The 72,089-nt window shown below is 37.2% G+C and overlaps 2 protein-coding genes and 1 long non-coding RNA gene across 3 annotated transcripts; all 3 read right to left on the minus strand.

Annotated features, from left to right (window-relative positions):
• Nucleotides 1–863: 863 nt before the first annotated feature.
• Nucleotides 864–3,558, minus strand: LOC113336058. Its single transcript, XM_026582050.1, has 3 exons — nucleotides 3,113–3,558; nucleotides 2,376–2,847; nucleotides 864–1,301 (listed from the first exon to the last, which is right to left on the minus strand). The coding sequence occupies exons 1-3, from the start codon at nucleotides 3,556–3,558 to the stop codon at nucleotides 864–866; spliced, it is 1,356 nt and encodes a 451-aa protein (XP_026437835.1).
• Nucleotides 3,559–30,876: 27,318 nt separating this feature from the next.
• Nucleotides 30,877–31,269, minus strand: LOC113336087. The gene is made up of 3 exons (XR_003353609.1): nucleotides 31,243–31,269; nucleotides 31,080–31,141; nucleotides 30,877–30,910 (listed from the first exon to the last, which is right to left on the minus strand). It is a non-coding gene; the product is annotated as an uncharacterized LOC113336087 (long non-coding RNA).
• A 2,458-nt stretch (nucleotides 31,270–33,727) lies between these two features.
• LOC113335918 (EPIDERMAL PATTERNING FACTOR-like protein 1) lies at nucleotides 33,728–34,611 on the minus strand. Its single transcript, XM_026581930.1, has 2 exons — nucleotides 34,296–34,611; nucleotides 33,728–34,198 (listed from the first exon to the last, which is right to left on the minus strand). The coding sequence occupies exons 1-2, from the start codon at nucleotides 34,446–34,448 to the stop codon at nucleotides 33,917–33,919; spliced, it is 435 nt and encodes a 144-aa protein (XP_026437715.1). The 5' UTR covers nucleotides 34,449–34,611; the 3' UTR covers nucleotides 33,728–33,916.
• Nucleotides 34,612–72,089: the final 37,478 nt, after the last annotated feature.

Genomic DNA, 72,089 nt, shown 5'->3' on the forward strand with positions numbered 1-72,089 from the left:
TGGGACACGTGATCAGAGTGAGATTTTAGGATTACAATGTATTAGGTCCCAAAGCTTGTATTATTTCCAAAGGAACAACCTGGTCTCATTAATGTAAAATTCAATGTAATAATATTTTCAATCTCAAAAGCTGTTGGAAAGGGGAGGACCTAGAACATCTCTTGAAGACACTACAGTGATCAGATTCGTAACACGAGGGGTGGAGGCGTGCATGACAAAATGTAGGTAATGTCTTAAAATGCTATCGGCAACTTTTTATGGCTCAGAAGCTCACTCTCCCAGCGATTATGTCACTCCTAGGCCTAGGGCTAAGGCTAGGGAAAGCAGGCTCTGATTAGACTTCCGAGAGGGCATGCCTTGAATTCTAGGATCTAGAGTCTAGGAGTGATGCATTCATGCAGTCACTGACATCACATTGACGATTTTACTTTCACCAGATAAATACGTTACTCCTTTTTTTTTATATAATAAAAAGAGTAAGGGCAGCTCAAACAAGAGTAACCTACTCTACAAGTACAGCATTGGGATCAACTGGGCTAAGACTAGCACCAAGAGAATCCATTAACAGAATATTAAAGTTATTACAGTTATCCTGAAGAAGCAAGTTTGGACTGAACTGTAAAGCTTGCCAAAATAAATGCAGATTGGGACCTTTTCAGTTTAAGTTTTGTAGTAAAGTAGAAGAACTGGCTATCCTAGCTAATAGCAGCATTGTTAAGTTGCTGGGAGTCTAGCTTTATGAGTCTTCCCAAGACAAAGTCCATGACTTCAAAATTCCTAAATTCATTCTTATGAGTTCCTTGAAATCTTTGTTGTACTTCTAGCTTGTAACCTTTCTGAATTGCATGTAGTATATCCTCCTCTTATGCTTCAAAGTTAATGTTGGTCCTTTTCATCTCCTTTACCCAAGTCAATGCTGATTGAGCTCCTCTGATGGCTCTGCTGAGTCCAGTTGCTGGGTCTTTAAAGTTCCTTGCTCGCATGCACTGCCCTGTGAAAGAGAGGGACATGAAAGCAAAGTTAGTATAGTGTGATAGATTACTATTAGCCATATTATTATTAACTTCCATAATATGTACGCTAATAGTGATGCCAAACTTCTCTCTAGTATTTCTATTAAGACTGCTTTGTCTTAGGTTTGGATCAGTGGTGTTGTCCTGATAATAGATGTTTTTTAAGATATGCCCTGGATTATGAATCACTCTGTTATAGGTGCATAGGTGTTGAGTGATTTTCAGAGCAGTAGTAGCAGCAGCAGCATTATGATCTATGTTTCCGAAGATCAGATCACATCTAGCTTTCTAGATGAACCAACAAATGGTAGCAAAAGTAGCATTCCAGCTAGCAGTGGGATTGTCAGGGAGGAACCAACTGTTGAACCAATCATGGAAGGATCTGTAAGCAGTAAAAAGTTGATGATTTTCCCCAAAGAGTTTCCTCCATCCATCAGAGGCAGCTGGGCAAGCTAGGAGAACATGAGTAATGTCTTCAGAAGCACTCTTGCAGAAGTTGCAGATAAGATCAATGTAGTTCAGAATACCAGCTGACTTGGTATTAATTGGAAGAATACCATGAGCACACTTCCATATGAATAGCTGAATAGCTGGGGTGGTGTCTAGTTTCCATATTTCATTCCATGGAGTTGTATGGGTATCACTAGCATATTTATCATTAATTTGTCTGTCATAAAGGGATTTGACAGTGAATTTTCTTGTATGGGTTAAACTCCATTATATAGTATCCTCAGTATTTGGATGATGAGTTTTCTGAAGGATAAGATTTTGGATGTCTTGAGTGAACCAGAGAGTTAGAACATTATGATCCCACTCTCCTTGGGTATTGAAAAGTTGATTGACAGTTTTCAGGCTTGATGGGCAGTGAGATGGTTTTTGGAGTATGTCAGGTAGATTTTCAATCCATCTATCTTCCCAGATATGTATGTTAGTACCATCTCCTATTTTCCAGATATAATATTTGTGAATGCAAGAAATGCCTTCCAAAATGCCCTTCCAATTCCAAGAATCAGTGGTCCTTGGCTTCATATCCATTCTGATGACTTCTTGGTTTGGAAAATGAGAGGCATTCATTGTACTAGTCCACAGGGAGTTTGGTTCTTCTATTAATCTCTAAGCAACTTTTGAGATCATAGCCATATTAAAGTATTCCATATTTTTGAAGACCAATCCCCCTAACTCCTTTGGTTTATTGACAGCATCCCAAGCAATGTAGAATAGACCTTTATGTTTGTCTTGATCTTTGTTCCAAAAAATATTCCTTTGTATAGCATTTATCTCTTTGCAGATGCCCTTTGGAATCTTGAAGAAGTTCATTTAGTAGATGCTGGAAGTTGAGGTGACAGTTTGGATCATAATAACTTTTCCAGCTATAGATAGAGTTGATTTCCAACCAGCAAGTCTGAATTTTAGTTTTTCAATACAAGGCTTGAAGTCCTGAATCTTGCTTCTGTTAGTGAATAGGGGAGATCTCAGATATTTGTCAGAAGTGTTAATCCTTTGAACCTTAATTGCATCACTTATGTTGTCTGCAATGCTTGGAGCAGTATTCTTGCTGAAGAAGATTCCTGATTTGGAGAAATTTATCAGCTGCCCAAAGGAATGACCAAATTCTTGAAAGATCTTGATTAAGTTGTTACATTCTTCCATATTAGCTTTGCAGAAAATCATGCAATCATCAGCAAAAAGTAAATGATTGATTGCAAGTGCTTCACTACAGACTTTTGTTCCATGTATGAGACCTTGAGATTCAGCATTAGTCAGATATCTAGAGAGAGCTTCCATGCAGAATAGAAATAGGTAGGGTGAGAGGGGATCCCCTTGTCTGAGGCCTCTAGTAGGTTTAAAAACTTTCCAGGAGAACCATTTACAAGAACATCAAGATTGGTGGTGGATATGCATTGATGGACTAGATTACACCATTGGGAGCTGAATCCCATTTGTTTCACAACTTGAATAAGAAATTCCCAATTACCTCTATCAAAATTTTTGTCCATATCAATTTTAAAGCCCATAGTACCATTTGCTCCTTTTCCCCTTTCCTTGTATTCATATGGTGTATGAGTTCATGTGCTATAGCTATATTGTCAGATATTTACCTGCCATGAATGAAAGCTGACTGAAAAGGAGATATAAGGTTTAGTAGAAGAGGGTTTAGTCTTTGAGCCAGGATTTTTGAAATGATTTTGTAAGTGGTATTGCATAAGGATATTGGTCTGAAATGGGCAGGGGTAGTAGGACTTTCTGTTTTGGAGATAAGGGAGATAAAAGTAGAGTTCATTTCTTTAAGAAGATATCCAGAAGTAAAGAAGTTTTGGACCATTGTGACGATGTATTCACCCACAACATCCCAGTTGGCTTGGAAGAAGTTTGATGGGAATCCATTAGGACCTGGAGCCTTGTCACCTGCAATACTGAATAGAATATTTTTGATTTCCACAGCATCAGGGACCTTTACGAGGGTGTTATTCTCAGTGGGGGCAATAGTGGTGGATATGAGATTTATGAGGCATTGGTTGATGGTTATTGGTTCAGCAGTGGCCATAGTAGCAAAGTGATGATTGGTGAAGCAGAGAGCAACTTCTTCCTTGTTGTGGAGCCAAGACACATCAGCTTGTTGTATAGAAACAATTTTATTTCTTTTGTATCTTTTCTTGGCAGATAAGTGGAAAAAACTTGTGTTTTTGTCTCCTAGTTTGATAAGTTGATCTCTGCTTTTAGTATTCCAGATGCATTCCTGAATGTTCTGCCAATGTTCAACTTGCTTTTTAACATCACTTATATCGTTACCTTTATTGATATTGAATTGATTCTTGGTGATCCAGTCCAAGTGTTGTATGCTGTCTTCTAGATTGGTCTTGATATTACCATAAATATCCTTGTTCCATTTATTTAGTTTGACTTTAATATCTCTTAACTTTCTGGAAATTTTAATGGCAAGAGATCCTTTGTGATGAGTTTTCCAACCTTCAGCAATGATGGCTTTGCAGTCCTTGAGATCAAGCCAAGGACCAAAGAATTTGAAGAGAATGTGGCCTTGCTTTCAATTGGGATTGGTATTGAGGAGAATTGGGTTATTGTTAGAGCATAGCTCGGTCGACCTCGCATGCGTTTCTATATCAAGCATGTTTTTCAATGTTAGTGATCAAAACTATGAGTCTTGATTTCTAGTCTATTATAGCTAAGTTTCGGACTAGGATAGAAAAGTGTAGTTGAGCTCAAGGACTTCATGGCGATTCATCATACAACGACGAAGATCTACTCAAGGAACCGTGGAACTTCATCAACAAAAAGGTATGTGGAGACTTGAACTTACCTATCACTCAAAAGTCTATCTATTCTATCTCCTACTTCTTTTGAGACAAGAAGTCGTATGTTATATAGACTGGATCATACACATTTGACATTTCGAGATGAGTATACACTACTTATCTTTTTCTCGAAATCGTGTGTTGGTAAAGTGTTTCGCTTTGATCAAGTTTATCTTCACCTAGTGACGAAAGTCATGAAAAGTTTGAATTACTTTGAGAATTGCTCTGACGTGAAACAGTCTGTGAATAACGGCTATATAACGTCCTCTAAGAATGTCTCAATGATTTAAATGAGAGTTTAAATTACATAACCATGTATTCCTTAATCCGAAGTTTTCGAACTTTGTTGATTGAGAGAAATCGGAGGAATTGGCTTTGCCAAGTCCGCGAACTGAAGGAAGTTCTCTTACCGAGAATTTCTGTTGGGATTTTCCAGAAACTCGTTTGCGTGTTTAATCCGCGAACCTAGTCCGCGAACTGGCGGAAGTCTCTTTTCCGAGATTTTCTGCTGAGTTTGGAAAACTCTGCTGGTTGCCTTAAGTCCGCGAACTTGTTTGTGAGCTTAAGTGGTTATGATCTAAAGATGTGATCTGAACATGAAACATAAATTACTAAGGAATGCAGTATGCAAACCGTGGATATAAAGTTCATGAGCCGATTCATCGAATCGAATCATCTTTGTTTCAATTGTATCTTGTGTAGTTACGTAAGATCTCATAGCAATTGAACAACTCTCTAACTAGTTCATTTGAGTCAATTGAACTAGTTATGGTGAAGAAGAACTAGGTTAATGTGAATTGCTCATATGGTTAACCTTTTGGGTTACTATGTTAAACCAACATACACGTACACGTTTGGGCACGGTTTTCACAAACCCAGTAAACGTCTACCCAAGTGTGTGTGACAAGATAAGTTTTCGATCTAACGGTTGAGAAATATTGGCTTGAATCTAAATCAGGTTTTCATCTAACGGTGAATATGGATTGTTTCGTAACTAAGGCAAAACCCCGATGCTATATAAAAGAGACATCTAGCATTATGCAAAAATAATCCCCACACGTCTATGTGATACTAGTGCGCTCGCTAGAGTCGATTGTCCTTTAACTTTTGGTTTTCTTCTCTAAAACCAGGTTAACGACTTAAAGACTTCATTGAGATTGTGAAGCCAGACCGATACTACTTTTATCGTAGTTGTGTGATCTGATCTTGCATCTTCTATCGTACGAGCACAATCTATTTATTGGCTTGAGATCGTGAGAGTTCTCCGATAGGCAAGATAAAGAAGTCACAAACATCTTCGTTTCACTGTTTGTGATTCCTCGACAAACCGCTTGTGTAGTCAAGAAGGATTGTTGAGAGGTGTTGATTAATCTAGGCTGTTCTTCGGGAATATAAGACCGGATTATCAACTGGTTCCTGTTCACCTTGATTTTATATCTTAAGACAGAACAAAACCTAGGGTTTTTCTGTGGGAGACAGATTTATCCTTTGATAGACTTTTCTGTGTGAGACAGATTTGTTTATTATCAAGTCTGCGATTTTGGGTTGCATCAACTCTTAGTTGTGGGTGAGATCAGCTAAGGGAATCAAGTGCGCAGTATCCTGTTAGGATCAGAGGCGTAGGAGTACAACTGTATCTTGAATCGGTGGGAGACTGATTGGGGTTCAACTATAGTCTAGTACGAAGTTAGCTTGGAGTAGGCTATTGTCTGTAGCGGCTTAATACAATGTGTATTCAATCTGGACTAGGTCCCGAGGTTTTTCTGCATTTGCGGTTTCCTCGTTAACAAAACTTCTGGTGTCTGTGTTATTTCTTTTCCGCGTTATATTTTATATAATTGAAATAATACAGGTTGTGCGTTAAGTTTATCAATTGGAAATCCAACCTTTTGTTGTTGATTGATATTGATTGATCCTTGGATATTGGTCTTTGGTACCGTCCAAGTTATTCATTGTGTTCGATTAAATACTTGTTATTGGTTTAGCTTGAGTAAATCAAAACAAGTGAGAGATATTGACTCCTTGAGATACTTTAATCTAGATTGAGTCTGACTGTCTAGTTGATTCTCTAGCAAAGTATTTCGGAGTTAGTCCATACATATTTCTAAGCGAAATATTGGGTGGTATTGTTAGACCCCCGCTTTTTCAATTGGTATCAGAGAAGGCAAACACGTTTAAGACCTAACAAGTTCGTGTTTGTAGCGATCTGACTCTATGGACAGCGGTGTTATCACTATTAGCGTACCACCAGTCTTCGATGGATCCAATTACTTATGGTGGAAAATTGTTATGCGAGTTTTTCTTCAATCGCGTGATTTTCAATCATGGGTATATGTGGTTAATGGCTATGATGCTCCGGTTGTGGAAGTTGGTAATGTAAACATTCCCAAACCTATTGGTGAATACGCCGCTGTTGAGATAACTGCTGGAAAGCAAAATTCCAACGGTTTGAATGCTATCATACATGCCATTACCCCAAATCTTCAGCATCATGTGACAAACTGCATTAGATCTAAAGATGCTTGGGAAATCTTAGAAACCTTATTTGAAGGAAACTCCAGTGAAAAGGATGCTAGGCTTCAAAACCTTAATTTTGATTCGGAGAATCTTCATATGGCAGATGAAAAAATATTTGATGAGTTTAATCACAAAGTGTCTGAAATTGTTAATGCATGTTTTGCATTGGGTAAGACTATTCCTGAAAAGGACATTGTGATGAAAATTTTCAGATCGCTGCCATCTAGATACGAGTCTAAGAAGCATGCCATCATTGAGGGGAATAACCTCGATAATCTTTCCAAAAACACCTTGGTTGGAAAGCTTAATATCTTTGACCATGAGCATACATCCAAGGTCGGTAAGGATGTTTCCTTTAAAGCACAAAAGAACACTAAATTACTTGTCAAAGGTAAGAGTGTTCATGTCTCTGAGGATGATCAGTCTGAGGATGATTTTTCGGATGAAGATATTGACAAATCACTCTCCTTGATCACAATACATTTTAGGAATCTTCTATTGAAGATAAGTAAACGGTTCTCAAGAGACAAACCTAAGTCATCAGACAAACCTCACGGTCGCGTACCTCCTAAAAACAGGGATGCTGACGAGGCTGATCACGAGGACATGCCTCAGTGCTTTAAGTGTAAGGTTTTTGGCCATTTTGCTAACGAATTCCCAAATCGTAGAAAATACACTTGGAACAAAGGTCTAGATGTAACACTTGATGAAATGTCTGAAACCTATGATACCGATGAAGATAGGAAATCAAGTGTAGGGATTCTTTGTGAAAACATCGATTTTGATACTTTTAACAATACATATATCAACCTCAATGGGTTCGGAGAAGAGGGAAACCCAATCATGCTGGAAGATTCACTGAATCCGATAACTGGAAACCCTATTAGTGATGTTTCAGGATCAACTGTATGTCTAGTTGCTTGAACATCTCAGATGCATGAATACGATTGAGGTGCTCGTTTTGTTCGATGAAGGGACACGAACTATCAAGGTGTTACAAATACAAGCACCAAATAAGGCACGCCAGCAAACTTCAACGAAGAGCAGATCGATTAGCAAGGAAGCTGAAACTTGCTCAGAAGACCGCCGAGGTATGTAGGATCTTATATTCGTCTCAGAAGTTGGTTTCCAAGGATAGAATAAGACCATTTGAAAATAAAATATGGTCAAATCGTTTTGATAAACAGAGATCAGAGGATTCCTCCCATGAGGAAAAAGATGGACAAATCATTGTTCATCGCAACACAACTTGATTGTGTTGTTGGGAAAATATTGTCTCATGTGCATGTTCGAAAAGAGACAAGATTGAGTGTTGATCCAGGCTTCAGAAAATATTTTCCTTCTTTTCTTAGATTTGTTATTTTTCTGTCTATCAAATAAAAGAAAGGGTTATTATCGACAATTCTACTCTTTATAGGGTTTTAGAGTTGGGCGTATATGAACCTGTCAATAGGTTTCGAACCCTACATTCTTTTTGTCCTTTTGACATCCTTTATAAGACTGCTTGTTGAGTTAAGTGATTCCATCACACAAATAATGTTGTTCATAACTGTTCTCAAAGCACTATGTCGTCAGATGGAAAGGATGTCAACATGATTGTTAAGTCTTCAATCAAGGAAAAAGAGAAATCTCATGTTTCTAAGTCCCTGAAAAGAAAAAGAAGGAATGCAAGAAAACCCAGGGATGTTCCTTCTAACTCTCAGAAGTTTTCCGATGTTCTTGATGAGTTAAAGGAAATAAGAAGGGAGATTTATGAAATAAAAACGTTCGTGTCTAAATCTTTGGAAATTCAGAGGACCCTAATTCGACCTCTTCAGCCAAGACAGTTCGTGGGTATTGACACTTATCTCCGTGAACCTTATGTCCCGATGGTTGTCGATAACAAGGAGTTCGGGAATGATAAAGAATTTCTCAAAGGAATTGTTTCCTAGTATGTCTTCTTTTTGGAATAGTTGGAAGAATAACTAGCGTTTTGAATAGCGAAGATTGTGACTACACATAGCTATTTTTGTTTTCATCTTCTTATGTTATTTTTTAGGTTTATTGGTTTTTAAATTCTAAAAATATTTGGAGGATGATATTATTGCAGTATTAATCTGTTTTGAAGTATTGCAATATTTGTATGGGATATGTATTGTTTGCGTCCGTGAACTTGAAGGTCCCATATTGTGTCAAAAGTAAAGTCGTTCATAAATTGATATTCGGATTGATGAAAGGACGAATGGACTTTTTACAATTACAAAATTTATGCCTATGCAGTCATTTATTTGATGGAAAATAGGATGAAATCTTTTGTTTCACAAGGATAAAGTCTATTATGTCGTTATGCAAATAGTGATGGAAAATAGAATAGATCCTTGTATGTTATCCACGGTATTGATCTTCATTGATCCATTTAGTTATGTTTTACCGTGAAGGCTCTATTGTGTATCTTATGTTGAGCACCTTACAACTATGTTGATTAATATTGGCCTTGTTGGTTGTTCCATGAGATGCTATATGTTGAGCATTCTTGAACTAAATTAATCATCTTGATTAGTTATTTAGTTATTTGCTCCGAAAGTCTTCCTTTTTCGAGCAAAATCTCTTGACAATTAAATTGATTGCTTCGGTGATTAGTTTGGTTGTGTATTCCAATTAGATTAATTATAGGTTCTCTTGTAATTAATCTAGTTGAGTTTTTCATATATTCCACAAGTTCTTGTGTTTAGTATATGAACGGCTATACTAATCATGTTCTATTGGTTGATGTAGTCGTATATTCCGTAAGGTTTTCCTTATGTTGAGTATTTGAACGATTAAGGTAGTCATCTCCGTGTGGTTATCTTAGTCGTAGCTCCGTAAGTTTTCTTATGTTGAGTACAGTCAATTAAATTGATCACTTTTGTGGTTTGATTTAGTTGCGTATTCCGATTAAATTAATCATGGGTTTACTTGTGATTAACTTGGTTGATTTTTGGATACAGAAAATCATTTCCATGGTTTTTGGTGTCCAATTAAAAAATCCTTCTTTTCTTTCGAAATTAAGGTCGCTCTTGTTATTCTTTCAGGAATGACATCAAATGGGGGAGAGTTCTTTTGAACTTGTGCTTAATGGTAATATCTTGCGGGGTGTGCGACTATGGAATTTTATAGGGGTTATCTTGTATCTTAAAACTCCTTGATGAATGCATTTAGCTTCGGCTTTATGATTGCAACTAAATTAAGTTGGTATGTATTTTTTCTTTTAGTTTATGAAATGTCCCTTGTGGAACTTTCATTATGATCCCGTTCTTTTACCTTTGCCAATTTTATTGACAAAAAGGGGGAGAAATAATGTAGTTCACACTACAAATACATATGGTTTTCGGATCATTGTGTAAGGGGGAGTGGTTTCCATGATCGATATGGAGTATGGACTAAGGAGGAGTGATACATATCACCATAGTATTGTTGTTAAAGTCGTGATGCAATTGGACTTTGATGTTACATAATGATACTATGACACTGTATAATAATGATCGAGAATCTCGATTTCTCTCATTGTTATAGATACGGATCTTCAACAACGGTGGTTATAAACTTACAACCTTTGGGATCATTGGAGTACTTGGTAGGACGAAGATTTCAAGGAACGTTGAAGATTAGACTATGGATTAGGAGCCACTAAAGTTTATCTTTTTTGTATTCCATATGTATTAATAGTTTTGTCACTAAAATTGAAAAAGGGGGAGATTGTTAGAGCATATCTCGGTCGACCTCGTATGTGTTTCTATATCAAGCATGTTTGTCAATGTTAGTGATCAAAACTATGAGTCTTGATTTCTAGTCTATTATAGCTAAGTCTCGGACTATGATAGAAAAGTGTAGTTGAGCTCAGGGACTTCATGGCGGTTCATCATACAACGACGAAGATCTACTCAAGGAACCGTGGAACTTCATCAACAAAAAGGTATGTGGAGACTTGAACTTATCTATCACTCAAAAGTTTATCTATTATATCTCCTAATTCTTATGAGACAAAAAGTCGTATGATATATAGACTGGATCATACACATTTGACATTTCGAGCTGAGTATTCACTACTTATCTTTTTTCTGGAAATCGTGTGTTGGTAAAGCGTTTCGCTTTGATCAAGTTTATCTTCACCTAGTGAAGAAAGTCATGAAAAGTTTCAATTACTTTGAGAATTGCTCTGACGTGAAACGGTCTGTGAATAACGGCTATATAACGTCCTCTGAGAATGTCTCAATGATTGGAATGAGAGTTTAGATTACATAACCATGTATTCCTTAATCCGAAGTTTTCGAACTTTGTTGATTGAGAGAAACCGGAGGAATTGGCTTTGCCAAGTCCGCCAACTCAGTCCGCGAACTGACGGAAGTTCTCTTATCGAGAATTTCTGCTGGGATTTTTCAATAACTCGTTTGCGTGTTTAGTCAGTGAATATAGTCCGCGAACTGGCGGAAGTCTTTTTGCCGAGATTTTCTGCTGAGTTTGGAAAACTCTGCCGGTTTCCTTAAGTACGCGAATTTGTTTGTGAGCTTAAGTGGTTATGATCTAAATTTATGCTCTGAACATGAAACTTAAATTACTAAGGAATGCAGTATGCAAACCGTGGCTATAAAATTCATGAGTCGATTCATCGAATCGAATCATCTTTGTTTCAATTGTGTCTTGTGTAGTTACATAAGATCTCATAGCAATTGAACAACTCTCTAACTAGCTAATTTGAGTCAATTGAACTAGTTTTGGTGAAGAATAACTAGGTTAATATGAATTGCTCATATGGTTAACCTTTTGGGTTACTATGTTGAACCAACATACACGTACACGTTTGTGAACGATTTTCACAAACCCAGTAAACGTCTAACCAAGTGTGTGTGAAAAGCTAAGTTTTCGATCTAAGGGTTGAGAAATATTAGATTGAATCTAAATAAGGTTTTCATCTAACGATGAATATGGATTGCTTTGTAACTAAGGCAAAACCCTGATTTGAAGGCTATATAAAGGAGACATCTAGCATTGTGCAAAACTAATCCCCACATGTCTGTGTGATACTAATGCGCTCTCTATAGTCGATTCTCCTTTAACCTTTGGTTTTCTTCTCTAAAACCAGGTTAACGACTTAAAGAATTCATTGGGATTGTGAAGCTAGACCGATACTACTTTTATCGTAGTTTTGTGATATGATCTTGCATCTTCTATCGTACGAGTACAATCTATTGATTGGCTTGAGATCGTGAGAGTTTTCCGATAGGATTGTGAAGCTAGACCGATACTACTTTTATCGTAGTTTTGTGATATGATCTTGCATCTTCTATCGTACGAGTACAATCTATTGATTGGCTTGAGATCGTGAGAGTTCTCCGATAGGCAAGATAAAGAAGTCACAAACATCTTCGTCTCACTGTTTGTGATTCCTCGACAAACCGCTTGTGTAGTCAAGAACGATTGTTGAGAGGTGATTGATTAATCTAGGCTGTTCTTTGGGAATATAAGACCGGATTATCAATTGGTTCATGTTCACCTTGATTTTATATCTTAAGACGGAACAAAACCTAGGGTTTTTCTGTGGGAGACAGATTTATCCTTTGATAGATTTTTCTGTGTGAGACAGATGTGTTTATTATCAAGTCTGCGATTTTGGGTTGCATCAACTCTTAGTTGTGGGTGAGATCAGCTAAGGGAATCAAGTGCGCAGTATCCTGTTAGGATTAGAGGCGTAGGAGTACAACTGTACCTTGAATCGGTGGGAGACTGATTGGGGTTCAACTATAGTCCAGTCCGAAGTTAACTTGGAGTAGGCTATTGTCTGTAGCGGCTTAATATAGTGTGTATTCAATATGGACTAGGTCCCGGGGTTTTTCTGCATTTGCGGTTTCCTCGTTAACAAAACTTCTGGTGTCTGTGTTATTTCTTTTCCGCGTTATATTTTATATAATTGAAATAATACAGGTTGTGCATTAAGATCATCAATTGGAAATCCAACCTTTGGTTGTTTATTGATATTAATTGATACTTGGATATTGGTCTTTGGTACCGTCCAAGTTATTCCTTGTGTTTGATTAAATACTTGCTATTGTATTAGCTTGAGTAAATCAAAACAAGTGAGAGATATTGACTCCTTGAGATACTTTAATCTAGATTGAGTCTGACTGTCTAGTTGATTCTCTAGCAAAATATTTTGGAGTTAGTCCATACAAATTGCTAAGAGAAATATTGGGTGGTGTTGTCAGACTCCCACTTTTTCAGTTATGATCAGAACCAATAGCAGGGAGATTGGAGATGGTGGTATTTGGGTGTATTTCAATCCAAGTTTCATTGGCCAATCCTCTATCTAATCTTTGTTCTGTGAGATGGATGCATGTTCTTCTGTTGGTCCAAGTGAAGGCACATTCTGTGTAACCCAGATCAGTAAGGTTGGCTTCTTCAATTTTCTCCTAAAAGATGTTAGCTTCAGAGGAAAATTTAAATCACCCATTATCAGCCAAGGTAAATTATTGGTTCTATCAATATTTTCTATCATTTTCCAAGAATGTATTTTATCAGGAGTGGTGTAAGGGCTACCATAATATCCTGTGAAGAGCCAAGGTTCCCCTATAGTAGGATAGATTGTGGCACTAATGTGATAATTAGAGAAATCTTGTATTGTGACCTTTTAGTTAGTTTTCCAAGCTAAAACAAGACCTCCAGCAGTATTGGATTTTCCTCTAGGTTCAACAAACCAAAAATTAGTGACACCTATAATACTAAGAAGAACTTTCAAGCTCCTAGTTTGTTTTTTGGTTTCAGATAAAAACAAGATATCAGGATTATGTTTATTTAGCATGTTATTTAGATGTCTACTGGTATTAGGTTGTCCTAGACCTTGGCAGTTCCAAGACATGACAGAGTAAAATTTCCAGAAGTAAGATACATTAGGATAGTTGAAAATGATGATGAGGTAACCTACAAATATAACATTTTGAAGAATAATGGTGTTGTGATAAATACTTAAGCTAAGTTTGAGAACTATCCTTATAGTTAGATAACTTTGGGATAGATAGTAGAGAGTACGACAAGTTACATGATGACTTAGGAAAGGATTTGCTCCCTCAAGGCTACCAATAGTCAAATCAGTCAGATGATCTTCTTCCATTTGCATCACATGGTTACTGCTCTTCTTGGATGGTTGATGATCCCAGAACTGGGGAAGGTGATCAGTAGCAGCAGATGAGATAAAGAGTTTTCTTTTTGAATCAATTAACTGAGGATGAAGATCAGTGTCTACAACTTTGAGTTTAAACTCCTTCTTTCTTCTTTTCCAAATGATTGTTAATGTCTTCATTTATTTGTTTTTGAATATCATCTAGAGAAGGTATTGTTGCAAATATATTAGGTGTTAAAGTTTCGGTGATTGTAGTCTGGATTTTTGGGAAAATATACTCAGGGTTGATATTATTTTTCACACCATTCTCGGGAGTAGGATGGTGTTTCCTAGCAACAACTTTGATGTTGAAACTCTTCTTTTTCAGCAGTTTGTCCTTATTTCTGTTACTATCAGTGAGTTTTTTGTGTTTCTTTTGACAAGCTATGCCCTCAGAGTTGGTAGTTGGTATTTCTCCATTGATGGGTTGATGCAAACCAGCTTTGAATATGATGTAGTCCTCAGGACCATCCAGCTCCTCAGAGCCATTCTTTAGAGTGATCTGTCTTTGTGCTAGCCTCATTTTGATGGCAAATTCCTCAGCAGCATCTCTGTCAGTGTAATGTATTATTTTGATGTTGTTTTGAGGGCTATTGGTGTTTGAATTTGTTGGGGTACGTTGGAAGTTGAGGGGTAAGAGTTATTGAGATTTGATGGATGTGTTTTTTGGGTAGCAATTTGGGTCTGATCTTCCTTCTTTTCACATAGTGGAACAGGATGATCTAGAATTCCACAGACCTTGCAGAAATCAATACCATGCAAGGCATATGCCATTTCAATCCAGTGAGAAAGTGTTGGGGTTTCATAAGCATCAATGCCATACTTAAGATCTCTAGTGACATCAATGGTTAAGAAAACTTCCAGTCTTTTTCATCTTTATCTCTCCCATAAGTTTTCTTGGCTTCTTGAAAGATTCCTGCTGGATTTATGATGTTACTCATATCAGGAATGATGTTCCTTGGAGCTATTTTAACTAGAACCAAAATCTTGACTCTATAGAAGTTTGCTTCATCAATAAAATCTGGACCAGCAGGTGGAACTTCAGTTAAGACTATAAGTTTGTCAAAAATGCCTCTAGTACCTTCTTTTCTAAACACCTTGTAATCTTCTATGCCTAGTCTAATAGAGTAGTAGTTTCTTCTCTTCTTCCAAAGATTGACTTTAGCATTTCGTCTGAGTTCCCGGTTAGAGTTAATGAATCTTGAGATAGTCCTGGTTTCGTGTGAAACTTTGCTGCAATATCTGCCAATAAAGACCCATTTCCAATCCTCTTTCTTTTTGGGTAAAGTATTTTCAGCATTGATAAAAACTTTTGGAAATAAATCTTCAGGAATGTTCAGTGATGAATTCATTTGTTCAACCATATTTTCAACTTGGTCTGTGGGTTTGGTTCCTGATGAAGAGGCCATGAAAGAAGTTTTAGAACTTGTAATGGTGATGATGATGATGTAGAGAATGGTGTTTTGTTTACTACTGAGTCTAGTAACTTTAATTTGAATTTCGATGTGTAGGTAAGTTCTGTAGATGAGGTTAATTTTGTTGTTTAGCTGCAGGTGATGTTGATGTAGCTTAATAGTCCAAGGTTCAATTGAGGGGAAGTACAAGTGCCATGTGCTAACTATACATTCCTAGAACCCGTGTTGTTTAGCTTTGCTGACCAAGATGAAGCTTTTGACTATTGGTGCACCTTGAGATGCCGACATGTCAAGAAAACAAATTCCAGGATAGTACAAGCTATAATGATAATGGGGGTTAGCTGGCCAATGCAAAGTATTTAAGGTAATACATTCTAAGGTAAGGTCTACGATATAGCCAAAGGTATCCTTATTTATATGATTTCTATATTGCATGGGTACGACAATAAAACAAATAAATTTGGGTGTATAATATCCTTTAGTATGGCTGGCCGATTTGGAGCTATTGCCTACTGGAAAACCTTGGGAGAACGACCTGTCAAAAAACCAAAGGATAAAATGATGAACCACGGTCAAAGTTGGTCCATGCCATCTATTTATGGAAATGTGCTCTATTTTATTAACCAGATAAGTCATATATGAGTTCAAATTGAATTTAAGTCTAGCATGCAGTAGTTTTAATGTTGTGCAGTTGCTTTCTACTTTAGAATGCCATAATAGAAATGGAACAATATTAAGGACAATTAAGCAATTAATTAGGGGTTTAGTAATACTAAGCCTTAAACAATAGTATTGTCCAATAGCTTTGAAAGTTGGCTCGTGATGTACGACCCTCAGTGTATGTTGCCATTCAGTTGTGGAGTGTAATCGAGTTAGATGGCTATTGAGATGAGTCGTACTCGAGTGGGTGGTTCGTGAAGAGGAGAGAGCAGTTATTGGCACCGAACTCTTCAAACCGCCTATTGTAGAGAATGCTTCCCTCCATATTCCATTTGTCAAAATTATCAACAAAGGGTTAGTTAGCCTTAAGTTAGAGCAGCTAATCCTTATAGGTTGTAGGTACTGAAGCCCTTGATGAGGGAAATTCGAAGCGATAGAGATAGGATTAGAAGTATTGGATACGGAATGGTTTTCTTTTTGAAAACCGTCACCAGTTAATGGTGTGAAGACCCAACACCAATCGCTAATCTTCTTTATAAATGCCTTTGTTGAAGATAAGAGTGTTTACATTTTCTTCTTTAATCTTCCCCTAAAATCTTTGCAAAAAAATTTGAGCATCCTACCAATCCAGTCGCAATGTCTGATCATGAGAAGAGTATTGATCGAAAAGGAAAAAGAATTGGTCGAAGTTAAAGATGAGCCTAGGATTCACTGGTATCCACGAGAACATTGTGTAACCCGATTTCCTTATGGGATTGATTTTCCACAAGGGCGTGAATCCCCTGGATATGAGGAAGATTTCTCTTGGTATTTGAATGATCTGCAACACAATGTTGAGGTGAATATCGAGGAATGTTTGCAAGAAGATGGACCTCCAAGTATTGTGAATGAATTGTTGATGGATTCTCCAGTAGAGCGTCTTCGCCAGCATTTCAATCAGCCAAAGCCTGCACCCATTAACCAGGATAGTAGTAACCCTTTTGCTGATTTACACTCCGGATTTGGAATTGGTAGCAATACTCAACATGCACCAGAAGATGATGAAAAATTTTCTCCAGGAAAGGAGAAGGATACTGGAGGCTGTTATGTTACTGGAATTCCCAAGTCGACTGCACATCCACATATGGGTGCAAGAGATCATTGGGTGTTTTATGCTTACTGTTAGAGCATTGCTCGGTCAAACTCGCATGCGTTTCTTTCTCAAGCATGTTTGTCAATGTTAGTGATAAAAACTATAAGTCATGATTTCTAGCCTATATAGCTAAAGGTCTCGGACTAGGATAGAAAGTGTAGTTGATCTCAAGACTCCATGGAAATCATCACACAAGACGAAGTACTACTCAAAGAACTGATGGATCTTCATCGACTAAAAGTTATGTGGAGACTTGAACTTATCTATCACTCAAAAGTCTATCTACTATATCTCTTATGCTTGAGACAAAAGTCGTTTTGATATATAGACTTTCATTTTACACATTTGCTATTTCGAGCCGAGTGTAACTCGCCTATCTATTTATCGAAGTATGTGTTGGTAAGCTTTTGATTTAGCCAAATTCATCTTTACCTAGTGACGAATGTCATGTTATGTTTCAATCACTTTGGAAATTGCTATGACGAAAAATGGTATGTGAATAACGGTTATATAACGTCCTCTGAGAATGTTTCAATGATTGAAATGAGAGTTTAGATTACATAACTATTGATAGGATATAAGCATTATTGTGGAAACACATATGTGTATAAATCCTTATTCCTTGAATCAAAGTTTGCGAACTTTGTTGATCAAGAGAAACGGAATGTGGCGTGAGCCAAGTCCGCGAACTCAGTCAGCGAACTGGCGGAAGTTCTCGACCCGAGAATTTCTGCTGGAGTTTGTGAACTCCTTCCGTGAGCTTAAGTCCGTGAACCCAGCCCGCGAACTTGAGAAGGTTATATCTAAAATCGGTTGTTCTTGAACTCATGTTTATATAAACTAAGGAATGCTTTTGCAAATCGTGGATATAAAGTTCATGAACCGGTTCGAGTGAATCAAACTGTTTTTGCTTCGATTGTGTCGTGTGTAGTTACATAAGATCTAAGCAATTTAACAACTCTCTAACTAGTTCATTTGAGTCATTTGAACTAGTTATGGTGAAGAAGAATATGGTGGATATGAAAGTAATCATATGGATAACCATTTGGTTAACTAGTGTTGAACCAACAAATGTTAATGATTGGGAACGGCTACATAAACCCAAAATTGGACATTTCATTTGTGTGTAACAATCTAAGTTTTCGATCCAACGGTTGAGAAATATTAGCTTGAATCTAATCAGGTTTTCATCTAACAGTGAATATTAAATGCTTTGTTACCAAGCTAACATTGATTGCAAACCCTGATTTGAAAGATTATATAAAAGAGAACTCTAGCAACTGGGAAACCTAATCCCCACACTTTACGTGTGATACTAGTTGCATAGATAGAGTCGATTCTCCTTTAACCTTTGGTTTCTTCTTCTAAAACCAGATTAACGACTTAAAGACTTCATTGGGATTGTGAAGCCAGACCGATACTACTTTTCTTGTAGTTGTGTGATCTGATCTTGCGTCTTCTATCGTTACGAGTACGATTGTAATAATTGGCTCGAGATTTATATCTCTGATAGGCAAGATAAAAAAGTAATCACAAACACTTCGTCTCATCGTTTGTGATTCCACAATATCTTTTTTCGCTGCGTTGATTAGGATTATTGTGAGGTGATTGATAATACTAGGCTGTTCTTGGGGAATATGAGTCCGGTTTATCAATTAGTTCATGTTCACTTTGATTTATCAAAAGACGGAACAAAAATCGTAGGTATATTCGTGGGAGATGGATTTATCTATTACAGAAGACTTTTCTATATGATACAGATTTGTTTATTAAAGTATTCAACTTTGGGTCGTAGCAACTCTTAGTTGTGGGTGAGATCAGCTAAGGGAATCAAGTACGTAGCATCCTGTTGGGATCAGAGACGTAGGAGCATAATTGTACCTTGTATCAGTGTGAGATTGATTGGGGTTCAACTACAGTCTAGACCGAAGTAGTTTGGAGTAGGCTAGTGTTTGTAGTGGCTTAATACAGTGTGTGTTCAATCTGGACTAGGTCCCGGGATTTTTTTGCATTTGCTGTTTCCTCGTTAATAAAATTCTGGTGTATGTGTTATTTCTTTTCCGCATTATATTTTGTTATATAATTGAAATATCACAGGTTGTGCGTTATTCGATCAATTAGAATATCCGACTTTGTGGTTGTTGATTAAAATTGATTGACACTTGGATATTGGTCTTTGGTACCATCCAAGTTATCTCTCTAGTATTTGATAAAGACTCGCAGATTTCTATTTGCTTGAGTATACATCAAATCGAGAGATTGAGATATATACTCTTTGATATACTTTTTATCTTGATTGATTCTGACTGTCTAGTTAATTCTCTAAAAAGTATATTGGAGTATTTCCATACAGATTGCTAAGCGAAATGTTGGGTGTGGTTGTTGTACTCCAACTTTTTCAATTGGTATCAAAGCAGGCAAACACGTTTAAGACCTTACAAGTATGTGTTTGTAGCGATCTGATTCTATGACAGAGGTGCTATCTCAATTAACGTACCACCAGTCTTCGATGGCTCTAATTACTTATGGTGGAAAATTGATATGCGAGCTTTTCTTCAAGCACGTGATTTTCAATCATGGTATATGTTGTTAATAGCTATAATGCTCCTGTCCTGGAAGTTGGAGATGTAAACGTTCCCAAGCCTATTGGTGAATACACCCCTGCAGAGATAAATGCTGCAAAGAAAAATTACGACGGTTTGAATTTCATTGTACATGCCATCACCCCAAATCTTCAGCACCATGTGTCAAACTGCACTAAGTCGCAAGAAGCTTGGGATATCTTAGAAACCGCTTTTGAAGGTAATGCCAGTGAAAAAGGAAGATAGGCTTCAAAAACTCAATTCCGATTGGGAAAACCTTCGTATGGCAGATGAAGAAACATTTGATGAGTTTAATCACAAAGTGTCTGAAATTGTTAATGCATCCTTTGCATTGGGTAAGACTATTCCTGAAAAGGACATTGTGATGAAAATTGTCAGATCGCTGCCATCCAGATACGATTCTAAGAAGCATGCCATCATTGAGGGAAATAACCTTGATAATCTCTCCAGAAATATGCTGGTTGGGAAGCTTAAGATCTTTGATCACGAACATTGATCCAAAACTAAGGATGTTGCGTTCAAAGCACACAATGACACTAATTTACTTGATAAGAGTACAAAAAGTGTATATCTCTGAAGATGATTAATCTGAGACAGATTCATCAAATGAAGATCTTGGCAAGTCAGTCTCGATGATCACAAGACAGTTTAGGGATCTTCTGTTGAAGAGAAGTAAACGGTTCTCCAGAGATAAGCCTAAAGCATCAGTTAAACCTCATAATCGTATCCCTACTAAAAATAGGGAAACAGATGAAACTGATGATGAGGATATGCCTCAGTGCTTTAAGTGTAAGAGATTTGGTCATTTTGCAAACGAGTGCCCAAATCGTAGAAAATACACCGGGAACAAAGGTCTTGCTGCAACTCTTGATGAAATATTTGACAACTATGATTCAAATGAAGACGAGAAATCAAGTGTTGCACTTCTTGGTGAAAATATTGATTTTGATAACTGTAGCAATACATACATCAATCTCAATATTCTTTTAGAAGATAATCCAACTAATCTGGAAGAAAAAATTGACCCATTTCTTGGAAACTCTGTTTGTAATGTTTCAGGTTCCACCATGTGTCTAGCTGCGTGCACATCTCAGAAGCCTGACTTTTATCCTAGTTTGACGTGCTCGTATTGTTCTCTGAAGGGTCATGAACTTTCAAGGTGTTACAAGTACAAACACCAATTCAGGCACGTCAACAAACTTCAACGAAGAGAAAATAATTTAGCAAGGAAGCTTAAACTTGATCAGAAGACCACTGAGGTATGTAGGATGTTATCTTCGTCTAAGAAGTTAGTTTCCAAGGATAAACCAAGACCATTAGAGAAGAGAGCATGGTCGAATCGTTTTGATAGACAGAGGTCTGTGGATTCATCTGAAGAGGAAAATGGTGGACAAATTGTTGTTCACCACAACGCAACTTGATTGTGTTGATTTGTAAATCTTGTCTCATGTGCCTGATAAAAAGAGACAATGATTTTGTACCTCTCAGGCTTTAGGAAAAGTTTTCTTTCTTCTTTTCTTAGTTTTTGTTCTTCTTGTCTATCAACAAAGGAGGGTTATTATCGACAATTCCACTCTTTATAGGGTTGTGAGTTGGACGTGTGCGAACCTGTTTGAAGGTTTAGAAACCCTACATTCTTTTTTTCCTTCCTCAAAACCTCTTTTTATCTCAAGACTACTTATTGAGTTCAATTTGTGATTTCCTCTCACAAACCCATACGTTATGGATACTCCAAGCATGATGTTCTGATGGAAAAGATGTTAATATGATTGTTAAGCTATCAATCATGAAGGAAAAAGAAAAATATCTGTTATATCCTACCTTGAAAAGAAAAAGAAGGAATGTGAGGAAGCCAAGAGCCATTCCTTCAAACTCTCAGAAGTTTTCTGGTGTTCTTGAAGAGTTGACGGAGATGCGAAAGGAGATTCAAAAAATAAAAGCTTTTGTGTTTAAGACTCATGAGATTCAGAAGGCCCTGGTTCGACAACATCAGCTGAGAAGGTTTATTGATATAAACTCATACCTTAATGAACCTTATATCCCAATGGTTGTTGACGACAAGGAGTTAGATGATGATAAAGAATTCTTCAAAGGTCTTATTGCCTAGTAAATCTTCTATTTTATTGTTCTTATTAGAAGAATAACTAGAGTTTGGAATAGCCATTATTGTGATTACACATAGCTATGTCCAACATTTTCATCTTCATGTTTTTAGACTTATTGGTTTAAATTCTAAATTTGTTTGGAAGATGATTTTTGCGGTATTAATCTTTATGGTTTTATATATTGCAATATTGTTATGGGATATGTGTGTTCGCATCCGTGAACTATGACTATCCCATACCTTGTCAAAAGTAAAGTCTTTCGTATGTCGATATGCATGTATTGATAAAAGAATGAATAGACTTTTGACAAATACAAAATTTAAGCATATTATGTCAATTATTGATGGAAGATAGGTTAAAATCTTTTGTTTTCAAGGATTATGTCTATTGAATGTCGTTATGCGAATAGTGATGGAAAATAGAATGAATCCTTGTGTATTCCGCAGTAATTGATCTTCCCTGATCCATATTTTATGTATTATTATGAGGCTCCGTAAAGTGTCTTATGTTGAGCATTGAACGACCAAGTTGATTATTCTTATGATTAGCTATGTTGTTGTTCCGTGAGGTAATTTATGTCGAGCATTTTCAACTAAACTAATCATCTTGTTTGGTTATTTAGTTGTTGCTCCGTAAGTTTTCTTATGTCGAGCATGACCAATTAAATTGATTACTTCTGTGATTAGTTTGATTGTGTATTTCGGTTAGATTAATTATGGGTTCTCTTGTGATTAATCTAATTGTATATTTTGAGTCTCCATAAGTTCACTTATGTTGAGCATTTTTCGATTAAATTAATCATGGGTTCTCTTGTGGTTAGTTTAATTTAATGTTTTGGATTCAAATTTATACTTGTATGTGATTTGGTATGTCCAAAGAAATCCTTCTTTTCCTTCGAAATTAAGGTCGCTCTTGTTGTTCTCTTGGGAATGACATTTTATGGGGGCGAGTTCTTTTGAACTTGTGCTTAATTGCCAAATCTTTGTGGGGAGTGCGGCTGTGGAATATTATAGGGGTTATCTTGTATCTTTACAAAATCCTTAATGAATGCATTTAGCTTCGGCTTTATGATTGCATCTAAATAAGATGATATACTTTTGCTTTCTTTTGGTCAAGAAATGTCTCTTTCAGAAATTTTATTAGGATCCCGTTCTTGTACCTTTGCCAATTTTATTGACAAAAAGGGGGAGAATTAATATGTAGTTCACACTACAAATACATGTGGTTTTCGGATCATTATGTAAGGGGGAGTGGTTTCCATGTGAGATGGAGTATTGGTTAAGTGGGAGTGATACATATCACCATAGTATTGTTATTGAAGTTGTGATACAATTGGACTTTGACGCTGTGTAATGATATTATGACACTGTATAACAATTATTGAGAACTATTGTTTTCTTGTTGTTATAGATACGGATTTTCAACAACGATGATACTAAACTTACAACCTTTGGGATCACTGGAGTACTTGGAAGTGACGAAGATTTCGAGTAATGTTGAAGATTAGGCATGTGGAATAGGAGCTACAAAAGTTAATTTATTTATTTTTTGTATTCCATATGTATTAATAATTTTGTCACTAAAATTGACAAAGGGGGAGATTGTTAAAGCATTGCTCGGTCGAACTCGCATGCGTTGCTATCTCAAGCAAGTTTGTCAATGTTAGTGATCAAAACTATAAGTCTTGATTTCTATCCTATATATCTAAAGGTCTCAGACTAGGATAGAAAGTGTAGTTGAGCTCAAGACTTCATAGCAATCATCATACAAGACGAAGGACTACTCAAGGAACTGGTGGATCTTCATCGACTAAAAGGTATGTGGAGACTTGAACTTATCTATCACTCAAAAGTCTATCTACTCTATTTCCTATTCTTGAGACAAAAGTCGTTTTGATATATAGACTTTCATTATACACATTTGCTATTTCGAGCCGAGTGTAACTCGCCTATCTATTTCTCGAAATATGTGTTGGTAAGATTTCGCCTTAGCCAAATTCATCTTTACCTAGTGATGAATGTCATGTTATGTTTCAATCACTTTGGAAATTTCTCTGACGAAAAATGGTCTGTGAATAACGGCTATATAACGTCCTCTGAGAATGTTTCAATGATTGAAATGAGAGTTTAGATTACATAACCATTGGTAGGATATAAGCATTTTTGTGGAAACACATATATGTATAAGTCCTTATTAATTGAACCAAAGTTTACGAACTTTGTTGATCAAGAGAAACGGAATGTGGTGTGAGCCAAGTCTGCAAACTGGCGGAAGTTCTCGACCCGAGAATTTCTGCTAGAGTTTGTGAACTCCTTCCGTGAGCTTAAGTCCGCGAACCCAGTCCGCGAACTTGAGCAGGTTATATCTAAAATCGGTTGTTTTTGAACTCATGTTTATATAAACTAAGGAATGCTTTTGCAAACCGTGGCTATAAAGTTCATGAACCGATTCGAGTGAATCAAACTGTTTTTGCTTCGATTGTGTCTTGTGTAGTTACATAAGATCTAAGAAATTGAACGACTCTCTAACTAGTTCATTTGAGTCATTTGAACTAGTTATGGTGAAGAAGAATATAGTGGATATGAAAGTAATCATATGGCTAACCATTTGGTTAACTAGTGTTGAACCAACAAATGTTAATGTTTGGGAACGGCTACATAAACCCAAAATTGGTGTGTGTAACAAGCTAAGTTTTCGATCCAACGGTTGAGAAATATTAGCTTGAATCTAATCAGGTTTTCATCTAACGGTGAATATTGAATGCTTTGTACCAAGCTAACATTGATTGCAAACCCTTATTTGAAAGACTATATAAAGGAGAACTCTAGCAACTGGGAAACCTAATCCCCACACCTTACGTGTGATACTAGTTTCATAGCTAGAGTTTATTCTCCTTTAACCTTTGGTTTCTTCTTCTAAAACCAGATTAACGACTTAAAGACTTCATTGGGATTGTGAAGCCAGACCGATACTACTTTTCTTGTAGTTGTGTGATCTGATCTTGCATCTTCTATCGTTACGAGTACAATTGTAATAATTGGATCGAGATTTATATCTCCGATAGGCAAGATAAAAAAGTAATCACAAACACTTCGTCTCATCGTTTGTGATTCCACAATATCTTTTTTCGCTGCGTTGATTAGGATTATTATGAGGTGATTGATAATACTGGGCTGTTCTTGGGGAATATAAGTCTGATTTATCAAATGTTTCATGTTCACTTTGATTTATCAAAAGACGGAACAAAACTCGTAGGTATATTCGTGGGAGACGGATTTATCTATTACTGTAGACTTTTCTGTGTGATACAAATTTGTTTATTAAAGTCTTCGACTTTGGTTCGTAGAAACTCTTAGTTGTGTGTGAGATCAGCTAAGGAAATCAAATACGTAGCATCCTGTTGGGATCAAAGACGTAGGAGCATAACTGTACCTTGGATCAGTGTGAGATTGATTGGGGTACAACTACAGTCCAGACTGAAGTTATTTTGGAGTAGGCTAGTGTCTGTAGCGGCTTAATACACTGTGTGTTCAATCTGGACTAGGTCCTGGGGTTTTTCTTCATTTGCGGTTTCCTCGTTAACAAAATTCTGGTGGCTGTGTTATTTCTTTTCCGCATTATATTTTGTTATATAATTGAAATGTCACAGGTTGTGCGTTGTTCAATCAATTAGAATATCTGACCTTCTGGTTGTTGATTTAAATTGATTGACACTTGGATATTGGTATTTGGTACCATCCAAGTTATCTCTCTAGTATTTGATAAAGACTCGCAGATTTCTATTTGCTTGAGTATATATAATATTGAGAGATTGAGATATAAACTCTTTGATATACTTTTTATCTAGATTGAGTCTGACTTTCTAGTTGATTCTCTATAAAGTATATTGGAGTTTGTCCATACAGATTGCTAAGCGAAATATTGGGTGTGGTTGTTGTAGCCCCACTTTTCACTTACCATCCCAAATACGGTCCATTTGAAGTTCATGAGGGTGTTGATGTTGTGGAGGATCGATTCTTGGTATCTGCGGTGAGTCGAGTTGGGTATCGATCCATTACACTTGATGCTAGAGATTGATGTATGGTACGTCAATTGGCTGGTCATCCTTTGCACAAAGATGAGCCCATGCGTTTTCCAGTTATGGATTCTCTGTGTCCTGCTACTGGTAGAATAGGTCGTGCTGTCTTTGCAGGTTTTAAAGCTCCAGGTGCCAACCAGCCACCAATCCAACCGCTGATCCATTTTATCCTGAATTTGTACCTGAAATGAGTGCATCTACTACTTCCCATGTTGCTTCGATGGATGATCCAATGGGTACTCCAAGAGAGGGTGTTGAGGGTGATGTTGCTTCCAATGTTGAGTATCAATCTCCAGAACCTATGAAGAAGTCTGTTGCGCCTAGAGTTTATTTGACTCGTAGTCGAACTCGGAGCATTAGCCAAGGGACTCGGAGCAAGACTTGATGTTCTCCTCAGTAAGAATTTGTTTAATCCTTCTTCTTCTTTTTCTACCATCTGAGGTTCAGTTTGGATATTGGTTTGATTTCGTATGGGGATTTGTTTTTGTTTGGGTTGTTGCACCTTTTTTTGTTTGAATTACTATGATTGATGGTTAGGTAATGTTTTAGACAATTATGATTCTATTCCTGGTTTTTTCTTTTGTAAGGATGCTTTTGTTTTACAAATATGATTTGTTTAGAATTGAGTTGTTATGGTTGAATGTGGTTGGTGTTTAATTGAAATTGTTGAGGAGTATATTGATGAATTTGGGTATGTAAAACAGAATTACATGACCTTGAGAATTCAGTAGATTGAATGATAGAAATAAGTGATGAAATTATTGAATAATTTGGTGAAAAACTATCAGTAGAATTGGGTAGGAGTTGGTATGATGGAGCTATGTTTTCATCTAGAGAAAGTTGATGATGAATGTGTTAGGCCCTTGTACTATGATACTGGTGATTTGTCTGGCAGATGTTTGGTATATCTTGATATTCCATAATGAATTGTAGATGGTGAAGATCCTAGTAACCATAGGGATTGTAGATACCTTGATATTAGCAGTAGTAATTGTGAGTCTTGAGATTCCTGCAATTCCTGTGATTTTTGTGATTCTAGTGATTCTAGTGTTAGTAGTGATGTTTGTGATTCTTGAAATGCTTGAGTCACTTGAGAACTTTGGGTAATTCATGAGAAACAAACAAAGCCGAGAGAGGAGAAGGTGAAGAGAAAAATTAGCAGAGTTGAGTTTCCGGCATGGAGATCTGAGAGACGGTGAAAACTAGTTGTTAAAGAGCCGTTGCTGAGAAACATGACAGAAAAAACGGCTAGAAATGGCCGGGAGAGGGGAAGGAACCGTTGCTTGGGAAAGAGTCCTTCCCGAACCGTTGGTTTCGATCTCATAATATGTTACCCCTTGGAACACCTAATAGCTTCATCACAAGTCGGGTTATCGTCAGAAGGCTGGGATATTTTCCTAAATCATTCCATTATAGTCCATGCTACTCCTCCGGTTTTCCACCGGCATTGAAAAATTCTAGATGCACCTCACCGAACTCTCTAAAAGATAAATTGTGAATGTGATGAATCACCTGAACCTACACTGTTACATTCTTCTGGGATTTCTCATGGAACAGGCTGACGAAGAATTGTTATTCTTGGACACTTAGATGTGAAACAAGCAAGATATACCTCAATACATTCTTTATGGAATATGAAGGATGATCGCCGGATATACAAGAGCAAGACCACTGAGACATTGTCAATGTATGGAGAATTGTCTCGCCGCTCTAAAAAAGATTTCTTGATTTTTGCTTGGACACAAAAGCACGACATCATAAAACTTTACATTGAAAGTCTGTTTAACGGTTTGTCTAAAATTTTAGAAGAGAAGCAGAACAAGTACAAGAGTGGGTAGCAAGCAACAACAAGGATTTAGGAGGAATAGCCGTTGCTGAGAAACATGACAGAAAAAACGGCTAGAAATGGCCGGGAGAGGGGAAGGAACCGTTGCTGGGGAAAGAGTCCTTCCCGAACCGTTGGTTTCGATCTCATAATATGCTACCCCTTGGAACACCTAATAGCTTCATCACAAGCCGGGTTATCGTCAGAAGGCTGGGATATTTTCCTAAAACATTCCATTATAGTCCATGCTACTCCTCCGGTTTTCCACCGGCATTGAAAAATTCTAGATGCACCTCACCGAACTCTTTAAAAGATAAATTGTGAATGTGATGAATCACCTGAACCTACAATGTTACATTCTTCTGGGATTTCTCATGGAACAGGCTGACGAAGAATTGTTATTCTTGGACACCTAGATGTGAACCAAACAAGATATACCTCAATACATTCTTTATGGAATATAGAGGATGATCGCCGGATCTACAAGAGCAAGACCACTGAGACATTGTCAATGTATGGAGAATTGTCTCGCCGCTCTAACAAAGATTTCTTGATTTTTGCTTGGACACAAAAGCACGACATCATAAAACTTTACATTGAAAGTATGTTTAACGGTCTGTCTAAAAGTTTATAAGAGAAGCAGAACAAGTACAAGAGTGGGTAGCAAGCAACAACAAGGATTTAGGAGGAATAGTCGTTGCTGAGAAACATGACAGAAAAAACGGCTAGAAATGGCCGGGAGAGGGGAAGGAACCGTTGCTGGGGAAAGAGTCCTTCCCGAACCGTTGGTTTCGATCTCATAATATGCTACCCCTTGGAACACCTAATAGCTTCATCACAAGCCGGGTTATCGTCAGAAGGCTGGGATATTTTCCTAAAACATTCCATTATAGTCCATGCTACTCCTCCGGTTTTCCACCGGCATTGAAAAATTCTAGATGCACCTCACCGAACTCTATAAAAGATAAATTGTGAATGGTCCCTTCAAATTTATAAGCCCACCAAAATTTGTCAGTACCAATAAATGAAAATCCACAGTACACGTCTCCTTAGTCAACAACAACATCTTAGTCAAACAGACTTTACCCTTCCAACATATTCACAAATGTCTTGGCTTATAAACTTTATACAATTGAAAGTGACAATATGTACAATGTGTGGTATTGTTGAATGATACCAGTTTCAATCCTATTTCTAACTCAATAACATCAAAATTGACAAGTGTAACTTAATATTTTTGTGATTACACAACTGAATCAGTAAAATCGTTGTTGTTGTTGACGATTTAGATTAGACTCGATGAATGACACTGAAATTTGCTAACACTATTTAGGATAGCTAAATCGTTGTTGTTGTTGACGGTTTAGACTCTGTGAATGACATTGAAATTTGCTAACACTATTTAGGGTAGCTTACAAATGAAAAACCAATAATAGTGTACATATGAACAAATGTCCTACTATTCACATGGCAGAAATAGTTTCTCAGTATTTCAGAGAGGAGGATTGAATTATGAGCCCTAGTTTAAGATCCCAAGAAGATAAGTGGTGATGATGTCTGATGACCATGGACTTAAGAGGAGAATCCAATTTTATCCGGTGGATTGTAGAGACAATACAATAAGACTGTTAAGGGGTACCCTGATATTATTATTGGAAAATTTCTTGTTTGGTCCTAGGACCATATAGTTATTTATAGTAGGGTCCAACCAGAATTTTTTTTTACCGGAGGTCCAAAATTAATTAAAACATGGAAATGTCCATAATGCCCATTACTACCAAACGTGTATGTCTACACTGCTTACAAATTTGAGTACATATCTGGTACACTGCTTAAAAATTCGAGTACATATTTGCTACACTGCTTACAAATTTGAGTACATATCTGTCTGAGTACATATCTGTCGTACTGCTTACAAATCCGATTATATATCTGAATGCTTACAAATTCGAGTACATATTTGCTGCACTGCTTCCAGGTAGAGTACAAATCTGTAAGAATCAATGATAAATAAATTAGAAATCGTATTACATCACATACATTGTAGGATCATACAATGTAGCAACCCAACCTTCTATGTTCCTCCAAATCCATTTGCAGCACACCTTCTTTCAAACACACGTCAGAACCAATTTGTAACTTCATCAAGACCACCACCAATTTCACAAGCTTGCAAATCTGAACCAACAACAACTCCTGTTCCTATCATTCAAAATCTGTCATTTCTTGCAATAAGTTCTGAATTGCAGCTCCAGATCATCTCCATATCCAATTCCAGTACTGAATCAAACGTAACAAAGAGCATCTATTTCAGTATTTCATATACGTACTGAATCAAACATAACAAGGAGCACTTCCTATCAGTATGCGATATATGTACTGAAGATTCATGAACTACAAATCAACAGTATGACAACAACAGGTGACAGATCTATGAAAAATAAGAGAATCGAAAGACATATTACAGTATTTCACATAAGTACTGAAGGGTAAGACTAAAAAAGGAGCAAAAACACAGCAAATATCACTTCCTATCAGTATTATACATACATACTCATGGATCGAACCAAAAAAATTGGAAAAACTTCAAATAAAACAAAATTAGAAGAGTTTTGTATCAGTACGCCATATATGTACTGTCAATTCATACACGAAAAACAACTGTAACAAACCTAAAAAATGTTATAATGTTGAACCAATGATAAATCACAAATAACCGCTACAGTTTTAGTTACCTGTAACCCTGGGAAAACAGCATTGTTAATCGCAGATTCCATATCAACCCAAAGAACAGGATCTTTCTTGAAGAAAATCATGCCACCTCTGGGACCTCGTAATGACTGTAAATTGAAACAGAATACATAGTAAACAACATGACCCTTGAACCTAAACCAATAAAAAAAATGCTGCTTGTGTTGGTGTCCGTAGTTGCAGTCTTGCAGACTTCATGAGTGTGACTAGGTGTACCTTGTGAGTGGTGGTTGTTACAACATCACAGTATTCAAATGGGTCGGCAAGTACAGATGCAGTAACGAGACCACTTATGTGAGCCATATCCATCATGAGAAAAGCCCCAACAGAATCTGCAATATTCAAGAAACATAGCAGGAAAGGGAATTAGGTGTGCGTAATGGGTTAACTAGTCTGATTCTCTGATCACTTAGAATAACAACTGTTGACAATCAAAATATATGTGTATACCTTTATCATTCGAGGATAATCGAAATCACGAGGATAAGCACTGGCACCAACAATGATGAGTTTTGGTCGAAAGAGGGTGGCAGTTTTCTCAAGCATATCATAATCAATAAGGCCTGCAAGTGAATTTGGTAATGAATGCAAATTACCAACGAATTGTAAATGAACAACAATAGACCACATAGTCATTACACAATATAAGAATGCAGAGCAGCACCTGTTGATTCATCAAGACGGTAGGGCAACGATTCAAAATAAATCGAAGTCCCAGATACCCGTCTTTTAGGAGTCATAAATCCATGTGACAAGTGACCTCCATGAGGAAGATCCAGACCCTGTGCCAGTTACATGAACAAAGCCCTTTGTTGACAAAGTGTCTCTAGCTCATCAATGTACTCATTGCCACCATAATACCTACATTGCAGAATGAAATGATAAAATGCATTTCAATACAAATACAGGAAAAAAAATACAACATTAAGCACCATCTTTACCTTTTACCAGAAAGCCCTTCTGAATACTTGTTTGTGAGACAAGAACCCACAGCTTCCATCACTGTGCGAGATGTAAAATTCTCTGAAGCAATGAGCTCCAAGCTGTTAAACTGACGATTCTTCTCACTATCAATTATTGAACGTACTTCAGGGTCTGCCTAACTTGAGAAGGTAATCTATCCGCAGTATTAGTACCCAACTTGGGAAAAAAGTTGAAGAACCTTTAGTAAAAGATTGGGTGTTGTACAGCAGCACCCATTATTGCAGCTCCACTGTATGCCTGCATCTACTTCACTTCTCCTTAAACATAACAAGGAGCACTTCCTATCAGTATGCGATATATGTACTGAAGATTCATGAACTACAAATCAACAGTGTGACAACAACAGGTGACAGATCTATGAAAAATAAGAGAATCGAAAGACATATTACAGTTTCACATAAGTACTGAAGGGTAAGACTAAAAAAGGAGCAAAAACACAGCAAAGTCAGCAATCACAGGCACTTTGACACCATTCTCAACATAAGTGATGATAATCTCATAAGGGTTCAAGGTTCTCCAGTTTTCACAAATAATAAATTTCAGGTCATCAATACTAGACTTAAAAGTAACAGGTGAGCAAAATGATGATGATTATAATAATGTATGCATAGCAGTAGGTATTTGGATTGGAACACTCTGCATCAGACATGTTTTGAACCTGCAAATGTCACAAAGATGTAACAATATTAAAATACAGTATTTCACATACGTATGATGGGTCAAACTAAAAAAGTGAGAGATCTATGCAAGAAACAGATTCTAAGAGCAGTTTCTATGAGTATGCCATATAGTACTGCAGATTCATGAACTACAAAATCAACTGCATGACAAAGAATAATTAAGATCTAGAGAGAAACAGCAGAATCGAAGCACGTAATACGGTTTCACATACGTACTGATGGGTCAAACTAAAAAAAGTGAGAAGATCTATGCACAAGAAGAAACAGAATCCAAGAGCATAAACAATGAGTATGTCATATATGTACTGCTGGATAATACGATCTGAAAGTGAAAACAAACCTGATTTTGAAAAGAAAACATAACTATAATCAAATCGAACTAAAATAAGCTAAAAACTTAACAATCTAACCAAATAACTGAATAAATACGAACAAGATTCATAAAAACAAACAGAACACAACCGATCTCCATGATTATGCAAGAAACAGATTCTAAGAGCAGTTTCTATCGTATGCCATATATGTATGCAGATTCATGAACTACAAAATCAACTGCATGACAAAGAATAATTAAGAATCTAGGGAGAAACAGCAGAATCGAAGCACGTAATACGGTATTTCACATACGTACGATGGGTCAACTAAAAAAAGTGAAAGGATCTATGCAAAAAACAGAATCCAGAGCATAAACAATGAGTATGTCATATAGATACTGCTGGGATAATACGATCTGAAAGTGAAAACAAACCTGATTTTGAAAAGAGAAAACAGACGAAATATAATCCAAAATCGAACTAAAATAAGCTAAAAACTTAACAATCTAACCAAATAACTGAATAAATACGAACAAGATTCATAAAAAACAAACAGAACACAACCGATCTCCATGATCCAAAATTCAAATCTTATAATGATTCAAAAACTGTAGCAGAAACAATGAGTATGTCATATATGTATTGCTGGATAATACGATCTGAAAGTGAAAACAAAACTGATTTTGAAAAGAAAACAGAAAGATAATCAAATCGAAAGCTAAAATAAACTAAAAACTTAATAATCTAACCAAATAACTGAATAAAAATCATAAAAAAAAAAACAGATTACAACCTATCTCCATTAAACTGTAGCAGAAAGAAGAAAACGAAAAGATTAAGCAACATACCTGTTAAAAATCGCAGAAGAAATCTTCAGAAACCCTAGTCCCAAATCCAGAAGAAGAAAGAGAGCAGAATTTTCCCAAGAATAATCGGCTGAAATTTTTTTAGAAACTTTGAAATAGACTGCTTTAATATATGTAGGATTGGAAGGGTAGTTTAGGTATTTAGAAATTTCGCACAATTTGTCCCGCACGTGTACAGGACCTGAGCTTAAAAAATTTGGTCCATTTTCATGTTTTCTCTTAATTATGGACCTCTGATTAGTGGGCTTTAATGAGTGGACCTGCCGCTAACTAAGAACACTATAATGGTACCTATCGGTAATTCCTACATTATTATTATTACAAAATATTACACAAAACAGAGAAAATAAGATGTTACTTAACACTTTATTTACACCTCCCCTGTATTTACAGTATAATAATGAAAACGGTACAATAATCCTAAGATTTCTCAAGAACAAACAATACAAGATTAATGAATCTAATCATAAATTCTTCATCGCTTGAGTAATTAATTATGGATTGAAAATGTGATTCCCACACCTGCATTTCCATCCTAATGGTTTGTAATTTGTGTACTGATCATTACCTGTTGACGATTTTGTATATACTGATTCAGTACTCTTTTCTTCGTTCTTCTTCTTCATTAATGGAACTAATTTCTTTAAACCAGGTCTAAATCTGTCACGAATTGGTGTTGGTACTTGAACAGCCATGCATGGATTACAATGGTCACATCGATTATAACAACTTGGTGGTGTTGATCCCAATCTCGACTTATCTTCCATTACAAAACCCTGCAAATTTGATCACATCAAGAAAACTCATTCTTAGAACCCAAAATGAAATTCAACCAAATTCAAAACCCATGATTCTAATTAGATAAAGAATTACCTGAGTAGGAGGTTGTGATGGTGAATGGAGCCATTGCTGTTGTTGTTGATGATGATTATGATGAAAGCAAGAAACAGGTAAAAACAAAAAATGAAGAACAGTGATTGACAAGAGAAGAAAGCAGTCTGGATTTAACAAGTTCATATTACTCATGACATGATGATGATGATGATGACCAATTTTATCTGTTCATTACCTTTGGAAACAATCAAACAACTGTTTTGAAGTAGTAAAACTTAAATATATCCGGAGCTGGAGAATCAAAGAATGTCTCTGTTTCTACAAGTGAAAGGAAAGATAAGTAGGAGTTTCAAGTTAGCAAACAGTCAAGAGATAAACAGAGAGAGTTGTTGGAGATTCTTTGAAATGACATAAATTGGTGTGGTCTCACCTCAAAATTGCTGAACAGAAAAGAAGAGGACAGTGAAAAGCACAAGACAAGAGAAAAAAAACAACAAAATCATATTATTATTTGGGAATGGAGAGACTAGGTTCTTGTAGGAGACAGATAGAGAGAGTAGGGTGATGGTGTGTGGTGGGACCAATATTGGAACAGAGAGGGACTGTTATTGATTGGTTGATTGATGAAATCTCATAGCAATGCCACACAACCCCTGAATCAACTTTAGGGGTTAACCAGAAATTGGTTTATTGATTATGACACTGTATGTTTGTTGATTGAATGGAAAAACAGAGCAAAAAAATATTAGTGGGGTATGAGAAAGAAGAAGATGTACATGAAAACAGAGTACTCGGATTTTTTTTTTTTTTTTTTTATCAGTGTGAAAGAAAGAAAAAGGAAATTTTAACAAAATGCCACACTTTGGATTTACCGTTTAAGAAACTGCCACCGTTCTTTTTCAAACTTAATTAAGTGCCATTACCTTAGCCTTTCCGTCTGGATCCAAATGTTTGGTCATTTCCGTTGACTTGGTGAATAAAATATCTCCACTTTACATTCTTACCCTCACATATCCTCATGTACTCCTCTCAAAATCATAATACTCGCACCAGTAAACCAGAAAAGCACGCCTTCCTCTTCCTCTCCCTCTCCCTCTCTTCTACTGTTGCTGCTCAACTGGTTTTCAAAGATCTTTATCAACTTCAGTACTCATCATAAATTTGTTAAGCTTTATTTTCTTCCTAATCTCATAAGACTATATTCGTCTTCATTAGAACATCGTTCCCATCTATCATGAGAAGAAAAACCAGGGAAGAAACTCAAATCTTAGCCCTAATTTCTAATCAACACCATTAATATTTACCCAACAACCAGTTCTTGAAATTTCTAATCAACACCATTAATATTTACCCAACAACCAGTTCTTGAAATTTCAAATCATATTTCAAATATTCTATTTCAATTAATTGCTTAGAACTCGAGCAAATCTTGGTTCTGATTGTTCATATTCATTGTTTGATGAATGATTTATCAAATTCGTAGTTGTTTGATGAATGATTTATCAAATTCGTAGTTGTTTGTTTAAAATTCCCCCGATTTGAGATAATGGGTTTGTACTAATTTAATTTATGAATGTTTCTGAATTAATAAATTAAGTTTCTGAATTTTAATTTGGGTATCTTTTTTAATTTGGGTATCTTTCTTAATTAGGGTTCTTAAGGAATTTTGTTTTTCTTACATTGAATCGGTTGTGTTTTGTATATTTGCTTTGGATTTGAATTTGCAGGTAGGATTGAAGCATGGAAGCTGCTAAAAACATCACAACATACTCATCTTCAACACCACCAGGTAATGGCACATAATCTGTTCGAGAAATGGTCTGAACTGGGTTAAGTCTAGGACTGATTTTGATTGAATTTTGAGCTAGAATTTAGTCCACGGAAGTGTAATGCTGCTAAGCTTCTTGTGGCTAGTTGGCATGGTGTTGGTGGATTGTTTTATAGAGTTATGAACTGAATTTGTATGGATGTTGTAATGGCTTGAACTGGTGATGTTCTGTGTTGTTGATATGATGTTAATGGAGGAGATAAGGATATGGATTGAGCTGGGTCGACGATGTAAGAAATTGTGGAGTTTGAAGACGTAAACCAGTTGAATGAAAGAATAGAATGATGGTTTCTGGTGGTTGTTTTTGAGAAGATTGAGATGGGTTTAAGAGTTAACTATAGCACAGAACTTGGATATGAATTTGTTGGTGATTTGGGTAATGTTCTGGTCCGACAATTCAACTAGAAATGTGTCTGGAAAACTGATGTACTTATGACATGGTCTTAAGGTCAGTAATGATGTCCTTTGTATGTTTTTTTGTTTAAAAAATCGAATGACAAATCGAATCATCACCCCCATTCATGCTTTGGTTTGCTTTTATTAGTTTTGTATGATTTGGTGAATGCATAAGAAACAATTGATTGTTCAGTGCATCTTAGTCTTAGTCTGTTGCTATGTAGGTGTTTAGCTTAATGACTCAATGAATTTTTTGTTTTCAGTTACCAAATTGGGAAAACAAGGGTGATAATCTTATTTTTCCGATGACAGGCTATAGTGTCTATTGATGCTGTATCTACGGTCGCGTTTGGAGGGACTGGAGCTCGGTTTAGAGGGCAAGGGAACACAGGTTGTGGGTTGCTGGTATCTTTTAGGTTAGTTTTGGTTCAGGATTGAGGCAGTTTTGGATAGAGGTTATGTGCTGAAAAACAGCTGATACATGTTGTTACCGTTTGATTGAATTGTCATCCTAGGCAGCAAGATTATTCAGGGGTTTACTTGTCTTTTACTATGGGAGAATAACGGCCACGTATGCGTTAACATATGTTAGTTGTTTTTTTGAAAAAAACTGGATGGAAAAGTCAAACTAGTGGCATTTTATTAATTCTGAAAAAAACGGTGGCATTTTGAAAGTTGGCATTTTATTAAAATCTCCAAAGAAAAAAGTAGAAATAAATGTCGGAAAGGTTAGTTTTTTCTTGCTGAAACTTTTACTGTACGTCGTATAGAAATGAGATTTTTGTTGCTTAATTTGCTGATTCGTGGCATTGTCTGCAGGTATCACAATTAATTTACTCAGAGTTTGACAGAATTATTAAGAGAGAAGGGAAGGGTCGTGGTGGTTTGTAGCGTGTCTGCCACTTACTTGGATACCTTAACAGACTTTAAGCAAGTAAATTATCGAGCTCAATGCAAGTTTGGAGTAAACAATCGAGCTCAATGCAAACATGGTACTAGACTTTTCGTATAAACTAGATACACTAGCAGAAAGGAAGTGTCTCTCGGAATCACCAGTAACCAAAAGAATCCCACGTTAACAAACTAAGATAAAAGTTAGAAATCATTTGAAGCTTTCAGGGCCTAAGTTGTGACAATCTTTATTAATCTTCACAATCACAAGCTTTAGATGGATACATCAAATCCAATCAAATCAATGTGGAGAAAAATGAGTTTTTAATAAAAGAAGTTTTAGTCTTGGTGTGGTTTGATCTTAGCACCTAAGAGCAATCACAGTGGGCGAGTAAAACTATATATTTGGTCAAAAAACGAAACACAGCGGGACAAACTATCGAGTAAAAGCTGGACCAAAACCAAATCCCAGACTATATTTGGTCTGCGACCAAGACCAAAACCAAATATAGTCGAGCGAACTATAAAGTGATCCTGTGATGGGGCGAACGTATAAAGTGATCCTGTGATGGGGCGGACATTATATGCGATCCACTAATGATGGGGAAGACATTATATGTGATCCTAAAAACGGGGCGGACATTATATGTGATCCTGATCACCAAGCGAACATTATATGTGATCCTGACCAAATTTACTCTTCCATCCTAGTGTAACACCACGGACTAAATTCAAATTTGGTCGTTTTTTTCCGTCTTTGGTCTTTGGTTTTGATCGCACCATTGCAGTTGCTCTAAGGGTTGTATGAATGCTCACTCATTTCTTTGAGTGAATGAATATCTCTTTAGTCCCACATTGGGTATAATAGAGAAGGAGCTCCACTATATAACCATATTCCTATGGATATATTGACAAACGAGGGTTGAATGAGTTGGCCAAAAGATATTTGGCCCAGACCATACGATATGTGCATAAACCACGCACCAAGCTTTGTGCCTACACGAATTTGTTTTTGAAAGTTTTTTATTTAAGAGTTTTATTTATGGGAGGATTCCTTTTACGCGTTTAATTGTTATACAAGAAACAAAAAACTTGATTTACAAGAAACCCGAAACCCTAGAGGTTAATTTTCTCGTATAAATACTAAAGGTTTTCATAGTTGAGAGACATACGAAGACAGCTTATTTTCGATCTTATTTTCTTCATCTTCTTTATTTTGCACGGCGTAGTTTTATTACAATTCTTGTTGCTAAGTTCAAGAGTGGGTAACTTGCGTTGTGCTAACTCAAGTTATATCGGGCAGTCTTATCCTGGACACATCTTCGCTGTGAGAGGTTTAACATTACTCATCTCGAGTATACCCGCGAACTAATGTGTTAAAGACAACTTGTTGAACCTGTGATTCTGCCCCCATCAAGTTGTTTTGGTAGAGTTATTTACATATTTTGATACATCTAACGTGTTGTTAATTGATGCAAGATTCCAACAATCAATACCACTTTCGACAAATCAACATAATTTTAATTTAACAGTTAACACGTGAGAATAAATTTCTTACTTATTATGGGCTTGTTTAGTGGTAGTACTACTTATTATGGGCTGGAAAAATCATATACATATATATGTACCAAAGGTACGTGCTATAGCCTATGTTAGCCCTTGGCTAGGCCCGTCCCTGGTTTTAAACTCTCTAATCCTGTTGCATAAAATCTGGTAGTATCTAATATTTTTTTCTTCATACATAGACATTTTCCCACGGAAGAATATATTAGTTGTTTTACAATCTTGGTATATTGAATTACGAAGTATAATGTTTATCTTTTGTCTTCGTAACTATGACAGAGACGTAATCTTTGTAACTTGTTACTAGATTGTGTAATGAACTTAGGCTTGATTTCATGCCTAGAAAACTATGCTTGATTACATAAGTTTAAGGAAGTATACTTATGTACTTGTTTCGTAGTTGAAAGATTTCAAATGGATTGGTGGTTAGGTTTTCATTGAAGATCTATGGAAGTACCGATTCCTATTTGTGCTTGGAATCATGGTAGTACCGATCCCTACTTATGTTGGGAACCATGGTAGAGCCGATCCTTACCTATATGGAGAACTACGGTAAAAGTGATCCCTACCTACATTGGTAACTAAGGTAAAACCGATTCCCATAAACACAACCGATTTCTATTGTCACGTACACTTTAGGATTTGTGTGATTTTGGAAATTGGATTTGCAAAATAGGAAAGTTCAAGATGTCGACATAGTGAGTAATTTTAACATGTGCACATGTTTTATATTTTATTGTTCAAAGATATTCCTTGATACTCAAGGTGAGATCCCAAACTGAGATGTTTGAGAATCTTTTTATTAAGATTTTCGAATATATATGTTTTGTTTTTCTAGCAAGCAAAACATATCTCTAGAAGATGTACTGCTTAATTATCTTGTATGCCAGCTAATATTTAGTTTTAATGAAATAGAGATTTTAGTATGACATTTGGATATTGGTTGAAATTAGAAAAAACGAATTTAAATGCATATCGCATATCTTGAGAATATTTTCGGTTATGGAAATTCCTTGGTGTCCAAACTACCTTGGATTTTGTTCTTCTTACAAATTTATCCTGAGTCAAGCACTTCATTTTGTAGTCACTCCGGCAGACAACTAATAGTATTACTTGTAATACTATATTGGAGAGTAGAGTAACCTAATTATGTGAAATATCTTACGTCCGCTAGTTTAAAGACTTCTTTGGGATCAAGAAGCGTTCATTTTGTAGTCACTCTGGTAGTCGACTAATAGTATTACTTGTAATACTATCTTGGAGAGAAGAGTAACCTAATTATGCCAAATCTCTTACATCTGCTAGTTTAAAGACTTGACAGGTCCGGAAAGGTGTGTATAAAAATGATGCGTGATGAAACGGGCCTACAGTAATACCGCAAGTGCACGGTCGTCGGTTGTAGCTCGTGCAAGTACGGGTCGATCCACAGAGATCGGGTGTGTTTCGGAAGTGTTTTAGCTAATTGGGTTCCTAGTTTGCTTTGGGCTTAGAAGCCTTTTGGCTTAGATTGGGCTTTGAGTACTAATGGGTTTGAATGCCCTTTGTGCTTAGTGGATTTGATAAAGATAAAATGTACTGAGCTTGGGCTCAGTTATCTTTGAAGTGCAAATGGGCTTTGGGCCTTTGATTGAGCTTTGGGCTCACTTTCACCTTAACAGTGAAATGGTCTTTCACAGTAATTGGGCTTTAGTTATGGTCTTCTGATGAGCCCAATTTGTGCTCTGGGCTTTTGGTTTTAGAAACTGGGCTTGGTTACTGAGGACTGGGCCTTAGGCTTCACTGAAGTGAATTGGGCTCAGATGGACTTTGGACTCAGTTGGCCTTGGAAGGAGAAGAAGTGGCAGGGCAGCAGCAGGAGCAAGAGCTGCACAGCAAGGCCAACAGCAACTGCAGCAGAACAAGCAACAGCAGCTACAGCAGCAGTGCAGCAGAGTTGTAGCAGGAGAGTGGAGCTGCAGCAGAAGAATGCAGAAAGGCAGCTGCAGGAGAAAGGAAGCAGCACCAGGTAGCATGCCTAGCAGCAGCAGCAGCTTGGCAGCAGCAACAGCAACAGCAGCAGCAGCAGCAGCACAAGTGACAGAGAAGGCAATGTAGCAGTAGGGGAAGCAAATAGTAATGCAGCAGTGCAATGCAGCAAGGCAAGTGCACAACAGCAGTGACAGAATGCACAAGGAATGGCAAGAAAACAGCAAACAAAAGCAATACAGGGCAAAAACAATGGAACAAAGCAAATGAAAACTAAACAGTGAACAAAACACAAAGGAGCAAAGTGAAAATGACACAAAGGCAATTAGCCTAAGGCAGGGGATATGGTTAAGCTAAGGCAGTACCTACTCAAATCATTGTTCTTGTTTCATTACAGGGAGGATCATAATGGATGATTTCTTGGCTAATCTTTACTCACTTGCCCCTAGCATCAGCTGTCTTCTTACACCACAGCTGATCACAGGCTTGTTGTTCAAGAAGCTATCTATCACCCTAAGACAGTTAAACACAGTCCTTCAAATGGACTGAATTCTTAGCTACCATCATTCTTTCACCCCTAGAATCAGTTGTCTTCTTACAGCACAACTGATCACAGATGCATTCACTCAAGTAGATATTATCAATCCTATGACATTTAAGCACTACAAGAACAATTAATCATGATCATAACTAACTGAACTAACAATGAACACATATAAACAACTAACACATTACAGGATACATTTAACAGGATATATTTAACAGGATATGAAAGTTTAACATGAACTTGAAACTAAGCAGCAAATTGAACTAAAAAATCAACATTAACAGGACATGGAAATTGAACTGAACATGTGTTGGGCCCCGAAAGGTGTATAAATGATGCGATGAAACGGGCCTACAGTAATACCGCAAGTGCACGGTCGTCAGTTGTAGCTCGTGCAAGTACGGGTCGATCCACAGAGATCGGGTGTGTTTCGGAAGTGTTTAGCTAATTGGGTTCCTAGTTTGCTATTGGGCTATGAAGCCTTTTGGCTTAAATTTGGGCTTGAGTGCTAATGGGTTTTGTTCACAATAAAATGAACTGAGCTTGGGCTCAGTTTGGTCTTTGAAGTGCAAATGGGCTTTGGCCTTAAACTTAGGCTTTTGATTAAGCCCACAGTTTAATTGGATTGGGCCTTAATGAATTTGGGCTTTGGATTCAGTCAAGGTTCTGGGCCTTTGGGCCTTTGAGGAACTGAGCTTGAACTTTGAAAGCTGGGCTTTGTTTCAGTGAACTGATTTGAACTTTGGGCTCAACAGTTCAACTGTGAATTGGGCTTAGGACCTTGGACTCAGTTGGCCTTGGAAGGCAGCAGGAGAAGAAGGACCAGCAGCAGCAACTTGGCAGAGCAGCAGGCAAAGAAGAAGGAAAAACAGTGCAGCAATGCAGTACTGCAAGTGAAGCAACAACAGCAGTGCTGGAGAAAGAGATGGCAGCAGCACAAGTGAAGCACAAGTAGTAGCTGCAACAGAATGCACAAGCAATGGAAAGGAAAGCAAAACAGGAGAGTTGCAGGGCAGGAGGGGAAGCAAATAACAAGGCAAAAGCAATACAAAACAAGAAAACAAAACTAAACAGTTGAAGATGGGATTGTGGATGAGAATGAAGTAGATTATGGATGGGAACTAGGGGTTGAATTCACTCTAACTTCTACTATGTATTCTCCTATAGAAAGTTAAACACAACTATGGTATTCTTTCCAAAGCACTAATTGTCTTTCTACGGCACAACTAGTCAAAGGATTATGAATTCATCTTGAGTTGCAGCTCCTCAACAGCTCATGAACCTAACTACAAAGTATACTTGGCATACATTGTGAAAGTGAGGTGATGATGAACTAAGTTCAAGTTTTTCCTAAACCTGTTTAGCCTTCTAAAGCAATATGATCAATGTACTACACAATAAGAAATTAGGTATTCATCAAGTCCCTAGCATGATGGTTTAGAACATGACAAACATTACACTATCATTACAGGGCAGTGAGCATAACAGTGAATAACATGGTGAACTAACATGACAACATTCATATAAACAGAGAATTAAAATCAAGAACAAGAACAAATGCAATTAAAAGTAAAAATGCAACTAACAGGAACAATTAAAAATGAACAGGAGCATCACACATTAAAGATTAACAGTGCAATTTGAAATTGGAATTAACCTAACCCAAATTGGGTGGAAACTTGGCTAGTCCAAGAACAGTTTTTACATCTCACACACATCCCCTTTTATAGTTTTACAAATCCCTAAAATTTCTACAAACCCTAATGTTGATAACCCTAAATTGATTTTTGGGGAAAATCAAAATTGACATACCAATTGGATAAATTCGACCCAACCCATGCTTTGTACTGGCTTTACGCTGCTCGAAATCCCCTATTCTTCGTCTTCTTTGCACTGCAACCCTATCTTGGAGCGAAACCCTAAGCCTGACTCTCTTAATCTTAGCACCTATGTGAGAAGACGCTACGAGGGAGAGAGATAGACTAGGGGGTTCGATAGGTCTCTTGGTCGGCTGGTTGTGGAGGTGGTGAAGGAAGAGACAGCGGCAGAGAGGGGGGGTGGTGGAGTTGCAGAGCTCTGCAACTGTCGGGTGAAGGAGATGAAGTTTTGGGGCGATGGGTTGTTTGGGTGGATAATAGAATTCGGTGCTAGGGTGTGAAGCGGGATCATCTGGTTCGATGTTTGGCGAGCTGAGTTGCTGGATATGGAGATGGTAGGTAGATCGGACGGCTAAGAGAGAAGCAGTTTGTAGCGACCGTTGGATGGAGGAATGCAACGAAAAGGACGGCCCAAGATGGAGATGGGCGTTGCGATGTAAAGCGGGAGCTTCGGAGTTTGATGTGCGATGATGGAGCGACCGTAGGATGCTGAAATGCTTCGATCTGACGGCTGAAATCCGATACGGGCTTGGGTAGTGGAAATGGGTTTGAGAAAGGGTTTTTGGGCCTTGGGTATGCCAGGCCCATAACTTCTTTAAGAACAATTCTTCCTTCTTGAGCCCATTTCTACCCTCTTGGTCTTGTGCACAACATTCTTCGCGGCTTCCTTGCGTAATTCCTCCCGGCTTTTCACTACTTTTCTGCTCTTTTCGCTCCACGACTCATCCGAACTTTATTTATTACCTAAAAATGCAAAATTAATTAATAAAAATATTTATTCTTGAAAACAATGAAAATACAGAATATGGGATAAAATGTAGAATTAATGCACAAAAGATGAGTTAAAATGCCAACAAAAAGGGATAAATATATACAATATTTGGCACTCATCAAATACCCCCAAACCTGAATTTTACTTGTCCTCAAGTAAAAACAAACTAAGGAAATCCTAACTATACCACTGTCGCTGGTCTCTCGAATGCATTTAGCGTATGCACTAAGCCTTTTAAACCACTAAGTGTCCCTAGTGGACGAGTTGAAGTCTCGTGAAGGTTTACCAGAGGTGTGCCTACAAAACCTAAGGACAAAATATAAGCTCATATTCCGTCAAATGTGACATGTGCAAAACAGTTTAAGCTCACAGCAAAATGGAGATGTCAATCTAGCTATCAAGGCACAATCCTAGCACTGATAACAAATAAAGACATGTGATAAGAGTGTAAAGTGTATCTACACATGTGTAAAGAAAGATCTGAAGTCATGACTACTAATCACCAAGAGATAGTTTCTCAGGCTAAGAACTGAGGTCGAAATCTAGCTAGCTGTCCGGACTTTACGAGAATTGTGAATGAGTTGGAGGTATTTCACAATTATCGCGTTGTACATCAATGGCATACACCCTCCTTGCTTATTAAAAGAAACAACAAAAGATGACTATTTACATGACTCTTATTTACATTGACTATCTCTTTTTATTTTTGGAACAAGAGATGATGGAATTGATAAATACTTGATTTTTTTGGTATTTTTCTGAATTTTTCTGATATTTTTTTTTTTTTTTTTTTTTACAAGGAAACACTTTTGATACATATACAAAGAGAAACAAAAGATTACATGACACTTTGCAAGAGGTAGCCCTTTTTGATGCACCCAGTTAAATTCGATGGTTGTCTTTCTTAATGTAACCTCCATCTTCTATCCCAACCAACCAAAGAACAAGCTAGTCAAGTTTCGTTCAGTATTCTAAAGTGATTGGCAATCGTAACTTCCTATCCAACACCTTGAAGATCGAGGCCATACATGTATTGGTAGATCGTGCGCGTGCAAATTTCTTATCACTATGTGAATTGTGCTAGAATCAGGGTGCCTAAATATCTAGACTAAGACTCCTAATAAAAATACATATTTGCACAAGAGTCAACATTTCAAGGTAAATGAGCTCCATTTTTTATGATTTTTCTCAATTTTTCAATTTTTTTGAATTTTGATTTTTTTTTTTTTTTTGGAATTTTTCAATTTTTTTCAAAAAGAAGAAGGAGTTCGTTTTTTAATTATAGCATATTATCGTGGCATCTACTCTATACCCCCAAACCTAAACTAAACATTGTCCTCAATGTTTCAAAATATGGAAAGAATTAAAATGCAACATATGGAAAGGGACATGCTGAGTAGAGTAAAAGAAGAGAGAATACCCGATTTCGGCGAAAGCAGAATTAAAACTCCGTTATTCAAGGCAAACAATCCAACATATTTCAGCCGAGATCATATTGGATTAGAAAAATATATACAAAAGGAACAAAAGGGTTTTTTAAGAAATTTTAACTACTGGATTATATACAAAAAATTCACCATACACTAACACTCTAAAGAGTTGAGGATCAACCCAAAAGACGAAGTGTAGACATTTCAACAGCTTCACCCAATAATAACAGGAAAGAAACGCGAGTGAAACTGTGAAACAAAATGAGCTACCCCCAAACCTGGATTTTACAGAAGATATAATTTTGAAAACAAAATCGCGCAGTTTCGGGGGTTCATCATGCAAAAGGTCTAGCTCGAAATGAACTGTGCTAGGGACGGGAAAACATGCAATTTCCAACTGTGGTTCCTCAAATGTATTATATTTGGAAGCAAAATAGTCCAAGAGGACTTGGGAAGCACACAGTTCCAAACCTAGGTTAGGAATTTTCAGAAAAATTGGTTTTACAATATTGGTACAAACCAAATCTAGGTTGGGTGGAAGGCCAACAGATTGTGACTTAGGTAGAATAATAGGCATATCATTATCAATCAAATCAAAATCTTCTAACTCATCTACACATGTCACATCATGCTCACAATCATCAATCACATTGGCAAGTTCACACTCAGAATCATCAACATCATCAACAAATTTATTCTCATGCATCGGCAAATCAGGAGAAATATCACAATGTGACCTAGGTAGAGAATCAGACACATCAAATATATTTTCATGCATATTAGTGTCTACAGAAGTTTCAACTATTCCTATGTCATGCTCATCTTCACAGAATAATTGTACGAATCCCATGTCAATATCAAAATCATATGAATTACAATGAGTATTAGAAAAAACAACATTCATGAAGGTCGAGGGCGAGAAGCCATATGTTATTGAACCAACAGGTTCCACAATATTTTCATGTTCTTCTAACACATCATCATAATCATCATCATGGTAGCATGCATATTGGTCCGCATTAACAGTGGTGGTGTCATTAGTCGATTCATGTTCCTCTAAATTAGGTTCATATTCAACATTATTTACATGAATGGGGCTAGACACTTCATTAGGGACAACATACATTTCCTCATGAATTTCCTCCTTTTGTCGGTGAAGCAAAATCTGATCTAAATGTGCATGAATTCGTGCTGTAGATCTATCATAATCTTGCTTACAGAGTCTTAAAGCTTCTGTGGTGGAGTCTAAATTCATGGGAGTACAAAATTCTTCATGTTCAAATTGTGGTGAATGGTACATGTGTGCATGGTCATTAGGGTCTACAAAATATTGATCGCAACCCTCAAAGGATTGATTATGGTCCCAATGACTACCATTCTCACAATTTATGGGCATTTCATACCTTGGATTTTCTATAGATGGCCTAAAATTATGCAAAATATGACAATGCTCAACAGGGTGGTCTAAACTACCACATGCGGGACATGCATAGATTTCAGGTTGCCTAAGAAAATTAGATGTGACAGATTCCTCATGTGCTTGCATTTCTAAAGCTGTGATTCGAGCTTCTATTTGATCCATAAGTGATGATTGGGTGAGTGAGGCACTAGCAAAATGTTCATTTTCACGTTGTGGTAAATGATGCATGTATGAATAGTCATTAGGGTTCATGTATTGCGGCTCGGGACTTTGAAAATGTCCATAATAATACCTATGACTATTGACATCATGGTCCGTGGAAGGTTCATAACGTGGCATATGCCCATAAGCAAGTTCTCTAAGAGTTTTATTTCCATCCCCAGGAGCAGACCAATATCCAGACATGATTGGCTCAAAAGCTAAGTGACTCTGTTACAAAGCTCAGAATTTGGTTTTTAAAGGGTTTGGATTTTTGGGAAAAATTTGGTTTTGGTGGGAGACATTTTTTTGGCAAGTTTGGTTTTAATGGGATATGTTAGAAAAAATTTGGTTGTCAAAATGGGAGCAAGTAAAATTTGGTTTTTTTTTTAATGGGAGCAAAGTTTTGGTTTTTTGAAATTAGGAGCAATTTTTTTTTTTTTTTTTTTTTTTTTTTTTTAAAAAAGAAAATAAAATTAAGAAAATAAAATTTGGTTTTTTGAAATGGGAGCAAGCCCACTGTGCACGCCTCTAATGAAATGGAAGGAAGGCTGCGGCCCACAATCGGTTATCAGCTGGGTTTAAACCCAGAGTCCAAAATACAAGTCCAAAAAAAAAATTTAAACAAGCCCACACAAAATAAATACAAGCCCACAAATTAAACAACAAGCCCAAAAATAAATTATTACAAACCCAAAATAGAAAAATAAAAAGCCCAAAAAAATTGGGTTAATTATTACAAGCCCACAATTAAAGAAATTTGGAAGCCCACAGGTTGGGTTCTCTCAATGAATGGGTTTAGGCTTACCTTTTTAGCACAGCCCAGCTGCTCTGATATTGTTGCAAAAACCCAGTTGGGTTTTGGTTCTTTTCCTTGGTGGCGTCCCAGCAGAAGAAAAACAGGTTCAGAATCAACAGGTCCAATAGCAAATGAAATGAAGCAGATGCAGATGCAAATGCTATGAAATGAAATACAAAATAGCTAAAAACACAGATAAAACACAGCACCAATCCCCGGCAGCGGCGCCAAAAACTTGTTGGGCCCCGAAAGGTGTATAAATGATGCGATGAAACGGGCCTACAGTAATACCGCAAGTGCACGGTCGTCAGTTGTAGCTCGTGCAAGTACGGGTCGATCCACAGAGATCGGGTGTGTTTCGGAAGTGTTTAGCTAATTGGGTTCCTAGTTTGCTATTGGGCTATGAAGCCTTTTGGCTTAAATTTGGGCTTGAGTGCTAATGGGTTTTGTTCACAATAAAATGAACTGAGCTTGGGCTCAGTTTGGTCTTTGAAGTGCAAATGGGCTTTGGCCTTAAACTTAGGCTTTTGATTAAGCCCACAGTTGAATTGGATTGGGCCTTAATGAATTTGGGCTTTGGATTCAGTCAAGGTTCTGGGCCTTTGGGCCTTTGAGGAACTGAGCTTGAACTTTGAAAGCTGGGCTTTGTTTCAGTGAACTGATTTGAACTTTGGGCTCAACAGTTCAACTGTGAATTGGGCTTAGGACCTTGGACTCAGTTGGCCTTGGAAGGCAGCAGGAGAAGAAGGACCAGCAGCAGCAACTTGGCAGAGCAGCAGGCAAAGAAGAAGGAAAAACAGTGCAGCAATGCAGTACTGCAAGTGAAGCAACAGCAGCAGTGCTGGAGAAAGATATGGCAGCAGCACAAGTAGTAGCTGCAACAGAATGCACAAGCAATGGAAAGGAAAGCAAAACAGGAGAGTTGCAGGGCAGGAGGGGAAGCAAATAACAAGGCAAAAGCAATACAAAACAAGAAAACAAAACTAAACAGTTGAAGATGGGATTGTGGATGAGAATGAAGTAGATTATGGATGGGAACTAGGGGTTGAATTCACTCTAACTTCTACTATGTATTCTCCTATAGAAAGTTAAACACAACTACGGTATTCTTTCCAAAGCACTAATTGTCTTTCTACGGCACAACTAGTCAAAGGATTATGAATTCATCTTGAGTTGCAGCTCCTCAACAGCTCATGAACCTAACTACAAAGTATACTTGGCATACATTGTGAAAGTGAGGTGATGATGAACTAAGTTCAAGTTTTTCCTAAACCTGTTTAGCCTTCTAAAGCAATATGATCAATGTACTACACAATAAGAAATTAGGTATTCATCAAGTCCCTAGCATGATGGTTTAGAACATGACGAACATTACACTATCATTACAGGGCAGTGAGCATAACAGTGAATAACATGGTGAACTAACATGACAACATTCATATAAACAGAGAATTAAAATCAAGAACAAGAACAAATGCAATTAAAAGTAAAAATGCAACTAACAGGAACAATTAAAAATGAACAGGAGCATCACACATTAAAGATTAACAGTGCAATTTGAAATTGGAATTAACCTAACCCAAATTGGGTGGAAACTTGGCTAGTCCAAGAACAGTTTTTACATCTCACACACATCCCCTTTTATAGTTTTACAAATCCCTAAAATTTCTACAAACCCTAATGTTGATAACCCTAAACAACTAACACATTACAGGATACATTTAACAGGATATATTTAACAGGATATGAAAGTTTAACATGAACTTGAAACTAAGCAGCAAATTGAACTAAAAAATCAACATTAACAGGACATGGAAATTGAACTGAACATGAAATTGAAATTGAGTTGTAAACTGAAAATTAACAGGACATGAGAGTCCTGGATGTAGGCTAGTCCAAACATGGTTTCTAACACAACCCATAGTCTATTTATAGCTCACAAACAAAAAACCCCAAAACAGTGAAATTAGGGTTTGGTGAAAATTGAAATTAGGTTTTACCTAATCACTGATAGCACTCAATAGCTTCGACCCAATCTTCCTTGTCATCTTCTCTTGCTTCCCATACCTCCAATTTATCTATATCATCAACTAATTTCACCAACTCACTCTTAGGGTTCAGTGGTGAGAGAATAGGCGAAATTGGTTGTTTGATAGAGATTAGAACGTGATATAGGTGATGGGTCGAGTGTGTATGATGGTGGAGGTGTGGTGGTGGCAGTGGAGTTGGTGGTGATGATGGTGGTGCGGTGGCGGACATGGTTTGCAGCAGGGTGATGGTTCTGCAGAGGGGTGGGTGGAGGAGAAGGTCAACTGGTTGGGAGAAGGGGTTGTTTGGTTAGGTGGATGGTGCTCGGTCACTAGGGTGTGAGGCGGGTGTATCTAGTTTTGATGTTCTGTGACTCTGAGCTGCGAGATGCGAAGCTGGTAGGTAGATCGGACGGTGATGTGAAGTGAAGCTTGTAGCGACCGTCAGATTTTTTGATACAACGAAATCAACGATGCCAGATGGAGTTAGGTGTTGTAGTGTTAGGCGGAGATATCAAACTTTGATGCACAGCAAGGGAGCGACCGTTGGATTCAACTACCATCTAATCTGAAGGCTTGGAATTTCAGCGCTGTGGTGCTTGGCAGAGACTTCAGATTTTGATGCTCTATGCAGGAGCGACCGTCGGATGCTTCTGAGAAATGATCTGATGGCTGAGAACGGAGGCGCTTTTGTCTGTAGAAAATGAGGTTGTGCGCACCATTCTTCGCGGCTTCCTTGCGTAATTTCTCCCGGCTTTTCACTACTTTTCTGCTCTTTTCGCTCCGCGACTCATCCGAACTTTATTTATTACCTAAAAATGCAAAATTAATTAATAAAAATATTTATTCTTGAAAACAATGAAAATACAGAATACGAGATAAAATGTAGAATTAATGCATAAAAGATGAGTTAAATTGCCAACAAAAAGGGATAAATATATACAATATTTGGCACTCATCAAATACCCCCAAACCTGAATTTTACTTGTCCTCAAGTAAAACAGAACTAAGGAAATCCTAACTATACCACTGTCGCTGGTCTCTCGAATGCATTTAGCGTATGCACTAAGCCTTTTAAGCCACTAAGTGTCCCTAGTGGACGAGTTGAAGTCTCGTGAAGGTTTACCAGAGGTGTGCCTACAAAACCTAAGGACAAAATATAAGCTCAGATTCCATCAAACGTGACATGTGCAAAACAGTTTAGGCTCACAGCAAAATGGAGATGTCAATCTAGCTATCGAAGGCACAATCCTAGCACTGATAACAAATAAGGACATGTGATAAGAGTGTAAAGTGTATCTACACATGTGTAAAGAAAGATCTGAAGTCATGACTACTAATCACCAAGAGATAGTTTCTCAGGCTAAGAACTGAGGTCGAAATCTAGCTAGCTGTCCGGACTTTACGAGAATTGTGAATGAGTTGGAGGTATTTCACAATTTCTCGCGTTGTACATCAATGGCATACACCCTCCTTGCTTACAACAAAAACACAAAAAATAACTATTTACATGACTCTTATTTACATTGACTATTCTCTTTTTATTTTTGGAACAAGAGATGATGAAATTGAACGATACTTGATTTTTTTGTATTTTTCTGATATTTTTTTTCTGAATATATACATCGATTTTTTTTTTTTTTTTTTTTTTTTTTTTTTAACTGTATAAGGAAACACTTTTGATAATATACAAAAGAAACAAAAGATTACATGACACTTTGCAAGAGGTAGCCCTTTTTGATGCACCCAGTTAAATTCGATGGTTGTTTTTCTTAATGTAACCTCCACCTTCTATCCCAACCAACCAAAGAACAAGCTAGTCAAGTTTCGTTCAGTATTCTAAAGTGATTGGCAATCGTAACTTCCTATCCAACACCTTGAAGATCGAGGCCATACATGTATTGGTAGATCGTGCGCGTGCAAATTTCTTATCACTATGTGAATTGTGCTAGAATCAGGGTGCCTAAATATCTAGACTAAGACTCCTAATAAAATACATATTTGCACAAGAGTCAACATTTCAAGGTAAATGAGCTCCATTTTTATGATTTTTTTTCATTTTTTAATTTTTTTGAATTTTTGATTTTTCAATTTTTTTGAAATTTTTCAATTTTTTCAAAAAGAAGAGGGAGTTCGTTTTCAATTATAGCAAATTATCGTGGCATCTACTCTACACCCCCAAACCTAAACTAAACATTGTCCTCAATGTTTCAAAATATGGAAAGAATTAAAATGCAACATATGGAAAAGGACATGCTGAGTAGAGTAAAAGGAGAGAGAATACCCGATTTCGGCGAAAGCAGAATTAAAACTCCGTTTATTCAAGGCAAAAATCCAACATATTTCAGCCGAGATCATATTGGATTAGCAAAATATATACAAAAGGAACAAAAGGGTTTTTAAAATTTTATCTACTGGATTATATACAAAAAATTCACCATACACTAACAATCTAAAGAGTTGAGGATCAACCCAAAAGACGAAGTGTAGACATTTCAACAGCTTCACACAATAATAACAGGAAAGAAATGCAAGTGAAACTGTGAAACAAAATGAGCTACCCCCAAACCTGGATTTTACAGAAGATATAGTTTTGAAAACAAAATCGCGCAGTTTCGGGGGTTCATCATGCAAAAGGTCTAGCTCGAAATGAACTGTGCTAGGGACGGGCAAACATGCAATTTCCAACTGTGGTTCCTCAAATGTTTATATTTGGATGAAGCAAAATAGTCCAAGAGGACTTGGGAAGCACACAGTTCCAATCCTAGATTAGGAATTTTCAGAAAAATGGTTTGACAATATGGGTACAAACCAAATCTAGGTTGGGTGGAAGGCCAACAGATTGTGACTCATGTAGGAGAATAGGCATATCATTATCAATCAAATCAAAATCTCCTAAATCATCTACACATGTCACATCATGCTCACAATCATCAATCACATTGCAAGTTCACACTCAGAATCATCAACATCATCAACAAATTTATTCTCATGCATCGGCAAATCAGGAGAAATATCACAATGTGACCTAGGTAGAGAATCAGACACATCAAATATATTTTCATGCATATTAGTGTCTACAGAAGATTCAACTATTCCTATTCATGCTCATCTTCACAGAATAATTGTACGAATCCCATGTCAATATCAAATCATATGAATTACAATGAGTATTAGAAAGAACAACATTCATGAAGGTCGAGGGCGAGAAGCCATATGTTATTGAACCAACAGGTTCCACAATATTTTCATGTTCTTCTAACATATCATCATAATCATCATAATCATCATCATGGTAGCATGCATATTGGTCCTCATTAACAGTGGTGGTGTCATTAGTCGATTCATGCTCCTCTAAATTAGGTTCATATTCAACATTATTTACATGAATGGGCTAGACACTTCATTAGGGACAACATACATTTCCTCATGAATTTCCTCCTTTTGTCGGTGAAGCAAAATCTGATCTAAATGTGCATGAATTCGTGCTGTAGATCTATCATAGTCTTGCTTACAGAGTCTTAAAGCTTCTGTGGTGGAGTCTAAATTCATGGGAGTACAAAATTCTTCATGTTCAAATTGTGGTGAATGGTACATGTGTGCATGGTCATTAGGGTCTACAAAATATTGATCGCAACCCTCAAAGGATTGATTATGGTCCCAATGACTACCATTCTCACAATTCATGGGCATTTCATACATTGGATTTTCTCTAGATGGCCTAAAATTATGCAAAATATGACAATGCTCAACAGGGTGGTCTAAACTACCACATGCGGGACATGCATAGATTTCAGGTTGCCTAAGAAAATTAGATGTGACAGATTCCTCATGTGATTGCATTTCTAGAGCTGTGATTCGAGCTTCTATTTGATCCATAAGTGATGATTGGGTGAGTGAGGCACTAGCAAAATGTTCATTTTCACGTTGCGATAAATGATGCATGTATGAATAGTCATTAGGGTTCATGTATTGAGGCTCGGGACTTTGAAAATGTCCATAATAATTCCTATGACTATTGACATCATGGTCCGTGGATGGTTCATAACGTGGCACATTCCCATAAGCAAGTTCTCTAAGAGTTTTATTTCCATCTCCAGGAGCAGACCAAAATCCAGACATGATTGGCTCAAAAGCTAAGCAACTATGTTACAAAGCCCAAAATTTGGTTTTTAAAGGGTTTGGATTTTTGGGAAAATTTTGGTTTTGGTGGGATATATTTGAAAATTTGGTTTAAGATGGGAGCAAGTAAAACTTTGGTTTTAAAATTGGGAGCAAAGTAAAGATTTTGGTTTTTTTTTTTTTTTTTTTTTTTTTAATAAGGAATTAAGAAAATAAAATTTGGTTTTTTAAAATGGGAGCAAGCCCACTGTGCAAGCCTCTGATGAAATGGAATGAAGGCTGCGGCCTACGAAAATCCAATTTTTAATTTTGAAAGTTTAATTTGGCCCAGTTGGTTAAGGCCCGACGTTTGTTTTAAAACTTTGGTTTCGAGGTCCACTTACAAGTCCACAATCAGTTATAAGCTCAGCTTGGTTTAAACCCAGAGTCCAAAATACAAGTCCAATGGAAGAATTTAAACAAGCCCACACAAAATAAATACAAGCCCACAAATTAAACAACAAGCCCACAAATAATTAATTACAAACCCAAAATAAAAAGATAAAAAGCCCAAAAAATTGGGTTAATTATTACAAGCCCACAATTAAATAAATTTGGAAGCCCACAGGTTGGGTTCTCTCAATGAATGGGTTTAGGCTTACCTTTTTAGCACAGCCCAGCTGCTCTGATATTGTTGCAAAAACCCAGTTGGGTTTTGGTTCTTTTCCTTGGTGGCGTCCCAGCAGAGGAAAAACAGGTTCAGAATCAGCAGGTCCAACAGCAAATGAAATGAAGCAGATGCAGATGCAAATGCTATGAAATGAAATACAAAATATCTAAGGAAAACACAGATAAAACACAGCACTGGTCCCCGGCAGCGGCGCCAAAAACTTGACAGGTCCGGAAAGGTGTGTATAAAAATGATGCGTGATGAAACGGGCCTACAGTAATACCGCAAGTGCACGGTCGTCGGTTGTAGTTCGTGCAAGTACGGGTCGATCCACAGAGATCGGGTGTGTTTCGGAAATGTTTTAGCTAATTGGGTTCCTAGTTTGCTTTGGGCTTAGAAGCCTTTTGGCTTAGATTGGGCTTTGAGTACTAATGGGTTTGAATGCCCTTTGTGCTTAGTGGATTTGTTAAAGATAAAATGTACTGAGCTTGGGCTCAGTTATCTTTGAAGTGCAAATGGGCTTTGGGCCTTTGATTGAGCTTTGGGCTCACTTTCACCTTAACAGTGAAATGGTCTTTCACAGTAATTGGGCTTTAGTTATGGTCTTCTGATGAGCCCAATTTGTGCTCTGGGCTTTTGGTTTTAGAAACTGGGCTTGGTTACTGAGGACTGGGCCTTAGGCTTCACTGAAGTGAATTGGGCTCAGATGGACTTTGGACTCAGTTGGCCTTGGAAGGAGAAGAAGTGGCAGGGCAGCAGCAGGAGCAAGAGCTGCACAGCAAGGCCAACAGCAACTGCAGCAGAACAAGCAACAGCAACAGTGCAGCAGAGTTGTAGCAGGAGAGTGGAGCTGCAGCAGAAGAATGCAGAAAGGCAGCTGCAGGAGAAAGGAAGCAGCACCAGGTAGCAGGCCTAGCAGCAGCAGCAGCAGCTTGGCAGCAGCAACAGCAACAGCAGCAGCAGCAGCACAAGTGACAGAGAAGGCAATGTAGCAGCAGGGGAAGCAAATAGTAATGCAGCAGTGCAATGCAGCAAGGAAAGTGCACAACAGCAGTGACAGAATGCACAAGGAATGGCAAGAAAACAGCAAACAAAAGCAATACAGGGCAAAAACAATGGAACAAAGCAAATGAAAACTAAACAGTGAACAAAACACAAAGGAGCAAAGTGAAAATGACACAAAGGCAATTATCCTAAGGCAGGGGATATGGTTAAGCTAAGGCAGTACCTACTCAAATCATTGTTCTTGTTTCATTACAGGGAGGATCATAATGGATGATTTCTTGGCTAATCTTTACTCACTTGCCCCTAGCATCAGCTGTCTTCTTACAGCACAGCTGATCACAGGCTTGTTGTTCAAGAAGCTATCTATCACCCTAAGACAGTTAAACACAGTCCTTCAAATGGACTGAATTCTTAGCTACCATCATTCTTTCACCCCTAGAATCAGTTGTCTTCTTACAGCACAACTGATCACAGATGCATTCACTCAAGTAGATATTATCAATCCTATGACATTTAAGCACTACAAGAACAATTAATCATGATCATAACTAACTGAACTAACAATGAACACATATAAACAACTAACACATTACAGGATACATTTAACAGGATATATTTAACAGGATATGAAAGTTTAACATGAACTTGAAACTAAGCAGCAAATTGAACTAAAAAATCAACATTAACAGGACATGGAAATTGAACTGAACATGAAATTGAAATTGAGTTGTAAACTGAAAATTAACAGGACATGAGAGTCCTGGATGTAGGCTAGTCCAAACATGGTTTCTAACACAACCCATAGTCTATTTATAGCTCACAAACAAAAAACCCCAAAACAGTGAAATTAGGGTTTGGTGAAAATTGAAATTAGGTTTTACCTAATCACTGATAGCACTCAATAGCTTCGACCCAATCTTCCTTGTCATCTTCTCTTGCTTCCCATACCTCCAATTTATCTATATCATCAACTAATTTCACCAACTCACTCTTAGGGTTCAGTGGTGAGAGAATAGGCGAAATTGGTTGTTTGATAGAGATTAGAACGTGATATAGGTGATGGGTCGAGTGTGTATGATGGTGGAGGTGTGGTGGTGGCAGTGGAGTTGGTGGTGATGATGGTGGTGCGGTGGCGGACATGGTTTGCAGCAGGGTGATGGTTCTGCAGAGGGGTGGGTGGAGGAGAAGGTCGACTGGTTGGGAGAAGGGGTTGTTTGGTTAGGTGGATGGTGCTCGGTCACTAGGGTGTGAGGCGTGTGTATCTAGTTTTGATGTTCTGTGACTCTGAGCTGCGAGATGCGAAGCTGGTAGGTAGATCGGACGGTGATGTGAAGTGAAGCTTGTAGCGACCGTCAGATTTTTTGATACAACGAAATCAACGATGCCAGATGGAGTTAGGTGTTGTAGTGTTAGGCGGAGATATCAAACTTTGATGCACAGCAAGGGAGCGACCGTTGGATTCAACTACCATCTAATCTGAAGGCTTGGAATTTCAGCGCTGTGGTGCTTGGCAGAGACTTCAGATTTTGATGCTCTATGCAGGAGCGACCGTCGGATGCTTCTGAGAAATGATCTGATGGCTGAGAACGGAGGCGCTTTTGTGTATAGAAAATGAGGTTGTGCGCACCATTCTTCGCGGCTTCCTTGCGTAATTTCTCCCGGCTTTTCACTACTTTTCTGCTCTTTTCGTTCCGCGACTCATCCGAACTTTATTTATTACCTAAAAATGCAAAATTAATTAATAAAAATATTTATTCTTGAAAACAATGAAAATACAGAATATGGGATAAAATGTAGAATTAATGCATAAAAGATGAGTTAAATTGCCAACAAAAAGGGATAAATATATACAATATTTGGCACTCATCAAGACTTCTTTGGGATCAAGAAGCATTTAGATAGTATTGTCGGTGGGAAACTAGAGTTGAATTGTTATTTTAGTTTTCGATTATTGATTCGATTGACTCTTCTTCCGGGTTTGACCTTGATTGCACCTAGTTTGAATATTCTTGAGAGCCTTGTCTTCTGATATAAGGTCACGCAAGCTAGATCAAGGGATTAGCGGTAGTTCAAATCTGATGTTGATTTGTGATCATTCATTATTAACAGACTCTGTTTTGTGTGCGATCGATCGGAAGTTGGAAACAAGTTTGATTGTGCAGGTACAGAAGATGACATTGTTGGTTTAAAGACAAGAAGATTTCTTATTGTTTTCGTATCTTTGTGATTTAACTTCATGCACAAACTTGATTGGATGGGATCCGACTGGATCTTGTTTATCTTTGAGAGACAATTGATTAACTAGTTGTATCATACCGGAAAACTATCATTTGGTGGTGTTCTTCAGTTTCCGAATCTGATAGTTTGTATACCTTGATCTAGTTATTTCGATATTCTAGATCTTGGTAGATCTTACCCAATAAAGGATCTTATTAGATTAAACAAAGAGCCTTTGTTGAACTCACCAAAAATATCTTATTTACTTCTTGAGATTGGAAGATTGGTTACCGAGCAGATTAGTCCTTTATTGTTTCCAAAGACGATCCAAAGAAGTTGAGTGCTTGAAGTCTTCACAGCGGATGAAGCAACTTACGATAGTGGATTCTATCTTATGATTCACGTCTGGCGACCATATTGGTTGTGGGTGCAGAGCTACTGAGCAAACTAGGTAACTAGATAGGGTTTTACTTGGTCTCAACTATACGAAGTTGGTGGTAGTACTTGTATAATGGCTTAATTCTGAGAGTATTCAAAACTGGAATAAGTATCAGGGTTTTTATGCATATGTGGTTTCCTCGTTAACAAAATTTTGTTGTGTGTTTTTACTTTACGTTCTGCATTATAATTATCATTTTAGTTATAATAAATTAATTGCACTTGAACGTTATCCCTATAGTTGTGTACGGTTTCGAACTAATACTATATACCAAGTATATACTTTGTGGTTTGCTATATTCTTGACAGTCCATGTCTACATTAGGTCACGTAAGCTATCGGCTTATACTTCGTAGTCTCATCATTTCAAAGGGGATTTCTGTCCACCCATTATAGAAACAAATTTGATCAGATCTTTTATTTTTAAAGAGAGTCTCAACTATCATATCCCTTGCCCTAAAAACTTAACATCTTCCCTAAGGACCCATACAAGCTTGAAAATCTTATAAAAGAAATTCCACAATATTCTTGGAATCACCTGATTTAGTGCATCAGATGCAACCATTTCCAGTTGTTAAATATTTCAGGTTATCCAATGAATGATCAACATTTTAACATAAACAACAAGTGAAAAAAGTTTCTTTCTGATAAATGGAGATATTCCTGATGCATTTGTTAAGATTTTACATTAAAGGAGTTATCAGGTTTCCATATTAAGTACTCCATGTGTCCCTAATATATAGTAGGGGCTGAAATTATATGGTTCTTATAAATTTTCATGTTATTTCTTGTTTTTACCTGTTGTCTTATTTCCAATACAATTTCTTGAAAAAGCGGGGGTCTAACAACCTCACCCAATATTTCGATTAGCAATCTGTATGGACTAACTCCAATATACTTTCTAGAGAATCAACTAGACAGTCAGACTCAACCTAGATAAAAGTATATCAAAGAGTTAATATCTCAATCTCTCGATTTGATATTTACTCAAGCAAATGGAAATCTGCGAGTCTTTATCAAATACTAAAGAGATAAACTTGGATAGTACCAAAGACCAATATCCAAGTGTCAATCAATTTAAATCAACAACCAAATGTTGGATATTCTAATTGATTGATCTTAATGGACAACCTGTGAAAGTTCAATTATATAAAAAAATATAATGCGGAATAGAAATAACACAGACACCAGGAATTTTGTTAACGAGGAAACCGCAAATGCAGAAAAACCCCGGGACCTAGTCCAGATTGAACACCTCACTGTATTAAGCCGCTACAGACACTAGCCTACCACAAACTAACTTCGATCTGGGCTGTATTTGAACCCTAATCAATCTCACACTGATTCAAGGTACAGTTGTGCTCCTTACGTCTCTGATCGCAGCAGGATGCTACGCACTTGATTCCCTTAGCTGATATCACCCACAACCAAGTGTTGCTAGGACCCAAAGTCGAAGACTTTAATAAAAAAAGCTGTATCACACAGGAAAATCTATGATAATAGATAAATCTGTCTCCCACAGATAAACCTAAGAGTTTTGTTCCGTCTTTTGATAAAATCAAGGTGAACATGAACCAATCGATAACCCAGACTTATATTCTTGAAGAATAGCCTAGAATTATCAATCACCTCACAATAATCTAAATCGTATGATAGCGAAACTAGATATTTCGGAATCACAAACGATGAGACGAAGATGTTTGTGATTTCTTTTTATCTTGTCATATCATAGATATAATCTCAAGTCAATTATTCAATTGAACTCGTACGATAGAAAATGACAAGATCAGATCGCTCAACTATAAGAGAAGTAGTTTCGTTTGGCTTCACAATCCCAATGAAGTCTTTCAGTCTTTAACCTACAGGGTCTCGAGAAGAAACCTAAGGTTAAAGGAGAACTGACTCTAGCAAAACCAACTAGTATCACACAAGAGGTGTGGGGATTATTTTTCCCAGTTGCTAGATGTCTTCTTTATATAGTTTTCAAATCAGGGTTTGCAATCTAAGTTACCTTGGTAACAAAGCATTCAATATTCACCATTAGATGAAAAACCTGATTTAACCAAGCTAATATCTTTCAACTGTTAGATCAAAACTTAGCTTGTCACACACAAATGATATGTATTTCATTTAGGTTTGAGTAACCGTACCTAAACGTGTACACTTAGTTGGTTCACAGATAGTTAACCAATGGTTAGCTATATGAGTACTTTCATATTAACCGTATTCATCTTCTTCACAACTAGTTCAATTGACTTCAAAAGAACTAGTTGAAGAGTTTTTCAGTTACTTAGGTCTTTATGAATAGACACAATTGAAACAAAATCGGTTTGATTCACTTGAATCAATTCATGAAAAATATAGCCACGGTTTGCAAGGATTGCATTCCTTATTAATTTTTTGTTTAAGTTCATGAACTCCCGATTTGAGAAATATAACCAGCTTGGATACGCGTACGGGTACGTGTACCATAGCTACCGGATTTGAGTTTAGAAACTCAACAGAAATTTTCGGTCTAAAACTTCCATGGGTACGCGTACCTAAGGTGACTGGTTTAACAGTTTGCAAACTTACAACTCCTTCACCAATACCGTATGCACACATATGCTCACACTTGGTTTCCGGTACATGGATTTATACACTAATGTGCGAACACACTATATATGCTTATATCCATAGTTGGTTACGTAATCTCAACTCTACATTTGAATCATTGAAACATTCTTCTATAATGTTATAACAGTTGTTATTCATAAATATCGTCATCAAAGCTATTTTCAATATTGAAACGTCATCATGAATTTCGTCACGGGTTAAGATGAAAAGTGGTTAAAGCGAAAGCTTACTAACACATATTTCGAGAAAAAGATAGGAGAGTAAACTCGACTTGAAATAGAAAATGTGTATGTATGAAAACTATCATACTTATACGACTTTGTCTCAAGAATAAGAGACATAGAGGTATACTTTTGAGTGATTGGTAAGTTCAAGTCTCCACATACCTTTTAGTCGGATGAAGTTCCACTGGTTCCTTGAGTAGTTCTTCGTCTTCGTAAGATGATCGCCGTGGAGTCTGGAGCTCAACTACACTTAACTGTCCTAGTCCGAGACTTAGCTATAAGTAGTCTAGAAATCAAGACATATAGTTTTGACAGCGAAACTTGACAAACATGCTTGAGATAACAACGCATGCGAGTTCGACCGAGCAATGCTCTAACAATCTCCCCCTTTGTCAATTTTAGTGGCAAAACTATCAATACATATGGATTACAAAATAAATAAAACTTTGTAGCTTCTCGTCCACATGCTTGATCTCCTTGGTGCTTCAACATTACTCGAAAAATTCGTCTTTTCCAAGTACTCCCATGATTCAATAGATGTTCAATTCAACATCATAGTTGTTGAAGATCCGTATCCATAACAATGAGAAAACAAAAGCTCTCGATCATTTTTATACAGTGTCATAGTATTATTACACAATATCAAAGTTCTTATATCACAACTTCGACAACAATACTATGGTGATATGTATCACTCCCCCTTAGTCAATACTTCGTCTCAACACGAAAACCACTCCCCCTTACATAATGATTCGAAAACCATACGTATTTGTAGTGTGAACTACATATTAATTCTCCCCCTTTTTGTCAATAAAATTGGCAAAGGTACGAAAACGGGATCCTAATGAAATTTTCATGGAGACATTTCAAGACCAAAGAAAAGTACATATCAACTTTGTTTAGATGCAATTATAAATCCAAAGATAAATGCATTCATCACGGAGTTTATAAAGATATAAGATAACTCCTCAAATATTCCACAACCGCACTCCACAAAGATATGGAAATTAAGCGCAAGTTCAAAAGAACTCTCCCCCATTTGATGTTATTCCCGAAAGAACAACAAGAGCGACCTTACTTTTACAAGAAAATAAGGATTTCTTTGAACACCAAAAACCACAAAATGATTTTGTATCCAAAAATTCTCAATTAAACTAATCACAAGAGAACCCATGATTAATTTAATCGGAATACACAACCAAATTAATCATAAACGAATCTATGATTTGTGTAGTTGGAAATGCTCACATAAGAAGACTTATGGAGCCGCACAGTATATGTATAAAATCAGTAGCGAATCTACTCCACTGCCCCCCCCCCCCTAAAATTTCTGGTAACAAATAATCCTGTGTGATTCCTAGAAGAATTAACTTCGTGCCTCCGTAGTGTTAACGTCGATATATCTAAAGTTCAGCTTTATTCGTGCGCATAACCCACTTCCACAAACATAAACTGCCTAAAATTAAGGATAATTTGGAGAAAATCCCTGTTCTACCGAGATCACAATGATTTTCCTTAGGTTTAGGTTTATATATGATTTATATGAACAACTAAACACCAATCGGTCTCCTCACTATCAATTCAATTTCCAAGTAAGGGTTTCCTAACCTCCTCTAATTTTGATTTTTTTTCTCTTCAATCACTTGATTATGTATATTTGCTTACTGATGATGAAACTTGGGTTTATTATGATGGTCGTTTTTGGATTTTTTTCTTCAGATTTTAAGAAATTGATCAATTTTAAGAGGATAAGTGATACCGAAATTTTACAAATAGCCTGTGTATGTCATTGCCTGGTTTTGCTGTGGTAAGAAAATTAAGTTGATTTCTACTTACGATTGTTGTTTCATAACTAAATAATCATCATGTTATTAAGTGAAGCTTTGTCTTAATAATCATTATGTTTAAGTGTGCCCCTTAGAAATTTTGTCCTGGATTCGCCACTGCATAAAATATGGATCAGGGAAGATCAATACTGCGGAATATACAAAGATTCATTCTATCTTCATCACTATTTGCATAACGACATATAATAGACATAATCTATGTAAACAAAATATTTTAACCTATCTTCCATCAAAGAATTGACATAATAGGCTTAACTTTTGTTTGTCAAAAGTTCATCGATCTTGTATCAATACATGCATATCGACATATGAAAGAGATAACTTTTGAAATCGTATGGGACAATAATAGTTCACATACGCAAACACACATATCCCATAACAAATTGCAATATGTAAAACCATAAAGATTAATACTGCAAACATCATCTTCCAAATCACTTTAGAATTTAAATAAATAAATCCAAAAAATATTGCAAGATGAAAACGTTGGACATAGCTATATGTACTCACAATAATGGCTATTCCAAACCCTAGTTATCCTTCTTAAACAAAAACAAGAATAAAAATTCTCTTAAGAAGTTTCCTAGAAAAATAAAAACAAAAACAATGTCTTCCAGAAAACTGATCATAAGCCGCATCAAAGTTCACGTTCGGCAGCTTCACGGGTTTCAAGACCTTTGAGCTTGTGATTCATATCATCAACTGCATCTTCAGAGAAGATATCCTCATTGAGAAGTCCTTAACATGTGACTTTATGAGACCAAGGTCAGTAGTAACCTTTTTCAACTCAGTTCTAATCACATCAAGATCCTTCATAGCATCAACAAGTTGCAGCTTTGCTTTCTCAAAATATTTAAGAAAATCATGAACCACTTCAGCAGAAACCATATCCTCGGTCTCAACATCTTGATGTGAGTATGCATAGTAGAATGAAGCATTGGGTGCACCATCTTCTACTAGAGTTCTTTTCTTCCTCCCTTTTGATTCGAAACCGACTTTTCTCAAGAAATACCTTTGCAAAATCACCATAGTAAGATGAAGAAGAAGACATTTTTGACAACCTAAAACCTAGAGTATGCGTGCGTGACTTACATAACTCAATAGGTCGAGTACTTAAAGGTTTCTTAGGGAAGAATTTTTTAGGGTTTCCTTAATTGATTCGTTCCAGACACATGGGAAGCCCGTAAGAGATCAATCTTGACCCAAACGAAGGACAAGAGTCGTTTTCACATGACCTTGCAGAAAACTCTTTGCACATGAGGGAATCAAAAAGGATCTAAAAACAAATGTCTCATAAGATAAGCAATTTTAGAGTACAAGAGTAACACCAAGTTTAAACAAAACGAAAACAAAACTGATCACAGTAAAAACAAATACTTGCGCAAGAATTTTCGCAAAGATGCTCATACTAAAGATGATAAGAAAATAGCTTCAGAACCCGAAAATAATATTGCAAACAAGTATACCTGAGCATATCTCTCAACCAGGATTTTTGTGTGAGAGATTTCAACCTTGTGATTAAGTGGAACAAGTATGAGCTTTTAGCTCATCAAATGAATATTGTTTTTGGTTAAATATCTTCCTTATGTACTTTGGAGGAAGGCTGTCATGATGTGAAAAATTATCATAAAACTTACTATCATCATAATACGACACATAGTGAGGATTCTTACCTGATGAGTGTTGTCTAGATGGAGCAGTCAGCCTGTTGATGATTTCCTTATATCCTTCAATAATCAATTTAAGGTTGTCATCCATCTTCTCATATCTGCATTCTTCACTTGATGCATGTTTCACATCATGGTTATCCTTATCTCCATTTCTGACAGGAAACACAGGATGTGTACTAAAACCAATTGGTTTAGACGTCCGAATGTCAGTTACACCTTTAAGAATCAAATCCAAGGTGTGTTGAAGTTGAATCAATGATTTTTTTTTTCAACTTCGGTTTCCTCGTTTGCACTCTATGCCCTTTTGATTCACAAAAGAGGTACACTTTCTGATCACAGAAGTGACAAGAGATTGCAGACCTAACATTATCGTTTGGAGATTTATCTCTTCCAATTGATGTGTGAATCCCTTGTGCATCAGTTTGAGTGGGCAGAGAATCTGAAGTTACTTCTGAAGATGGAGCTCTTTCGGTTTGTGTAGAAGTAGATGGTATAGAGGACCTTTTTGAACATCCTTGAATGGAGAGTTTACTCAAGAGATGTTCAATTTCTAAAGCATCCTTTTTAAGTTTTGCCTCAAGTAAGATACGAGTTAATCGAACTTCAAGTTTTTTCCTTATAAGAAGCCTTTTCACGGGAGCCACAGTCTTTTACTACACCAAGAAGAACATTGACATGTTTTTTTAACTGTTCGAATCTATCAGCTTGAATTCTAACAAGAATTAGAATAAGTTTACTCTCTCTTGTTGTTCCTCTTGAGCAACAGAATCAGATTCATCAGGATAACACATGTCAGTACTGGTCTGTTTCATTTGAATACTAGGTTCGTCTATAACCGAGATTGACAGATCTTTTTCTTTGATAAACCTATTAGAAACAAAGTCTTTATTTATGGTGACACATTTATGAGATAGTATCTCTATCCATAGAGTCAGATTGCTACAAACACAGACTTTTGAGGGCTTAAACGTGTTTGCCTGCTCTGATACTAATTGAAAAACGGGGGTCTAACCTCACCCAATATTTCCATTAGAAATCTGTATGGACTAACTGTTGTGGAGAAAAATGATCCTAAAAATTCTAACTGCAAGTGCACAGTGTCGGCAAGCAACACAGGGCAAGCACAGGTCAGTTCCACAGGGACAAGGGGGTGCAAGTGCTATCTTTCTTATTGTAACCAATGTCTAACTAATTACACTAACCAGGGCAAGTCAAACTAACATTTATTTCTTTTCACTAACATTAAACAGAACTAACATTAACTTCTCAATCATTAACAGTTATTAACTTCTCAATCATTAAACAGAACTAGCATTTACTTTCCACTAACAGTCATTAACAGAACTAGCATTAACTTCTCAATCATTAACAGTTATTAACTTCTCAATCATTAACAGAACTAGCATTTACTTTCCACTAACAGTCATTAACAATCACACTGAACTCAAAACATTCAATGCATTGACTTCAGGTTAGCATTGGATTTCTACTAACATCAAAATCAACACAGCATTTATTTCTGGTGCATTAATCACTGACTACTAATCATTTACATTAATCATTAATCATTTACACTAATCATTCACATTAACTGAACAGCAGATTTGTAGGCAGAGCATTACACTCATTCAATTCTGGAAATTGAAGCAAGGTTACAAAGATAACTAAAGGTGGATAAGCAAATATTGTGGTTAAAATTTCTGAACAGCAATGAAGATATGGTGAATCAGATGAATGGGAAACTAGGGTTTGAGAATTCACCTCTCAGCCCATACTATCATGTTAACTATTGCACTACTCAGCTTCTTTAAGTGGATAAATTACCTCCAATCACTAAATCAAGGCAAGCATTAGTTGTCTGCTTAAAGAACAACTAATCAAAACACAGTAACAAGCAATTGAGAGTGAGTGAACATACATAGGGGAATTCTAACTACCTAGGATGCTTGACATTCTAGGTGAAAGCAACATGTTGTTCATCAGCAAAAATTGTATCCTACACAGTGATATTATCATGCATCAGTAGCAATAGGCACACATTCTAGTATTAAGGCTAAGGGTTTCATCTAAACCCTAGTTAGGATGTTTAGTTCATGAGTAGAGGACCTAACATGATACTAACAGTGTTGGTATACATGGAGAATTCAACAGAGACAGAACACAAGCCAATTCCAATTGATTGATAATTTTTTCACTCCAATTAAACTTGGGTCTCTCCCCCCTCTTCTCCCACAATGTTACACAGTGCCCATTTTATATCAGAACAATAAACCAAATTGTAAATCCCCAAATCAGAAATTAGGGTTTTTCAAATTACAAAAAATTGGACTTACAAACTCCCAAAATTTGCTCGACCCAAGCCTTCTTCTGCTCCTTGCTGTCGATTACCCATGCTTTCTTCTGCTCCTCTGCTATGAATTCAGTTACCATCACCCTAGTTCTCTCATGTCAGAACCCTAACAGTGGGTAGGGTTAATGAAATGGGTGAAATAGGATGATGGGTTTTGTTGTCAGTTGATGGAGATGGTGGTGTTGTCGGGTGTTTGTGGTGGTGGTGGAGCTCGAGGTCTGGTGGTGGAAGGGAGTTGCAGGCGATGGTGGTTCTGGAAGTGGTCGGGTGGAGAAGATGAGATCGAAGTTTTGGGAAGAAGGGAGTGTTTGGGTGGTATTATAGGCTTCGGTGCTAGGGTGTGAAGCGGGATCATCTGATTCGATGTTTGGCGAGCTGAGCTGTTGGATATGGAGATGGTAGGTGGATCCAACGATGAGATGGGAGGCTGTGGGTAGCGACCGTCGGATGGAGAAATGCAACGAAAAGGACGGCCCAAGATGGAGATGGGCGTTGCGATGTAAAGCGGGAGCTTCGGAGTTTGATGTGCGATGATGGAGCGACCGTAGGATGCTGAAATGCTTCGATCTGACGGCTGAAATCCGATACGGGCTTGGGTAGTGGAAATGGGTTTGAGAAAGGGTTTTGGGCCTTGGGTATGCCAGGCCCATAACTTCTTTAAGAACAATTCTTCCTTCTTGAGCCCATTTCTACCCTCTTGGTCTTGTGCACAACATTCTTCGCGGCTTCCTTGCGTAATTCCTCCTGGCTTTTCACTATTTTTCTGCTCTATTCCGCTCCGCAATTCATCCAGATTTTATTTGTTACCTAAAAATGCAAAATTAAGTAAGAAAAATATTTATTCTTGAAAACAATGAAAATACAGAATATGGGATAAAATGTAGTATTAATGCGCAAAAGATGAGTTAAATGCCAACAAAAAGGGATAAATATATACAATATTTGGCACTCATCAAATACCCCCAAACCTGAATTTTACTTGTCCTCAAGTAAAAACAAACTAAGGAAATCCTAACTATACCACTGTCGCTGGTCTCTCGAATGCATTTAGCGTATGCACTAAGCCTTTTAAACCACTAAGTGTCCCTAGTGGACGAGTTGAAGTCTCGTGAAGGTTTACCAGAGGTGTGCCTACAAAACCTAAGGACAAAATATAAGCTCATATTCCGTCAAATGTGACATGTGCAAAACAGTTAAGCTCACAGCAAAATGGAGATGTCAATCTAGCTATCGAAGGCACAATCCTAGCACTGATAACAAATAAGGACATGTGATAAGAGTGTAAAGTGTATCTACACATGTGTAAAGAAAGATCTGAAGTTATGACTACTAATCACCAAGAGATAGTTTCTCAGGCTAAGAACTGAGGTCGAAATCTAGCTAGCTGTCCGGACTTTACGAGAATTGTGAATGAGTTGGAGGTATTTCACAATTACTCGCGTTGTACATCAATGGCATACACCCTTCCTTGCTTATTACAATGAAACAACAAAAATAACTCTTTACATGACTCTTATTTACATTGACAAATCTCTTTTTATTTTTGGAACAAGAGATGATGGAATTGATAAATACTTGATTTTTTTGTATTTTTCTGATATTTTTTTCTGAATATATACATCGATTTTTTTTTATTTTTTTTTTTTACAACAAGGAAACACTTTTGATACAAAAACAACAGGAAATAAAAATTACATGACACTTTGCAAGAGGTAGCCCTTTTTGATGCACCCAGTTAAATTCGATGGTTGTCTTTCTTAATGTAACCTCCACCTTCTATCCCAACCAACCAAAGAACAAGCTAGTCAAGTTTCGTTCAGTATTCTAAAGTGATTGGCAATCGTAACTTTCTATCCAACACCTTGAAGATCGAGGCCATACATGTATTGGTAGATCGTGCGCGTGCAAATTTCTTATCACTATGTGAATTGTGCTAGAATCAGGGTGCCTAAATATCTAGACTAAGACTCCTAATAAAAATACATATTTGCACAAGAGTCAACATTTCAAGGTAAATGAGCTCCATTTTTTATGATTTTTCATTTTTTTTAATTTTTTATTGAATTTTGATTTTTTTAATTTTTTTTTTTTTTGGAATTTTTCAATTTTTTCAAAAAGAAGAAGGAGTTCGTTTTCAATTATGGCAAATTATCATGGTATCTACTCTATACCCCCAAACCTAAACTAAACATTGTCCTCAATGTTTCAAAATATGGAAAGAAGTATAAAACAATATATGAAGAGGAACATGCTGAGTAGAGTAAAAGGAGAGAGAATACCCGATTGTACGGTGGTAGCTCGATTAAACTCCGTTATTTCAGGGCAAAAATCCATCATAGTAGGAGTCACAATGGATGAGCACAAAATATATACAAAAGGAAATTTAACTAACACATTATCTACAAGAAAATTTGGTTTTTAAAGGGATTGGACTTTTTGGAAAAATTTGGTTTTGTCGGGAGACATTTCGTTTGGATGGGAAAAAGAAAAATTTTGGTTTTTATGGGAGAAAAACATTTGGAAAACTTTTTGGTTATTTAGGGAAAGAGTGGACCAGTTTAGTCCACATAGACCGGGTCCTCCAGGTTGGTTGTTTCAATGTCGGGTGGGAATGGCTCAAGGAATGGTTTTAATCTCTGCCCGTTGACTTTGAAAACGTTCTTGTTGGAAACATCCTCCAGCTCTACAGCTCCATGAGGAAAAACTGTGCGTACTAGGTACGGACCCTTCCATCTGGACCGCAGTTTTCCCGGAAAAAGATGTAATCGGGAGTCATACAGCAAAACTTTCTGACCGGGAGTGAAGGATTTGCGTAGAATACGCTTGTCATGAAACATCTTCATCTTCTGCTTATATAACTTGGCACTATCATAAGCCTCATTCCTCAATTCTTCCAACTCGTTGAGTTGGAGTTTCCTTTGAATTCCAGCTTCGTCTAGAGAGAAATTCAGCTCCTTGATTGCCCAGTAGGCACGATGTTCTAATTCCACAGGTAGATGGCACGGCTTTCCATACACTAGACGATAGGGGGACATGCCAATTGGTGTCTTATAAGCTGTTCTATAGGCCCACAAAGCATCATTCAATCTTAATGACCAATCTTTCCTAGACGGGTTGACCGTCTTCTCCAGAATGTGCTTAATTTCCCTATTAGAAACTTCTACTTGTCCACTAGTCTGAGGGTGGTACGGAGTAGCAACCTTGTGAGTTATGCCATACTTGCGTACTAAAGACTCAAAGTACTTGTTACGAAAATGTGAACCGCCGTCACTGATGATAGCTCTAGGGGTACCAAAACGTGCGAATATGTTTTCCTTTAGAAATGAAAGTACCACCTTGTGGTCATTTGTTCTGGTTGCTATGGCTTCTACCCACTTAGAAACGTAATCAACTGCGACTAGGATGTACAATCTACCGTCAGAAATAGGGAATGGACCCATGAAGTCGATCCCCCAAACATCAAAAATCTCCACAATCAGAATGGGGTTCAATGGCATCATGTTTCTCCTCGAAATGCTTCCTAGCTTTTGACAGCGTTCACAAGCAACGCAATAATCATGGCAATCCTTGAACAATGATGGCCAATAGAATCCACACTGCAAGATCTTTGCAGCGGTTTTCTTGGCACTGAAATGGCCTCCACATGCCTGGTCATGGCAAAAAGATATCACATCTTTCTGTGCGGTGTTGGGGACACATCTCCTAATGATTTGGTCCCGGCAATACTTAAACAGATATGGGTCATCCCAGGAAGTTTAACTTCAGCCAAAAACTTATAGCGGTCTTGTCTCGACCAATGTGAGGGCATCCTACCTGCAGCAAGGTAGTTAACGATATCAGCAAACCAAGGAAGGTCTGAGATAGACATCAGCTGTTCATCTGGGAATGATTCTCTAATCAGCTCAGATTCATCAATAGACTCTAGTTAATCTAGACAAGTGATCAGCAACCACATTCTCAACCCCTTCTTATCACGGATTTCGATGTCGAATTCCTGTAATAAGAGTATCCATCGAATAAGGCGAGCTTTAGCATCCTTCTTAGAAAGAAGATACTTCAAAGCCGCATGGTCAGTGTATATGATGATCTTAGATCCTATCAAATAAGATCTAAACTTGTCTAATGCAAATACCACGGCAAGTAACTCCTTCTCGGTAGTCGAATAGTTGAGTTGAGCATCATTAAGAGTTTTACTAGCATAGTATATCACATATGGTAGTCTATCAACACGTTGCCCTAGAACAGCGCCAACGGCATAATCAGAGGCATCACACATGAGCTCGAACGGCAGTTTCCAATCTGGTGGTCGGACTATAGGAGCGGTGGTGAGGAGAGTCTTGAGTTCTTCCCATGCCTTCACACAAGCAGCATCGAAGTTAAAGACAACATCTTTGGCAAGTAGGTTACACAAAGGTCTTGAGATTTGGCTAAAGTTTTTGATGAATCGCCGGTAGAACCCAGCGTGACCTAAAAATGATCGAATCCCCTTCACAGAGTGGGGTTGAGGTAATTGCTGAATGAGGTCGACTTTAGCTTTATCTACTTCAATTCCTTTTTCCGATACGATGTGTCCTAGAACTATGCCGGAGTTCACCATGAAGTGGCATTTTTCCCAGTTTAAAATCAGATTCTTTTGCTTACATCTTGATAGCACAAGGACTAGATGGTCCAAACATTCGTCAAAAGAGGAACCAAACACAGAGAAATCATCCATAAAGATCTCGAGAAAACTATCTATCATGTCTGAAAAAATGCTCATCATGCACCGCTGAAAAGTAGCGGGTGCATTACACAGCCCGAAGGGCATACGTCTAAAAGCAAATGTCCCAAATGGACACGTGAATGTAGTTTTTTCCTGATCTTCTGGTGCTATATGGATTTGGTTATAACCGGAAAAGCCATCTAGAAAACAGTAGTGACTGTGTCCAGACACACGTTCTAGCATTTGGTCTATGAAAGGGAGCGGGAAGTGATCCTTCCTT

The sequence above is a fragment of the Papaver somniferum genome, unplaced genomic scaffold, assembly GCF_003573695.1.
Source record: "Papaver somniferum cultivar HN1 unplaced genomic scaffold, ASM357369v1 unplaced-scaffold_150, whole genome shotgun sequence".
In the NCBI taxonomy this organism is placed as follows: Eukaryota; Viridiplantae; Streptophyta; class Magnoliopsida; order Ranunculales; family Papaveraceae; genus Papaver; species Papaver somniferum.

Excerpts from the sequence above, each read along its gene's own strand:
- LOC113336058 (XM_026582050.1), bottom strand. The coding sequence starts at position 3,558 with ATGGCCACTGCTGAACCAATAACCATCAACCAATGCCTCATAAATCTC. Across the intron at positions 2,848-3,112 it reads TCAGCTTTCATTCATGGCAG|AGGCCTCAGACAAGGGGATC; the intron begins GTAAATATCTGA and ends TAAACCTACTAG. Across the intron at positions 1,302-2,375 it reads CTCTATCTATAGCTGGAAAA|AAAGCTAGATGTGATCTGAT; the intron begins GTTATTATGATC and ends TGGTTCATCTAG.
- LOC113335918 (XM_026581930.1), bottom strand. The coding sequence starts at position 34,448 with ATGAGTAATATGAACTTGTTAAATCCAGACTGCTTTCTTCTCTTGTCA. Across the intron at positions 34,199-34,295 it reads CATCACAACCTCCTACTCAG|GGTTTTGTAATGGAAGATAA; the intron begins GTAATTCTTTAT and ends TCAAATTTGCAG.